This window comes from Mesoplodon densirostris, chromosome 6 (genome assembly GCF_025265405.1).
Source record: "Mesoplodon densirostris isolate mMesDen1 chromosome 6, mMesDen1 primary haplotype, whole genome shotgun sequence".
NCBI lineage: Eukaryota > Metazoa > Chordata > Mammalia > Artiodactyla > Ziphiidae > Mesoplodon > Mesoplodon densirostris.
This window is the reverse complement of record NC_082666.1, coordinates 2,063,603-2,132,299: the sequence shown is the minus strand read 5'-3', so window position 1 is coordinate 2,132,299 and position 68,697 is coordinate 2,063,603. Positions and strand designations below refer to the sequence as shown.

At 48.9% G+C, this 68,697-nt stretch overlaps 1 protein-coding gene across 1 annotated transcript; it reads left to right on the top strand.

The window, feature by feature from the left end:
- Positions 1-10,183: 10,183 nt before the first annotated feature.
- Positions 10,184-37,915, top strand: ABO (ABO, alpha 1-3-N-acetylgalactosaminyltransferase and alpha 1-3-galactosyltransferase). Its single transcript, XM_060101929.1, has 11 exons — positions 10,184-10,231; positions 11,128-11,170; positions 11,245-11,379; positions 11,484-11,646; positions 22,061-22,189; positions 23,916-23,962; positions 24,735-24,773; positions 25,580-25,655; positions 26,197-26,232; positions 28,671-28,799; positions 37,225-37,915. Exons 1-11 carry the CDS (start codon positions 10,184-10,186, stop codon positions 37,913-37,915), a joined length of 1,536 nt encoding a protein of 511 aa, XP_059957912.1.
- The last annotated feature ends 30,782 nt before the right edge of the window (positions 37,916-68,697 follow it).

The window sequence follows — 68,697 nt, the reverse complement described above, 5'->3', positions numbered from 1 at the left end:
TACCCAAAAAGTACAGATACCATCATACTTAACCGTGAAAAACTCAGAAGTTTACCTGCTATGATCAGGAACAAGGCAAGAATGTCCCTTCTCATCACTGCTTTTCAGTGTCATAATACAGAAGTCCTAGCACGTGCATTAGGACAAGAAAAAGAAAATACATGCAGATCGGGAAGGAAGAAATCAAGGTGTCTTTGCAAATGACGTGATCGTCTATGTATACATCCAGAAGAATTGACAGAAAAACCTGAAACAAATGATTGTATCAACGTTGCAGGATACAATGTAAACATTGTAAAAACAAATTGCTTTCTTATCTAACAAGTGTTCCTATGAACAAGTGGACTTTGAAATTAAAAATACATTACCATTGGGACTTCCCTGGCTGTCCAGTGGTTAAGACTCTGTGCTTCCACTGCAGGGAGCATGGTTTCAATCCCTGGTTGGGCAACTAAGATTCCCACATGCCACACGGCCAACAAAGCAAAACAAAACAAAAAAATACATTGCCATTTACACTATGTGAAAATTAAGTTTCCCAGTGCATGTAAAAGTTATGTTTATGCTATACTGTAGCCAATTATTAAATGTGCAATAGCATTATGTCTAAAAAAAATGTACAACCTTAATTAAAAAATACTTTATTGCTAAAAAATGCTAACCATCATCTGAGACTTCAGCGAGTTGTAGTAAAATCAAAAATCACTGATCAGAAACCATAAAAAATATAACAGTGAAAATTTTTAAAATATTGTGAGAATTACCAAAATGTGACACAGAGACATGAAGTAAGCAAATGCTGTTGGGGAAATGGTGCCAATAGACGTGCTTGATGCAGGGTTGCCACCAACCTTCAATTTGTAAAAAATGCAGTATCTGTGAAGTTCAGTAAAGGGAAGTGTGCAGTAAGAGGAGGTGTGCCTGTAAAGGGAAACGTCACTAACATGGAGTTGGGAGGCCAGAATAGAGAGCTGTCATGCACATATCACTCAACATCAATACAGATGCCAACAGGAAGAGATGTACCTTGCACCTCGGGCAGGAAATGACACCAGGACTGCCAGCAGGAGGAAGGGAGAATTTCTCCTTGCCTGACAATAGCTCAGTGTCAGACTGTCACAAGTCAGCTACTGAAAGGCCACTATACTTCAAACCCCAGTTTACTCCATTGGACTTTTCATTTATAGTAGCCCTTTCCAGCTTCCCCTTCTGCTCTATAAAAGTTTCTTCTCCTTTGCTTTACCAGACTTGCATGTGGTTCACCATAGTTACATGTCCTGAATTACAATTCTTTGCTGCTCCTGAATAAGCCCTTTTTGTTGGTAAAATAACTGGCTGTCTTATTGCTTTAGGTTAGCAGTTAGCACCCTGAAATGAAGTAATTAGGTATAAGTCTAACAAACCATATATTTGATCTATATATCAAAACTCTGATGAAAGTTACCAAAGAAGAACTAAATAGAGATTCTATGTTCATGGATCAGAAGACTCAGTGTTGTCAAGACGTCATTTCTTCCCAAATTGATCTACAGATTCAGTGCATTCCCAGCAAGTTAGTTTTTGGATATTGACAGACTGATTCTAAAGTTTATGTGGAGAGGCAAAGGACCCAGAATAGCCGCTCAATTTTAGAAGAGAAGGACACAGTTGGAGGACTGACACCACCCAACTTCAAGACTATCGTGAGGCTGCGGTAATCAAGATAGCATGGTATTGGTGAAAGAATAGACAAATAGGTCAGCATAATAGAGGGCAGAGAACTACACCCGCAGAAATACAGTCAACGAGTCTTTGAAAAAGGAGCAAAAGAAAGACAATGGCACAGAGGTAGTCTTCTCAACAAATGGTGCAGGAAAAACTGGACATCCACTTGCAAAAAAAGAACCTAGATGCACAGACCTTACATCTTACACAAGAATTAACTCAAAATGGATCATAGATCTAAACGTAAAATTCAAAACTATAAAACTCCTAGAAAGTCACAGTAGACAAGCTAAATGATCTTGGGTATGGTGATGACTTTTTAGGTACAACATCAAAGGCGTGATACATGAAAGAAGTAATTGATAAGCTAGACTTCATTAAAAATTTCTGCTCTGTGGAAGACAATGCCAAGGGAAGCCATAGACTGGGAGAAAATATTTGCAAAAGATACATCTGATAAAGGACTGTTATCCAGAATACACAAAAAACAAAACAAAACAAAACCCTCTTAAAACTCAGCAATCACAAAATGAACAACCTGATTCAAAATGGGCAAAAGACATAACAGCTCACCAGAGAAGAGATTCAGATGACAAATAAGCATATGAAAAGATGCTCAACATCATATGTCATTAGGGAAATGCAAATTAAAAACAACAACTGGATATCACTAACACACCTATTAGAACGACCAGAATGCAGAACGCTGACAACATCAAATGCTGGTGAGGATGTGGAGCAACCCAAACTTTCATTCATCGCTGGTGGGAATGCAAAATGGTGCAGCCACTTTGGAAGACAGTTTGGCAGTTTTTTACAAAACAAAACATACTCTTACCATATGACCCAGCAATCATACTCCTTAGTATTTACCCAAATGAAGTGAAAATGTATATCCATACAAAATCCTACACAGGGATGTTTATAACAGCTTTATGTATAATTGCCAGAACTTAGCAACTAAGATGACCTTCAGTAGGTGAATGGATAAATAACTGTTGGATCATTCACACAATGGAATATTATTCAGCACTAAAAGGAAATGAGCTATCAAGTTAAAAAAAAGATGGGGGAACCCTAAGTACATAATAGTAAGTGAAAGAAGCCAATCTGAAAAGGCTACAGACTGAATGATTCCAACTATTTATGACATTCTGGAAAAGGCAAAACTATGCAGACAGTAGAAAGATCGGTGGTTGCCAGGGATGAAGGGGAGATGGAGGGATGAACAGGCAGAGCACAGAGGATGTTTAGAGCAGTGAAACAATTCTGTATGATGGTATAATGGTGGCTACGTGTCATTATACATCTGTCAAAACCCATAGAAGGTACGGCACCAAGAGTGAGCCCTGATGTAAACTGTGGACTTTGGGTGATAATGATGTGTCCGTGTAGGTTCGTTGATCATATTCTACGGTTCAGGATGCCAGCAGCGGGCGAGGTTTTGTGTGTGGAGCCAGGAGGTTCTATGGGAGCTCTGTACTTTCCACTCCGTTTTTCTATGAACCGGAAACTGCTCTTAAAAAAGTAAAGTTTATTAGTTGAAAAATCAGGTTGATCATTGAAACGGAATGCTTTTCTCTGTCACTTCTGGTCCCATGTCACTGCCCAAAACAAGTCACACGGCTGCCCCTCACTTCCGGCAGGCACCGAAATGCAATTCTACCCAGTGCCTGGAAAGAGAGAGCCAGGATGTTCATAAGAGCCCCAGCACCTCCTGAGCAAATGTTGCCATGACTCTTGGTACAAATTTCTGTATCAATCAGAGCTCTTAGTTGCAATCAACTCTGTTGATTTAAGCAGAAAGGGGATTTATTAAAAAGATATTAGGGCACATCCAACTTGAAGATGTCAGTCTAAAGTTGGCATTTCCTCTGTTCTCCTTTCAGAAAATACCAAAAGCCAAATAGAAAACAAACAAACAAACAAAAACAAACTCTTAGAGGTATCTAAAGAGGCATTTAGTATCCTGGACCATACAATAGGTGGACAGGGTGTGAAAAATAGTAGAGATGGATCAGGGGAGCAAAATGAAGTGAGGAGGGGATGTACTTGGCTCCAGGTCTCTGGAAGCATTGGTGAGTCCCCTTCTCCAAGGTGCAAACACAAAATTCTGCTCTGGCAATGAGGATGTGATGGGTGATATGGTAGTCGGAGCCTGTGTGGAGGTTTGCTTCGGAGAAGCAGAGGGTGGGATGCTGGGTGAAGACGCACAAAGATAAGGTATATTTGCAGGACTGTGTGTTGGGGGCTGGGATTAGAGAGAGATTGCACTGGGAACAATCCTGCAGCTTCCTTTTCTCTCTGACTCAGGGATGTAAAGGCTGAAGGAACTTACACATTAGGAAAACGCTTGTTACCCTTAATTATGATCTTGTTCCCTCCCACAATGACACTAGAGCAAGTATCTATGCCAGAAAATACCTTATTTATGCATGAGTTTCAAAATGGGAATTAGCATAGAACCTATGTAACGATACTACAAGATTAAAAAGAGGAAAAGAACAGGTGAAACTCATGGCAGATGAAGAACCCATGCCAAAAAATTTATGCCATAGAACAGATGAAATTTTTTTCAAATATTTCTCCATGAATTAAAAAAAATGAAGCAATCTCCTTGGTAAAACAAAACACAAAGCAGAAAAACATGAGCTTATGGAGGAAACAGTGAACAGAAGGATTTAAAACTGAAAGTTAAACTCAGAGAAAGAGTGGGAAAAAAGAAATCATCACAGAAATTAAATAAAATTATAAGTAGCATATGAAAAGAATAAGAACTCCTAAAAACACGTCAAGGGACATAGAAAAAAAGCCATGATTAAGAGATCAAAAGCTTTACAGACAAACAGAAGCTAAGAGTTTAGCACCACCCAGCCAGCTTTACAAGCAGAAACTAACACACCATTGTAAAGCAATTATACTTTAAAGATGTTAAAAAAAACTAACACACCATTTGTAAAGCAATTATACTTTAAAGATGTTAAAAAAAAATGTTAAAGGAACTTCTCTAAGTGAAGAAGAAGGGGCCACAACCAAAGCTCATTGGTAAAAGCAAACATACATTAAAGGTAGTAAATCAACCATGTACAGAGCTAGTGGGAAGTAGTAAAATAATCTATATCCAAAATAAGTAGTTGAGGGATACACAAAACAAAAAGATGTGAAATATAAAGTCAAAAACCAAATGCTGGGGGGTGGGTGTAGTAAAAATGCAGGGCTACGCCTAGAGCCCGTGCTCGGCAACAAGAGAAGCCGCCGCAATGAGAAGCATGCGCAACCGCAACAAAGAGTAGCCCCCACTCGCTGCAACTAGAGAAAAGTCCGCGCGCAGCAGCGAAGACCCAACACAGACAAAAATAAATAAATAAATTTTATTTTTAAAAAAATGCAGGGCTGTTGTAAAAATGCATTTGAACTTAAGAGATCAGCAACTTAATCATATATGTATGTATAGATAAGGGAGGAATGTAGTAAATAGCTATGGAATGTCTTGGTATGGTGACACACTGTGACTAAACCTGTCGTGGTGACCGTTTTTGAAATATATAGAAATACCAAATCACTGTTGCTTAACAGGAACTAACAGTGTTGGAGGTCAATTATACTTCAAAAACAAACAAGCTCATGGAAAAATCGATTAGATTTCAGGTTACCAGAGGCAGGGGGTGGGGGAAGGGAGAACTGGATGAAGGTGGTCAAAAGGTACAAACTTCCAGTTATAAGATAAATACTAGGGATGTAATGTACAACACAATAAATATAATTAACACAGCTGTATGTTATATCTGAAAAGCTGTTAAGAGTAAATCCTAACAGTTCTCATCACAAGGAAAATGTTTTTTCTACTTCTTTAATTTTGTGTCTCTATGAGATGACAGCTGTTCACCAGACTTACTGTGATAATTACTTCATGATGTATGTAAGTCAAATCGTTATGCTGTATACCTTAAACGTGTACAGTGCTGTATGTCAATTATATCTCTGAAAAACTGGGAGAAAGAAAAAACACCCATAAATAGATGCATAAAGAACGGTATAGATGCAAGTTATTAAAATATGGAGGCAAATTCTAGAAAAATCAGGAACAACATGGAAGTGGTCTCTAGGGGTGGGACTTGGGGATCCAGAAGGTTTGGAGCGGGCTTCCCTGGTGGTGCAGTGGTTGAGAGTCCGCCTGCCGATGCAGGGGATGCGGGTTCGAGCCCCGGTCCGGGAAGATCCCACATGCCGCGGAGCGGCTGGGCCCGTGAGCCATGGCCGCTGAGCCTGCGCGTCCGGAGCCTGTGCTCCGCAACGGGAGAGGCCACAACAGTGAGAGGCCCGCGTACCAAAAAAAAAAAAAAAAAAAAACTTTGGAGCAGAATCTATTCCTTCTTATTAACATTGTGAAGCTGCTACAAGCACTTCCCTTATTTTAACAAAATCAAACAGGTAACTGGGTGCAGGGGGGAACTGCAGGCATACGGGCTGTCCGGGAGCTTGGCCAGCCAGGCGAGGAGAGGAGCGAGGCTCAGGCGGGGGATGGGAGGCAAGAGGGAGGGCCGCAGGAGCAGAGGCCTGGGGTCACCGGCCGGAGGGGAGCCTCCCGGCCGTGCTTGTGGAGCAGGCACGGCGGGGAGTCGAGGAGAGCCCAGGGTGCACCAGGAAAGGGGCTCATCCTGGGCGCCAACGGAGTAGCACAGATGACGAGAACTGGGGTAGGAGAGCCGGGACAGGGGCAGGGCTGTGATCAGGCCTTGAGGCTCCCTTGAGGGTGGACGCCTGCGCTGCTGCTGAAGCTACGTGGCCCGTCCGGCTTGGTGTTTCTCAGGGTGGGGACAGAGAATGTGGACATCTGGGGACGGGCAACCAGCTAATGGCGGGGGGAGGGGATCAAGGACACTGAGCTGGATGGCGGCTGCAGTGCTGGGGACAGAGGGCAGGCTTCACCGGGTCTCCCCGATGCCTCCAACGGGGCCTGCCACGCACAGGTCCCCAGCCAGAGCCACTGAGTAAACGAAACTTTATGCAACAGGTCTTGTTGGGGACACGATGGCAGAATACCTCATCCCCGCCCGCGGGCCTCGCATTCTATAGGGGACGCGAAGCACCGTTGAGCGGTGTGGTCCGGGCTTCCTTGGGGCAGTGCTCAGTGCACGCAGGCCAGGGGTGGCAGGAAGACCCTCAGGGGAGTGGTGCCTGGAAAACCAGCTGGAGGTGAGGGGCATGGAGGCAGATGCGGGGGTGGGAGAGAGATGAAGGCCACAGGGAGTTTGCTTTGGTGGGCCTCACAGCCGCAGGGGAGGTAAGGTCGGCGGGGTGGGAGGGCCTTGTGGGGGGACTCTGTCTGAGGGCCATGTGTGTTCAAAGGGCTCTCCCTCCTAAAGTGACCTGGTGGCGCAGGTGCTGCTTGGCTGAGCGGGGCGGGGAGGGGCGAGGCGAACGCTGGTTATTCAGCTGAGGAGGAAATGGTCCTGCGTGTCCGGGATCAAGCGTGGGCCAGGGGCCAAAGTCTTCTGTGACACTGGCAACTGTCTGATAAATCAGGAAGTAAGGGTGGCTGGAACACAGGCTGGGGAAGACTGGATTGACTAGAGCGGTGCCGGGCAAGGGTATGGCCAGGACATCAGGCAGCACAGCCACAGAGCCGTTGGGGCAGGGGGCCTGCAGGCCGGGGCAGAGGCAGAGAAGACCGGAGGGGTCCCCCCTTTTCCCCTTTGGTAAGGCAGTGGCGGAAGAAAGTTTGAGGAAAGAACTAGAGCTGTTACGTGGCCGTAACCTAGTGGATGGGCTCCTTGCCAGCTGGGCTTGGGCAACGTCATGCATATTCTTCCTTAATTAACGTTGGATCAGGCTCTGCCCCACCTGTGTGCCTAGCATTTGGAACCTAGGCCCAGTTTGAGGCGTTACCATGAATGCGCTCCATTCTCTCCTCTCCTGGCCACATGGTGACCACTGTCCCTTCAGCCACATAGTGCCACGTGGCGGTCCTCAGCCCTGACCTCAGGCCGGGCCTCCGGGGGTCCCCGCTCTGTTCCCCAGGCCTCGATCTCAGTGTCCAGCCCCACAGGTACTCATTCAGGTGCCCCCAGCAGACGGCCGGCCACCCCAGGCTTGGCGTGCACTGGAGACCCCCCCTCTGTCTCATCCCCAGACCCATCAAAGCCCAAGCTTCCCCTGGCAAGAAGAACCCAATCTCAGGAACTGGGAGACGCGGTTGCTCGGCAAGAAAATATCCTTTACTTATTCATCCTGAGCCAGTGGCAGAAAATACAACACAGCTGAGTTTTAAAACATATTAAGAGGAAATTCATACAACGCAAAATTAATCATTTTAAAGTGTGCAATTCAGCAGCATCTAGTCCATTCACAATGTTATGCAGCCATCATCTGAATTTTGCTTCAGAATATTCTCATCTCCCCCTATAAAGCTGCGGTACCCAGTAAGCAGTTACTCCCCATTCCCTCCTCCCCCTCCTGCCCCCTCCCCCCACCCCACCCCAGCGCCGCCACAACCACCAGTCTGTGTTCATCTCTACAGATTTCCCTCTTCTGGATACTTCATATAAGTGGAATTATGTCACAGTGGCCTTCGTGTCTCATTTCTTTCACTGATCACGTTGTTTTTGAGATTCATCCATGATGCGGCACGTATCAGTACTTCATTCTTTTTTGTGGCTGAATAACATTCTGTTGTATGGACAGACCACATTGTGTTCATCCAGTCATCTGTTGATGGACACTGGGGCTATTTCTACCTTTTGGCTATTGTGAACAGTGCTGCTATGAACATCTGCGTACAGGTACTTGTTTTTGTATCTGTTTTCAATTCCTTTGGGTCTATACCTAGGAGTGGAATTGCTGGGTCATATGGTAATTCTATGTTTACATTTTTGGGGAACTGCCACGCTGTTTTCCACAGCAACTGCACCATTTTACATTCCCACCGACAAAGTATGAGGGTTCCAGTTTTTCCACATACTCACAACACGGGTTATTTTCCATTTTTTGGATTATAGCAATTTCAGTGGGTGTGAAGTGTTGTTTCATTGTGACTTTGATGTGTATGTATATCCTCGATGGCTAGTGGGGTTGAGCATATTTTCATGTGCTTATTGGTTATGTGTGTATATATTTTTTTGGAGAAATGTCCATTTTGAAATTGGGTGTTGTCTGTTGAGCTCTGGGACTTCTTTATATATTATGGACGCTGGACTCTTATCAGATATGTGATTTACAAATACTTTCCCCCATCCTGTAGGTGGTCTTTTTACTCTCTTGACAGTGTCCTCTGATACACAAAAGTTTAAAATTCAGATGAAGCCCAACGTACCTTTTTCCTTTTGTTGCTTATGCTTTTGCAGTCATATCTAAGAGTCCATCACTGAATCCAAGGTCAAAAAACCTCTATGTTTTCCCCTGAGTTTTATTTAATTTATTAATTTATTTATTTATTATCTTGGTCTGCATTGGGTCTTCACTGCTGCGCATGGGCTTTCTCTAGTTGCGGCGATGGGGGGTTACTCTTCGTTGCGGTGCGCGGGCTTCTCTTGGTGGTGGCTTCTCTTGTTGCGGAGCACAGGCTTTAGGCACATGGGCTTCAGTAGCTGTGGCTCGTGGGGTCTAGAGCGCAGGCTCAGTAGTTGTGACGCATGGGCTGAGTTGCTCCGCGGCATGTGCGATCTTCCCACACCAGGGCTCAAACCCGTGTCCCCTACATTGGCAGGCGGATTCTTAACCACTGCGCCACCAGGGAAGTCCCTCCGCTGAGTTTTATAGTGTAAGCTCTTATATTTAGGTTCACAAAAATTAACTCAAGATGGAGTTAATTTTTTGTATATGGTGTGAGATAGGGGTGACCGTTGATTTCTCATTCAGCTTCTTAAACAATTTTTATTGAAATATAGTTGATTTACAATGTTGCGTTAATTCAGGTGTACAGCAAAGATTCAGTATACATATATATGTATTTTAGATTCTTTTCCATTATAGGTTAGTACAAGATATTGAGTATATTTCCCTGTGCTCTACAGTAGAACCTTGTTAGTTATCTATTTTATATATAGTAGTGTCTATACGTTAATCTCCAACTCCTCATTTTTCCCTCCACCACCCTTTCCCCTTTGGTAACCATAAATTTGTCTTCTATGTCTGTGAGTCTGTTTCTGTTTTGTAAATAAGTTCATTTGTATCAGTTTTTTAGATTCCACATACAAGCCAGATCATATGATGTTTGTCTTTCGCTGCCTGACTTAACCTCACTTCGTATGATCATCTCTAGGTCCATCCATGTTGCTGCAAATGGCATTATTTTGGGTTTTTTTTTATGGCTGAGTATCAGTTCCTTCATCTTCTCCTGCTGCCATGTGACCCTGACAAGTGGCCTCTGTGGGCCCCACTCTGCTCCCCACCTCTCCCAGCTTGGTACAGGCTAGGACATGCCCTTGGGACGCTTCGTGGTAGGACCCCTTCTTCCATCCCCAGTGGCTGGCACCCAGGGATGGAGGTTGGAGAGGAGAAGAGAGCATCCAGTTTGCAGGATGACGGCGTGAGCCACTGGTCGGAACCTCTGGCTTCTCCTCGTCCAGCCTGGTCCCCTCATTCCTGTCCCTCCGCCAGGTGGGAACCTGCACAGGAAGCATGGGCTGGGGGGAGAGGGGCAGAGAGAGGGCTGTCTTCTCCCCCTGAGCTGTGCCATGTTGAATTCTTGGCTGGGGCCCACGGGCCTGATGTTCCCACACCCCAGACGGGCCTCCCCTGAAGACACAGGTGACAACTTCCCAGGAGCAGCCTCTACTGAGAATTTCATGACACTCCCCTTTATCCCTGTGTGTTGGAATTCTCTGGGACCAGGAACATTCCACCAGAGAAAATGATGAGACCCAGAGAGTGTCCAGGGCCTCTGGCTGTTTGGCCGTTGGGCAGATGATATGCCAGGTGTTGTGAGAAAAGCAGTCCCCAGGGTGGAGAGATGGCCAAGGAGAGGTGGGGTGTGGAGCGAGGACGAGCTTAGCTGGAGAGGTGAGCAGGGGCCAAATCCCACCCCCCCACACACACACCCGGGCTTGAGGACCAGAGCAGGGGGGCAGGGCTTGGCCCTGAGGGCAGGGGAAGCCACCAACCGGGCCCCTCTGTGATCTGAGGCGGGGGCAAGATGCCGCCCCCCGGGGCTGTTGGGGGCAGCTGGCTTTAGACATTCAGCCGACAAGTCTGGCTTTGGTTGTGGAAATCACCTGGCTGGGCAGATCTGGGCAAACAGGAAATCTGCTGAGGCTCCTCCCCGACCCCTGACCCCGCCCCAAACGAATGGACAGGTGGCAGTGGCCCTGGGGAAGGAGCTGGACTTTCTTCCCCAGGTTAACCTTGCTCTGAGTCTGAGCTCTGAACTGTGTCTAGCTTCTGGCAGGCTGACCTCTGCCTGCCATCCTCCATCTCTGCCTCCAGGCTTCTGACCTGCAGTCGGTCCCAGGAGCCATGGACCCCAGAGGTGAGTGGGGAGGGCCAAGGGCTCCAGGAATGGAGCTGCGGGCCCCGCTCTAGGCATCTGACCGTCTGGCCCAGCTTTCCCAGCTGCACTAGAGCCAGAGGTCCAGAGCCAGCCTTGGCGAGGACAGCAGGAGCAGAGAAGGTGTGGGGAGCTGAGCTTGCATGTGTCGGGGCTGGTCTTGGGGAGGGACGCTGCTGGCTCCCAGGGAGGTAGGACGGATGGGACGTGGCCAGGGTGGAGGAGGGTGGAGGGCAGACCCTTGGTGGAGCTGTCCTGATTTGACCTGCCAAGCTCCTGCCCGGGTCTCCTGCAGGTCGGAGCACCTCCGCCTGCCCCCTCTCCCCGGCCCTCTCTTTCCTCTACTTGTCTGGGCCCCAGAGAAGAGAGCCGGCAGTCAGTGAAGGATTTCCTCCTGCTGTAAAGACTGCCTGGTCCAAGTCCCTCCCAGGAGCTTGGACGCAGCCGGTGCCTGTGTGGTAGGTAGGAACCCAGCGCGCCTGGCGGGGGTTGAGGGGAGGTGGAGGTGTTGATGGAGAGAGAGGCAGGGAGGGAAGGAGGAAAGGGCCCAGGGGAGAAGAGCCTCCATAGGTCCAGGCTGGGTCCTGGATGTCATGAACCCAGCCCTGATCTGACCCAGCGTCCCCTTGTGAGGCTGCGGGTCGAAAGGCAGAGGGGAGGGGACGAGAGAGCGAGGAAGAGGAAGCGGCAGAGCAGTGCTAGGCTCCCCAGAGGGTGGTCTGAGCCTCCGGGGTTGAGGGATGGAGGCTCTGCCTGGCGCCCCCCGCGCCGCCCCTCCTTTTGCTGCTGCCTGACAACCACTCAGGTCTTACTTGTTAGAACCCACCCAACCCCCGACCAGCCCCCGGAGTCTCTCTTTACTTGACCAGTGGAGAAGGGTAGGGGAGTGACCGGGGGGCTCTGGGCTTTCCAGACACCTAGGAAGGCTCCTGTGCCTCTGCTCAGCATCCCCCAGCCCCCCAAGCAGGAGGAGGTGGCCCTGGTGAGAAGCTGGGAGAGTCCCGGGAGGCCACAAACACCGCCACGGGTTCCTCGCTCCTTCTGTTCCCTCCTGGCTCCAAAGACAGGGACCGGCTGGAGTGGGGGTCGCGTGCCAGCACCTGCAAGGAGGTGGCGGAGAGGGATGGGACTTCTGCCGTCCTTCAGGGGGTCAGGGCTCAGCCCGGGCAGGACCCAGGCCCTCCCCTGCTAACGGGAGCCCCTGGGTGCGTGGAGGAGTGCACATCTCCCTGGAGGAGGAAACCAGAGGGCACGGCCACCTCTTTTTGTGACATCTAACGCTTTCACTGATGGGAAGCAGCCAGACTGACCTGGCCAGGGCTGGGCGTCGGGCAGGGCTCCCGGAAGAAATCGTGTTCCCAAACAGGCTGGAATGCATGGGTATTCCTGGTTCATGTTTGTACTGGTTCCCTAAAGCCGTGTGTTCTCAGAGTCTACTCTTCATGACCAAAGCAGAGAGGCCCTTGTGAGGGTGGTGGGTGGTAGGAAGGGCTACCAGTGCCCAGAGCCAGCCGGACCCCATGGCCCTCCCTGGCACCATTTTCGACATCCTGCCCGGGTGTCACCCAGACCACCCCTGGGGCCTGGCGGTCCAGGTTCCAGTCTCTCTGGATCCTCGGACAGCAGGTGTCTTCCACGGTCTCTTCCAGCATCCTACCTCCCCCTCCTCTGTCTGGTCCGTCCAGCACACCCCGCTGCTCCCTCCCTTCCTGGGCTCACTTCCCGGTCCAGAGCCACACGCCCTGCCTTTGTCTGGGATCAGAGGAGAGCTCCTCACACTCTGCACCAGAAACTGTGAGCTTCAGGTTCCCCTGGGCCGGCCCGCTCTGTTTCAGAGATGGGTGAGGATGGGGGGCTCAGAAAGTCAGCTGGAAAGTGCCAGAACCCAGACCAGTCCCCAGCCCTGAACTACCGAGCAGCTGTGCTGCACAAGGTGTGGGCTGAGGAGTTTCCATCCACATCTGTGCATTGAGCTTCTACTGTGTACCAGACACCATCTAGAGAGGGGGCACGAGAAGTGTCAGAACACACGTCCCCGGTGCCACTGGGCAAGGCGGACACCACGCAGGATGTTGGGGGAAACTTACAAGCAGAGAAATGGTCGAGCTGGCACATGATAGCCCAGCTCTCAGCACCCGGCAGGGTAGATCGGGGAAGGCGGACTACGAACACCAGCCGTCCTGCATGCCGATATGCAGACAAAGGGGGTCCCCGAGGTCAGGAATCGGCTTTGCTGGACAGGGGCCGACTTCTGCTCATTCTTCCATCAGCTACCTCAGGCCGCTGAACCCCACCAGGGGCAGGAGATGAGTATCCAAGCCCAACCCATTTGTCTGCCCACTTTTTTTTTTTAAAGAATTATTGTGGTAAAATATATAACAAGAAACTTACCATTTAAGCCATTTTTAAGTGTACATTTCAGTGGCATTAAGTACACTGTGCAACCGTCACCACCATCCATCTCCAGAACTCTTTCATCTCCCCAAATGGAAACCTGAACTCCCTTCCACCACCGCTCCAGCCCCTGACTCCCCCCCATCTACTTTCTGTCCCTGAGGATTTGACTATTCTAGGTCCCTCAGACAAGCGGAATTCTACAGGATTTGACCTTTTGTGACTGGCTTACTTCACCTGGCAAAATGCCCTTGAAGTCCATCTGTGTTGTAGCTCAGGACAAGCCTTTTTAAGGCTGACTCCTTTATCTATCTATCTATCTATCTATCTATCTATCTATCTATCTAACTAGCTAGCTAGCTATTTATTTATTTTTGGCTGCGTTAGTCTTTGTTGCTGCGTGCGGGCTTTTCTCTAGTTCCGGCGAGCAGGGGCTACTCTTTGCCGCAGTCCATGGGCTTCTCATTGGGTGGCTTCTCTTGTTGCAGAGCACAGGCTCTAGGCATGTGGGCTTCAGTAGTTGTGGCACACGGGCTCAGTAGTTGTGGCTCGGGTGATCTAGAGTGCAGGCTCAGTAGTTGTGGTGCACGGGCTTAGTTGCTCCGCAACATGTGGGATCTTTCCAGACCAGGGCTCCAACCCATGTCCCCTGCGTTGGCAGGTGGATTCTTAACCACTGTGCCACCAGGGAAGTCCAAGGCTGACTCCTATCCCATTGTGTGGATGCCACACATTTTCTTTATCCACCATCCATCGATGGACATTGGGTTGCTTCCTCTTTTTGGCTCTTGTGAATAAATACTGCTGTGAACACGGGTGTCCAAATATCTCTTTGAGTCTCTGCTTTTACCTCTTTTGGTTATACACCCGTGAGTGGAATTGCTGGATTATATGGGAATTCTATGTTTAGTTTTTTGAAGAATTGCCGTACATTTTTCCACACGACAACATGCACCAGGGATACATTTTGAAGGTGGAGCTGACACAGCATGATAGTGAATTGGATTCAGGGTGGGAGAGAAAGGAAGTATTAAACATGCCTTGGAGACTTTTTTTTTTTTTTTTGGCCATGCTGCACTGCTTGCGGGATCTTAGTTCCCCAACCAGGGATCGAACCCAGGCCCCAGCAGTGAAAACACCAAGTCTTAACCACTGGACCACCAGGGAATTCCCAGCCTCAGAGCTTTTGATGCATGGTGATGCCCTATCATCAGGAGGAGTGCCCCCCTTTGGTGGTGTGGTGATGGAGACCTACAGTCCTGTTTGGCCATGATAATGTTGATGTGCCTTCAGTGGGGATGGCCGTGAATGGTCCAGTTTCCTAGTCCACAGGTCCACAGAGAGGTGAAGGCTGCAGAAATGACTGGATGGTCAGCAGTGTAAATATGATATTTAATGCTCTGGTACAAGGTAGGAACCCCTGGGCGGTGAGTGTGGGTAAAGAAGGGAGCCCAGGACCGCGCCTGGAGTCTCCAACATTTGTGCTACAGGAAGAGAAAGAGCAAAGGCAGCCGGGCAGGTGTGGCCCGGGAAATAGACCAAAGAGAGCAGAGTCCCACTGTGGCTGACGGGTTAATTCAGACAAGGAAGGAAACACTGGGCTGAGGCTGCCGAGATCACTGGAGCCTTTGTCGAGGGAAGTTCCAGTGAGGCAGTCAGGGTGAAAGGCTGGCTAGTGAGGGTAAAGGACGGAAGAAGGGTTGGAAGCCTCGGGCGTAGAGGACTTTCCTTTCCAGGCTTTTCTCTAAAGGGAAGCTCGTGAGAACGGGGAGGGGAGCTGGAGGTGGAGACGTCACAAGAAACATATGAGCGATGTACAGATGTCACCCTCTGCTGCACCCCTGCTCTGATCACAGCTATTTCTTCCTGTTCACCTGCTCCTGCAGGCACCTTATTGCCAGGGCACAGCCAACACCCCATTGCTCACCCGATGAGTGAAAACTGGAGTCTCGTACAACCCTGATTTACACTGCTCTTCCTATCGTGAGATTGAATTTCATTGCTGCGCGGGCTTTCTCTAGTTGTGGTGAGTGGGGGCTACTCTTCGTTGCGGTGCTCGAGCTTCTCATCGTGGTGGCTCCTCTTGTTGCGGAGCACGGGCTCTAGGCGCGGGGGCTTCAGTAGTTGTAGCACGTGGGCTCAGTAGTTGTGGCTCACAGGCTCTAGAGCATGGGCTCAGTAGTTGTGGCGCACGGGCTTAGCTGCTCCACGGCATGTGGGATCTTCCCAGGCCAGGGATCGAACCTGTGTCCCCTGCATCAGCAGGCGGATTCTTAACCACTGCGCCACCAGGGAAGTCCAGGTTGAATGCTTTTTAACATCAGTTGTCATCTCATATACTTTGCCCTTAAAAAATTCAACAGTTGCTCTTATTTATTAAATTGTAGGAGGTATTATTAAGGAAATTAGGGCTTTTTGTGATATGAGTTGCAAGCATTTTTTCCCCCTGAATTTGTTTCTTTTGATTTTGTTTGTGGTTCTTTTTAACCACGCATAACACTTTCATCTTCATTGGCTCATATTTATTTGTCTCCATTTAGGGCTATTTTTTTTTTAAAGAAAATGTTGGGGGTAGGAGTTTATTAATTAATTAATTTGTTTTTGCTGTGTTGGGTCTTCGTTTCTGTGCGAGGGCTTTCTCTAGTTGTGGCGAGCGGGAGCCACTCTTCATCACGGTGCACGAGCCTCTCACTATCGCGGCCTCTCTTGTTGCGGAGCACAGGCTCCAGACGTGCAGGCTCAGTAGTTGTGGCTCACGGGTGTAGTTGCTCCGCGGCATGTGGGATCCTCCCAGAGCAGAGCTCGAACCTGTATCCCCTGCATTAGCAGGTAGATTCTCAACCACTGCACCACCAGGGAAGCCCTAGGGCTATTTTTTTTTTAAAAAAATCTTTTGTCAAACTTAGAAAGGCTTTTCCCCTCTCCAAGATTTAAAAAGTAACATGTTGGGCTTCCCTGGTGGCGCAGTGGTTGAGAGTCCGCCTGCCGATGCAGGGGACACGGGTTCGTGGCCCGGTCCGGGAAGATCCCACATGCCGCGGAGCGGCTGGGCCCGTGAGCCATGGCCGTTGAGCCTGCGCGTCCGGAGCCTGTGCTCCGCAACGGGAGAGGCCACAGCAGTGAGAGGCCCGCGAACCACAAAAAGAAAAAAAAAAAAAAAGTAACATGTTATGCTGGTTTATTTATATGTTTATTCAATGTTATTATTTTGAATAGGTAGTACATTTACATGGTTCAAAAATAAAAATTATACTTCGAGGTCTACGCTGAGGAGTGTCACTTCTACCTGGTCTCTGCCGACACTGTTCCCAGCTCCCTTCTCTTTATAGGTAACCGTTTTTATTCATTTCTTGTGCCGCCTTTTAGGTTTTTTTTTTTTTTAATGTAAATGTAAGTGAATATGGTTATATGTCTTTTCACCCTCCTTTCTTACACAGTAGGTAGAATATTATTTGTACAGTTCTGTACTTTGCTTGAAACATGACCCATATATTCCAACTGCAACCCCCCCACTTTTTTTAACGGTTGCATAGTAACCCTTATTGGACGCACCACAGTTAGTCACCCCGCCCCCACTGATGAACACTTGGGTTGTTTCCAGTCTTTTGCTCTTACATACAAAGCCTATCAGTCATTCTACACGTGTGTAGCTTTCTCTGCTGTGTACATTCTCAGAAGTGGTTTTGCTGGGTCAGATGCTAAGTGAGTCTGCCTCTGGGTAGATACTGTCTGATCTTCATTTATGTGGGGTGCTACCCTTTTCTACTTCCTACAGCGGTGTTTCTCACCCACCCCACTCCACACACACAATTATGGCACTGTAAGGAGAAAACTTAACTTGCATTTAAATTGTCCCTAAAGGGACTTCCCTGGTGGCGCAGTGGTTAAGAATCCGCCTGCCAATGCAGGGGGCATGGGTTTGAACCCTGGCCCGGGAAGATCCCACATGCCGCGGAGCAACTAAGCCCGTGCGCCACAACTACTGAGCCTGCAAACCACAACTACTGAAGCCCGCGCACCTAGAGCCCGTGCTCCGCAACAAGAGAAGCCACCGCGATGAGAAGCCGGCTCACCGCAACGAAGAGTAGCCCCTGCTCGCTACAACTAGAGAAAGCCCACAGACAGCAACGAAGACCCAACGCAGCCAAAAATAAATAAATAAATATATTTTAAAAAGTAAAGAAAGAAAGCTCTACACCAAGGTGTGAGCAGGCGCGGTTGTCTGCACAGTCCCGCCTGGAGAGTATCCAATCATGTTTGGTATTTTCACCATCCGATGGTGAGAAATGGTATCTCGCTGTGGCTTTTTTGTTTCTTTGTATTTAAAACGGCTGCAGGAATAACTGAGATATAATAAACTACACATATTTAAAGTGTGCTGTCGGATAAATTTTAACATTTGTGTACATCCATGAAGCCATTACCACGATCAAGATAATGAACAAATATGCCACACCCAAAGTTTCCTCTTGCCCTTCGGCAACCTGTCCCACCTTCCCCACCCTTGCCATGCAAGGCAACCCCTTGTCTTTTTGTCCCTCTAGACTAGTTTGCATTTTCTAGAATTTAATATAAAGGGAATTGTACAGTAACGACTCCTTTCCATCTGGCCTCTTATTATTTCGCAACTCCTCCATGCAAATCTATGTATCCAGTTCATTCTTTCTGCTATTGTGTGGACACACCTCAATTTGTTTATCTATTAATCTGATGATTTGGGTTGTTTGAATTCTTAGCTATGGCAAAAAAAGCTGCTGTACCAGTCCTGTACCAGTCTTTGTACAGACATGATTTCATTTCTCTGGGTCATCTGGTAGGAAATGCCAGACTGTCTTGCAGAGTGGTTGCATAATTCTACGTTCCCACTACAAGCATATGGGAGTTCCACTGTTCCATGCCCTTACCATCATTTGGTATGAGTCATCTTTTTAATTCTAATAGATATATAATGGTATCTTACTGTGATTTTGTTTTATTTTTTAAATGAAGTTTTCTTTTTAAAATCTTTTAAAATTAAAATTAAATTTTTTATTTATTTATCTTTTGGCTGGCTGTGCCACACGGCTTGTGGGATCTTAGTTCCCCAACCAGGGACTGAATCCTCGCCCTTGGCAGTGAAAGCATGGAGTCCTAACCAATGGACCGGCAGGGAATTTCCTCTTACTGTGATTTTAATATACATTTTCCTAATGACTAATGAAGAACATTTTTCATGAACTGTTTTTCGCCATCTCTACATCTTCTTTAAGGAAGTGAAGGGTGTTCAGATCATATATATATGTATATATATCATATATATATGTATATATATCATATATATGTGTGTATGTATACATATGTTTGTTTTCATATAATTGGGTTTTAGATACAGCTCCTTTACCAGATATGTGATTTGGAAATTATTTTTTCCAGACCTGACTTGTCTCTTTATTCTCTTAACTGTGTCATTCACAGAGCAGAAGTTATTCATTTTGATCAAGTCCAGCTTATGAATTTTTTCTTTTATGGATATGGCTTTTGGTTTTGTATCTAAGAAATCTTTGCCTAATCCAAGGCCATAAAATTTGTATTCTGTTTCCTTCTAAATGTTTTATAGTTTTAGCTGCTGTATTTTTGTCTATGACCCATTTCATTTAATTTTTGTACATGGAACGAAATTCGTTATTTTGTGTACACATTGCCAATTTTTCCAGCAGATTTGTTGAAAAGACCGCTTTCTCCACTGAATTGCCCTTGCATTGTCAGAAATGAATTGACCATGTGTATGTGTCTGTTCTGGACTGTATTCTGCTCCACTGATTGGTTTACCTTAATGAAGGTCACCTGGTCTTGATTATGCTAACTTTCTAATAGGACAGAACTTAAAATTATGTAGTCCTTTGAATTTATTTATATTTTTCAAAGTTATTTCGACTGCTGTAAGTCCTTTGCATTCCCATACAGATCTTAGAATTCAGCTAGTCAATTTCTCCAAAACCTTGCTGGGATTTTGATTGGAATTATTAATATATTGAATCTATAAGTTAATTTGGGGAGGTTTGACATCTTAACAATATTAAGTCTCCTGATCCATGATCACGGTAGTTATCACCATTTAAAAAGACTTCCCTAGGGAGATCAGCTCGTGCTTTGTGACCGCCTGGAGGGGTGGGATGGGGAGGGTGGGAGGGAGGGAGATGCATGAGGGAAGGAATGTGGGAACAGATGTATATGTATGACTGATTCACTTTGTTATAAAGCAGAAACTAATTAAAAAAAAAAAAAAAAAAAAGACTTCCTTAGTGTCTCTCAGCAATGTTTTGTAGTTTTCCCTGCCCATGTTTTGCACATTTTTTGGTCAGAATTTTCTGACAAAGTATTTCATATTTTTTATACTATTGTGAATGGGTTGTTTTATTAATTTCCATTTCTGATTGTTGGTTGTTAGTATAGAAAATAACAATTGATTTTTGTATATTGACCTTGTATCCCGTGGTTTTGCTAAACTCACCAACTCACTTATTAGTTCTAGTAGCTTTTTTATAGATTCCATCAGATTTGCTACATAGATGAACATGTAGTATGAGGATAAAGACAGATCTGCTTTTTCCTCTCCAATCTGGATGCATTTCTTTTTCTTTCTTTTTTTTAAAGCAGCTTTATAGGGGTAAAGTGGACATATAATAAACTGCACATTTATTTAAAGTGAAGAATTTAGTAACTTTTGATATGTATACACCTGCAAAACCATCACTACAGTCACAAAAATTAATATAGCTATTATTACCCGCAAAGAGTCCTGTGCTCCTGTGCAATCCCTCCCTGCCACGCTTCCCTACCCACCTCCATCCCCAGGCAACCACTGTTCTGTTTTCTAGCACTACAGATTAATTTGCATTTTCTAGAATTATATAGAAATGGAATCCTCCATTAAATACTTGCTTTTATCTGGATTATTTCCACCCAGCTTAATTTGTTTTAAACTATGACTATAAGCTTAATTGATGTAATTCTCTCTCAGACACACACGACGGGACAGAACAGACTCTCAAGTATGACCAAAACTTCTTATGCACTTAAAAATCTTGTCCATTTATTAAATCAAACACAAATTGGACATATCAAATTCCCTTAAACATTTAAAATGCAGGACACATAGAGTTTATACAAAATGATACAATGTTACCAAATTCATTGTAAACTTGTATAAGCACGTGTTTTTGTTTTGTTTTGTTTTTAATTTTTACTTTTTTATTGACATATAGTCAATTTACAGTGTTGTGTTAGTTTCAGGTGTACAACAAAGTGATTCAGTTATACATATATATATTCTTTTTCAGATTATTTTCCCTTATAGGTTATTATATAATATTGAGTATAGTTCTCTGTGCTATACAGTCGGTCCTTGTTAGTAATCTATTTTATATATAGTAGTGTGTATACGTTAATCCCAAACTCCTAATTTATCCCTCTCCCACCCCTTTCCCCTATGTCTGTTTGTGTGTCTATTTCTGTTCATTTGTATAATTTTTTTAAGATTCCACATATAAGTGATATCATGTGATATTTGTCTTTTTCTGTTTGGCTTACTTCGCTTAGTATGATAATCTCCAGGTCCATCCATGTTGGTGCAAATGGCATTATTTCATTCTTTTATGGCTGAGTGATATTCCATTGTATATAAGTACCACGTCTTTAACCATTCATCTGTCGATGGACATTTAGGTTGCTTCCATATCTTGGCTATGATAGATAGAAGCACATGTTTTTGGATACATCCCTGAGTTTATACATCCCTGGGTTTTCACATTTTCATACCCAGTCAGAGGAAACTGAGGTATATACCCTTACCAAATGAAATTCTTTGGTAAATGTTTCTGGGCTGCACCCAGCTGTACATAGTTTTCTTAGTCCAACACTTGGGAGCCCCTCGTATTTGTGATCAACGAGATTCTGGCTGCTGGAACATCAGACTTGAGCCTCCGAGACCCAGCGGAGCAGTGGCTATGGCATGGGGGGTTCTTTATCAAGGGTGGAGCTTGTTAAACCCACAGCCTTCAGCTAAGATTTTACTAACGCATATGATACAGCTTCCTTCAAACGTGCATGTTCCCTGGAAGTGTAGCATCCCTGCAGTGGTCTCCCAGGTGCGTGTAACTGGGGTGAGCTCCTGCAGCATCAGGGCTGCGGGTGTTTATGGGGGTTGGACTCCCCTCGGCAAGCTTTGTCTGCTGGTCCACCCTGCTGGTCCATTCACGGCCACAGTCCATCTCAGCCACTCCTTTGGGGCGTACGAGTGGTCCTGGCCCCCCGGGGGCCTGCCAACAAGCAGGGGCACCCAGACAGGTGCCCAGGGGCTGCAGGGCAAGGCTCAAAGGGATTATGCTTCCAGGAGAGGTAATCACCCACCTTCCCTGTGAGCACACAAGAGGGAGAGGGCTTCTGGCTGGAGCCGACAGGAGGCCGTTCCTGGCCAGTGCCCAATTCTGGTCTCAACAGGGTGATTTGGGGACCAGGTAAACTAACCCCAAGTGACCTAGGCTTCCTCTCCACAGAATTCTGGGGAAAGAGCACCAAGTTCTGGCTGGGCCCCATCCTGCTCTTTGCTGTATTTCTGGGCTTCTATAGGTAAGGAGGATGGTAACAGCCCTGGGACCCTGCGGCAGGTGGGGATTTATGACTTACGTGACTTAACCTACTTACAACTTACTTACGTTAACTGAATGAGACCGGCTAGGTTTTCTCCCCTGTAACAATGATCCCAGAGAAGCCGTGAACGACATTGTCATTCCCATCTTGCAGATACTCCTTGCCTCATGTCACAACACTTGACAGGGGCAGGGCTGAGTTGCAGGTTCCCAGTCAGCGCTTGGCTCTGCTCTGGGGTGATTACCAGGTGGTTTTTGTTTGTTTGTTTTCTTTTTTTGGCTTGCGGGATCTTAGCTCCCTGACCAGGGATAGAACCCACACCCTCAGCAATGAAAGCGGAGTCCTAACCACCGGACCGCCAGGGAATTCCCACCAGGTGTTAATATAACTTTAGGTGACAGGTTCACCTGGGGGTGAGTGTAAACATGACTGCGGTTTGGAGGGCTTCAAAAGGCAGCGATTTATAGCCTTTTAGAAATGCCGATTACATCATCATATGGGATTCACATCATACTTTAAATACATTTATTGGGAACAGATGACGTGTTTTCACTGCATTTTATTACTCTTGTTTATGTTTTAAAAGAAACTTGGTAGCTGTAGACATTCCCTTAAAAGAATCTAGTCGATACTTTTTCAGTTCTTATTCCACAAGAGGGTGAAATTGCCCCTAGACTCAACTTTGCAATGGGTGCTGTATGTTTATATAATACTGCAGAGCGCAGACGCATACTTATTTAGTTGTTAGCTGTAGAGCTATACACATTTTCACTGATGACTTTTGCAAAGAAATTTGTTAGAAAGAGCTTCCATTTACTGGGTGTTTATTCTGTGCTAGGCACAGCTCAGGGAGCAGAGGGAGCCAGAAAGGCTGCAGCTCCCTCTCTGCTCTGACTTAACTAGGGAGCTGCTGATTGTGTGAGCCTCAGCGCCCCTCCGATCCCTCTGCATTTGGCTTTTCGTGCTCTGTGTGGCAGGGCTGTTGTAAAACAGAAAGGAGGCCTGGCTCTCGACTTTAGAGTGTATGCAGATCTCTCAGAGAACCTGTTAAAAACAGAGATTTCTACACACACACACACACACACACACACACGCACACCCCTCCCAGCTGCTCAGGGCTGGACTCAGGGAGTCTGGAATTGCATCTAAAAATAACTCCTGGGCTTCCCTGGTGGTGCAGTTGTTGAGAGTCCGCCTGCCGATGCAGGGGACACGGGTTCGTGCCCCGGTCCGGGAAGATCCCACATGCTGCGGAGCGGCTGGGCCCGTGAGCCATGGCCGCTGGGCCTGTGTGTCCGGAGCCTGTGCTCCACAACAGGAGAGGCCGCGTACTGCAAAAAAAAAAAACAAAAACAAAAACAAAACTCCTTGGATGATTCTGAGGCAGGGGTCCCAGATCCACAGAGAAGAAGGCCGTGAACATTTACAAGCTATTAGGTATGGGGAGTTTGGGTTAAAATAGGGTGCCTCGTGGTGGGGCCAGCAGGGCACCGCCTGGGGGGTCTGCCTGTGCACCCCATTCTCTCCTCCCACCCGAGTGAGATGTCCCACTGGCTCTGCTCTGCTCGGGCCCCACGGCTATTTTCTCAGGAGCCAGAGAACAAAAAGTCCGAAAGCTGTGTTGAAGTGTCAGCCTCAAAACCCAGCCCGTCCGCTCTCCTCTGCCATGTGAGGGCTCAGCTCCGCACTCCTTTTTGTCACCCAGCAATGTTTTCAGCCTGATCTCCACTTGGCAGAGAGAACAGTCTCAAAGGAAATGGACAGGTCTTTGGAGTCAAGGTGGTTCCTTCTAGAAAGACCTAGAACCGAAATAAAAATACGAGTATGTATTGAATTGTTGGTCGTTATAACCACAGAGGCACTCAGGGGCTTCCCTGGTGGCGCAGTGGTTGAGAGTCCGCCTGCCGATGCAGGGGACGCGGGTTTGTGCCCTGGTCCAGGAGGATCCCACATGCCGTGGAGCGGCTGGGCCCGTGAGCCATGGCCACTGAGCCTGTGCGTCCGGAGCCTGTGCTCCGCAGTGGGAGAGGCCACAACAGTGAGAGGCCCGCGTACCACAAAAATAAATAAATAAATAAAATAAACAAAGAGGCACTCAGTTCCCGGCTGATTCCGAGTTCCTCTCTCTACCACGTTTTCTCAAACCCTAAAAAAGAACAGAGACAGAATCCTCACTGTGGTTGGAAAGGATACGTTTACAGGATGAGGGTTGGGGATGAATAGTGACCGGTGTTGATTCCCTGTGGCCCACCCGTGATGGGGTGCCCCCGACCCCATTAGCACCCAGACAGGTAAAGTCTCACTCTCCTCCCAGAACTAATTCCTCTGGGGTCACCAATCTCTGGCTGACTGAGAACAGATAAGGTGAGAGCTCCTAACCAGTGCCGGTCATGAGTCCGCAGGACGGGACCTCAGAGCCAAATCCGGTCCAGCTCCCTCCTCTATTCAGCGCTTGGGGGCCCAGCAAATGCTTGCTGGACAGAAGGGTGGACGAATGGGCTAAGCTGACGGGACTGCTCTCTCGGCAGCCCTGAGGTCCACCACCTGCAGGGCCAACAGGGGCGTCTGCCATTAGGTAATGACTTTCACCTCCTTTCACCCACAAACGTTGGCATTCCTGAGCCTCGCCCAGCAGCGAACCTTTGCTTGGTCTTCAGGATGGGGACAGGCGCCACCAAGCTTCTTCGGTGGTGGGGGTCAGGATTGGTGCGGGAAGGCGGGACTGGGGGAGAGGTGGCGGCTGGGGAGGGGGCGGGGCTGGGGAGAGGGAGGGGCTGGCAGAGGGGGTGGGGCTGGGGCGGGGCGGGGCTGGCAGGGAGGGCAGGGCTGGTGGAAGTGGATGCTAACCTAGCCTTTGCCTGGTTAGCCCCCTCTCCTCTTGAGGGGGCACTTTCTTAGCAAGATGCTACTTTTGAAGGAATGACTGAGAACCTTTCCTCTCTGCAGCCAGCTTACACACAGAGTGGTTCTGAAGCACGTGCAGCTGGAGCAAAAGGAGTCCAGGTAGGGCGGGAGCTGGGCTCCCAGGGGTGAAGGGGGGCATTGCCAGAGCTTCCTTTGGGATTCCAGGGCCAACCTGGGCAGCCATGGCTCCTGTCCTTCGCCCCAGAGCGGGGCTCTCCCCAGGCCGCTTTGTCACCATCGGCCGTGGAATCCCTTTGGGCAGAGCTGAGCTCCAAACTCCCAGACAGGGTCAGCGTGTCCGAGGTTTCTTTGCCCTGCTTCCCGCCCCTGGTCCTCTCACCTGGCCACACGGCCCAAGCTTTGCAGTCACAGGGAGCTTTCCTTAGTAGGGGCTGTGGCGTGATGGCCCTCGGGGGATCCTGGCCGGTCTGGCACGCAGTGCTGCTCCCAGTACCCTGTCCCCAGCTCTAAGCACTCTGTTTTCCTCCCTCAGTGAAGGTGACCGTCACCTGGACACCTGCAGGATACCTGAAGTACCCAGGTATCGGAGATCTCATCTTTGGGCTGTTTCTGTGCCTAGTTCCAAGCAAGTCACCATGTGTCTCCCTCCTCCATACTCCTCCCTCACCCCCCCCACCCCACAGAGCCTGATTTGTGAGATTTGTCAGGGGGGACGGCGTGGATGGGGTGGGTGCGGGCCAGTCCTGGGCTTCCCACCCCTGAACAAAGCAGGACACGAAGACCTTAGTCGTAATGAGTTAGACCGCAGAAAGGACTTACAGGGCACAAGGAGAGAAGAAAGAGACACGGGTGGGTCTCTAACCTGAGCCGTGTCATAGAACAGTTAGGGAAGACCCTCCTTTCCTCTCCTCATATCTCAGCCCCATCAGATGATCCCTGGGGAAGTGCGTGGCCTCCCCAGGGCCGAGTAGGCACAGCTGGATGAAGGAAGGAAGGGAGGAAGGAAGTCTCTGTGGCTGAGTGCTACCTCCTGGCAGGGCTGGCACACTGAACCGGGAGGAGGCCCCTTGCGGCCATGGGCATCTATGATGCGTTGTCTCACATGCGCGTCTTGTCCGCAGGTTGGTTTACCCCAAGGCCCAGCTCCTCAAGCCCACGTAAGTAGGCGGGTTCCTGCCATGGCTGCAGCCAGTGGGTTCCCTGCCACCACGTACCTCATGTTTTCTTTTCACTTGCCCCTCTCCCTGGTTCAGTTTTTTCTTTCGCCTTTTTCCTTTTCTTTCTTTCCGTGCTATAGGAGGCTGGGTTGGTTTTTAATGGGTTTGGTACAGGTTGAAGGAGCAATGGAAGATGCCTCTAATTCTTGGTCATTAGGAGCTGTGTGGAGGTCCATACCAGGCACAGAACCTTCTCTTGTTTCTTCTTGGGGAAGGATGGCAGGGGTCTGGACTGGGTTATCCCTGAGGTCTTTCCATGGGTGTAAATATCTGAGGAACGATGGTTCCAAACTCACCTCCACACGCAAGCGCCTGTCCCCAAATCCAAGCCTCCTTAGCCCGTGCCTGTACCTCCTGCTTCCACTGCCAGAGACAGATTGCTGGCAACCCTCTTCTGAGGCACTAGACCCCAGAGCTTCGGGGTAGGAAGTCTCCCAGAGACCACTTTGATCGGCTCACATTTTATAAGCAGGGAAACTGAGGCTCAGAGAAGTGAAGGAAGTTGCCTGAGGCCCTATGGCTGGTGAGGGGCAGGTCGGGACGCAAGCTGGGTGGTTTCTGTCATGTCATGCCACATCCCTGCCAGGAGAGCTGAAAATGCTCGCTGTCATTTCTGAAACCCACGCCCACCCCTCCTTGAGTTTCTAGAGCTGCCAGCCACGCGTGGCCATGGACACTAGAAGCAGGACTGCTCTAGAATGAGATGTGCTGTCGGTGTGAAGTGCACAGTGGACTTCAAACATTTAGTACTCGAAAAATGTACTAGGAGTTTGGGATTAACATGTACACACTACTATATATAAAATAGGTAAACAACAAGGACCCAGTGTATAGCACAGGGAACTATACTCAATATCTTGTAATAACCTATATGGGAAAAGAACCTGAAAAAGAATACATACATGTGTAAATGAATCACTTTGCTGTATTCTTGAAACTAACACAACATTGTCAATTAACTATACTTCAATAAAAATATCAGTTATTTATTGAAATGATAATATTTTGGATATATTGGGTTAAAAAAAGTATTGATATATCAAATTACCTGTCATTTTACCTGGTTCCTTTTACTTTTCTGTGGCTCCTAGACCACTTCTAGTTACATATGTTTCTGTGGGCCAGCACAGATCGGGAGGGACAAGTTGGTGCGAGCTTTTTTGGTGGGTCCTGGTGGTGTGATGAACGAGTGAATGAACACTCGTGAAATAAGAGTAGGGGGAGAGGTGAGGGGTGTCTGTGCGGCTGGAAGATGGAGGAGGGGCAGAGAACACAGGGCCCCTGGGAGGGGCGGGGCCTTGAAACTCAGCTTCATCCCTGAAAGAGAACTCGAGATTTCTCTACTCACAGCAAGCATGTGGGTTTTCCCCACCAAGTGATTCTGACACTCCCCGCAGTTATCACAGACCCCCACAGGGGGAGGGCTCAGCCTCAGGGCCCCTACTTCATACACCCGTCACAAGGCCAGGTTGTCACCCGTGCTTCCCACCACCGACGGGCTGTAAATCATTTCTCACCACCCGCTCCTTGGGTTTGATGATTTGCTGGAATGCTCCCAGAGCTCAAGAAAACAGTTTACTTCCTAGATTCTTGTCTTGTTTTAAAGGGTGCAGGTCAGGGACAGTCAGATGAAAGGTAACTAGGGCCAGGAATGGGGAAGGGGGCGATACCCTCCATGCCCTCCCCGGGAGCATCTCCCTCCCAGCACCTCTATGTGCTCACCAACCCAGAAGCCCTCCGGACCCCACAGTTTAGGGACTTTTATGGAGGCTTCATCACGCTGGCATGATTGAGAATTAACTCAGTCTCCAGCCACTCTCCCTTCCCTGGAGGATGGGAGACAAGGCTGAAAGTCCCAAGGTTCTAATCCTGGCTTGGTCTTTCTGGTGACCAGCCCCCATCCTGAACTACCCACAAGCCCACCCAGAGGCACCTCATTAGAATAAAAGACTCCTCCTACGACCCCGGAAATCCCAAGGGTCTTACTAGCTCTGTGTCAGGTAAGGGGAGGGGAGGGAGTGGCAAATATATATTTCCTATGATGGCAAAGTACCCATGCGCTGGGAGAGGGCTTAGTGCTTGCCCTCACTTGAGACTCTTCTCCTGGAAACAGGGTTGGGAGGCCTCATAGAAGGAGTGTCCTATGGGATCCAGCACATGGCTGGTACTCAGGAGATACTCTAAGTTAGGGCAGTGAAGGGATGGGAGTGTTGGGTCTCGGGTGCTGAGCTTATGGTGCCAAGAGCCCTGGGTTGGGAGTCTGGAGTCCTGTCTGCTCCTAGCTCTGTGGCTCACAGACTGTACAGCTTTGGGCAAATCCTTCTCTGTGGCCCACATCCCCATGCCCTGCCCTCACACACTGTGACTCATCTCCCCAGGAGAGTGGACGTGCTGGTCATGACTCCCTGGTTTGCACCCATCATCTGGGATGGGACCTTTGACTCTGCCATCTTGGATGCACAGTTCAGAAACATCACCATTGGGCTGACCGTGTTTGCCATCAAAAAGTAAGTGAGGGATGCTCGCCCAGGGTAAACCAGGAAACCGGCCCGAGCTGCAGGGGGGCACTCCTCTCTCGGTGTCTCTCTTTTCCAGGACAAGGTGCTCAGCTCACAGGGTGGGTGGGGGTGTGGAGGCATGTGTGACTTTGGGTGTAGGTGAACTTGGTGGGACCTTCAGGGCATCACTGGGCAGACCGCTGCTCAAAATAGCAGCCCCACACCTGAGAGTCATCTGTTCCAGAGGTCACTGCGTCAACCTTTCAGAGATGGGCAGCTGACGTTCACCACTTCCACGTACCAGCCGTTGTGCCAGGGGCTTAACCGCACCACAGCTCATACACGTGTGCTCCATTACCCCAATCTATTACCCGGGGAGGCCAACTGTTTGCAAATATTTTCTCCCATCCTGTAGGTTGCCTTCTCATTTTGTTGATTTTTTTGTTGTTGTTGTGCAGAAGCTTTTCAGTTTGCTGTAGTCTCACTTGTTTATTTCTTGTTGCTTGTGCTTTGGCGGCATATCCAATAAATCATTGCAAAGATCAATGTGCAGGAGGCTTCCCCCTGTTTTCTACTAGGAATTTTATGATTTCAGGTCTTACATGTACGTCTTCAATCCTTTTCAAGTTAGTTTTTCTGAGCAGTGTAAGATAGGGGTCTATTGTCATTCTTTTGCACATGAATATTCTATTTTCCCAGCACCATTTATTGAAAAGACTGTCTTTTCTCCATTGAGTATTCTTAGCTCCCTTGTCAAATATTACTTGACTGTATATGCACGAATTTATTCCTGGGCTCTCAGTTCTGTTCCATTGGTCTATGTGTCTATTTTTTTGCCAGTACCATTACTGTTTTGATTAACTGTGGTTTTGTAATATAATCTGGATGTGTGATGCCTCCAGCTTTGTTCTTTCTTTTCAGAATTACTTTGGCTATTCAGGGTCTCTTGTGTCCAAATACATTTTAGGATTTTTTTTTCTTTCTTTCTTTCTATTTCTGTTAAAAATACCATTGAAATCTTTATAGGGATTTCATTGAATCTATAAATGACTTTTGGGAGTATGGACATTTTAGCAATATTAAATCTTCCAATCCACGAACACAGGATATCTTTCCATTTATTTGTGTCTTCTTCAGTTCCTTTCATCAGTGCCTTATAGTTTTCAGTATATGAATCTTTCACCTCTTTGGTTAGGTTAATTCCTAAGTATTTTATTGTTTTTCATGCAATTGTAAGTGGGATTATTTTCTTAACTTTTTTTGGATAGTTTGTTGTTAGTGTATAGAAATGCTATTGATTTTTTTAATTAAGATTTTTTATTAATTCTTGTAGTCATTGCTTTTTTTTTTTTTTTTCTTTTTGTGGTATGCGGGCCTCTCACTGTTGTGGCCTCTCCCGTTGCAGAGCACAGGCTCCGGATGCGCAGGCCCAGTGGCCATGGCTCACGGGCCCAGCCGCTCCGCGGCATATGGGATCCTCCCAGACCGGGGCACGAACCCGTATCCCCTGCATCGGCAGGTGGACTCTTAACCACTGCGCCACCAGGGAGGCCCAGTCATTGCTTTTTTAAAAAAATTAATTTATTTATTTTTGGCTGCATTGGGTCTTTGTTGCGGTGCACGGGCTTCTCATTGCAGTACCTTTCCTTGTTGCGGAGCACGGGCTCTAGGTGCACTGGCTTCAGTGGTTGCAGCATGCGGGCTCAGTAGTTGTGGCGTGTGGGCTCTAGAGCTCAGGCTCAGTAGTTGTGGCACATGGGCTTTGTTGCTCCGTGGCATGTGGGATCTTCCCAGACCAGGGATCAAACCCATGTCCCCTGCATTGGCAGGCAGATTCTTAACCACTGCACCACCAGGGAATTCCCTGCTATTGATTTTTGTATGTTGATTCTGTATCCTGCAACTTTACTGAATCTGTTGATTAGATATAAGTTTTATGGTGTAGTCTTTAGCATTTTCTATATATAAAATCATGTCATCTACAAACAGACAATTTTATTTCTTCCTTTCATTTGCCTTTTATTTCTTTTTCTTGCCTGATTACTCTGGCTAGGAGATTTTCAGTACTATGTTGAACAGGAGTCATAAAAGTGGGCACCTTTGGGAATTCCCTGGCAGTCCAGTGGTTAGGACTTGGCCCTTTCACTGCCGGGGCATGGGTTCAATCCCTGGTTGGGGAACTAAGATCCTGCAAGCTGTGCGGTGCAACCAGAAAAGAGAAAAAAAAAATGTGGGCACCCTTGTCCTGTTCCCGATCTTAGAGGAAAAGCTTTCAACCCTTAACTGTTGAGTATGATATTAGTTGTGGGCTTATTATACATGGCTTTAATATGTTGAGGTACATTCTTTCTATACCCAATTTGTTGAGAGTTTTTTTTTTATCATGAATGGATGTTGAATTTTGTCAAATGTTTTTTCTGCATCTATTGAGATGATTTTATTATTTTTATCCTTCATTCTGTGAATGTGCTGTATCACATTTATTGATTTGTGTATGTTGAGCCATCCTTGCATCCCAAGGATAATCCCACTTGGTCATGGTGTGTCATCTTTTTAATGTGCTTTCGAATTTGGTTTGCTTGTATTTTGTTGAGAATTTTTGCATCTGAATTCACCAAAGATATTGGCCTGTAGTTTTCTTTTTTTGTAGTGTCCTTATTTGGTTTTAATATCAGGATAATGCTGGCCTAGTAAAATGAGTTTGGGAGTGATCCCTTTTCTTCAGTGTTTTGAGAGACTTTGAGAAATATTGGCATTAATTCTTCTTTAAACATTTGGTAAAATTCACCAGTGAAACCATCTGGTCCTGGGCTTTTCTTTTATGGGAGATTTCTGAGTCAATCTCCTTACTCATTTTTGGTCTGTTCAGATTTTCTGTTTCTTCATGATTCAGTCTGAGTAGGTTATGTGTTTCTAGGCACTTATCCACTTCTTCTAGGTTGTCTAATTTGTTGATGTATGGTAGTTCATAGCAGTTTCTTATAATCCTTTGTATTTCTGTGCTATCAGTTGTAATGTTTCCTCTTTTATTTATAATTTTATTTATTTATGTCCTCTCTCTTTTTTCTTGGTTAGTCTAGCTAAAAGTTTGTCTATTTTGTTTATCTTTTCAAAGAACCAATCCTTACGTTCTTTTTTATTGTTTTCCTGTTCTCGATTTCATTTATTTCTGATCTAATGTTTATTTTATTTTTTCCTTTTTTTTGAATTTTATCTTATTTATTTATTTTTTATACAGCAGGTTCTTATTAGTTCTCTATTTTATACATATTAGTGTATATATGTCAACCCCAATCTCCCAGTTCATCCCACCCCCACCCCCCTTCCCCGCTTTCCCCCCTTGGTGTCCATACATTTGTTCTCTACATCTGTGTCTCTATTTCTGCCTTGCAAACCAGTTCATCTGCACCATTTTTCTAGATTCCACATATATGCATCAATATACAATATTTGTTTTTCTCTTTCTGACTTACTTCACTCTGTATGATCGTCTCTAGGCCCATCCACGTCTCCACAAATGACCCAAGTTTGTTCTCTTTTATGGCTGAGTAATATTCCATTGTATATATGTACCACATCTTCTTTATCCATTTGTCTGTTGATGGGCATTGAGGTTGCTTCCATGACCTGGCTATTGTAAATAGTGCTGCAATGAACACTGGGGTGCATGTGTCTTTTTGAATTACGGTTTTCTCTGGATATATGCCCAGTAGTGGGATTGCTGGGTCATAAAGTAATTCTATTTTTATTTTTTTAAGGAACCTCCATACTGTTCTCCAAAGTGGCTATATCAATTTACATTCCCTCTAACGTTTATTATATCTTTCCTTCTGCTAACTTTAGGCTTAGTTTGTTCTTCTTTTTCTTTTTCCTTGAGGTTTAAAGTTAGGTTGTTTATTTGAGATGTTTCCCTTTTTTTATTTTTATTTATTTATTTATTTTTAATTAATTAATTTTTTTTTTTTTTGCACGGTACATGGGCCTCTCACTGCTGTGGCCTCTCCCGTTGCGGAGCACAGGCTCCAGACGCGCAGGCTCAGCGGCCATGGCTCACGGGCCCAGCCGCTCCACGGCATGTGGGATGCTCCTGGACCGGGGCACGAACCCATGTCCTCTGCATCGGCAGGCGGACTCTCAACCACTGCGCCACCAGGGAAGCCCCCTTTTTTTTTTAAAAAAAAATACATTTTTCACTATAAACTTCCCTCTTAGAACTGTTTTTGCTGCATCACATAAGTTTTGGTATGTTGTGATTTTATTTTCTCAAGATATTTTTTCATTTCCCTTTTGATTTCTTCTTTGATCCATTGGTTGTTCAGGAGCATGTAGTTTAATTTTCATGTATTTGTGAAATTTCCAGCTTTCCTCTGTTACTGATTTCTAGTTTCATACTATGTGGTCAGAAAAGATGCTTGATATGATTTCCATATTTTAAGTTTGCTAAGACTTTTTTTGTGGCCTAACATATGATCCATCCTAGAAAATGTTCCATATGCACTTGAGAAGAATGTGTATTCTGCTGTAGTTGGATGGAATATTCTGTATATGTATGTTAGGTACATTTGGATCTATAGTGTTGTTCAGATCTGCTGTTTCCTTAAGAGCCTCTGTCTGGATGATCTATCCAGTTGTGAAAGTGAGATATTAAAGTCCCCAACTAATATTGTATTGCTGCTTATTTCTCTTTCTAGTTCTGTTAGTATGTGCTCTATATGTTTAGGTGCTCCAGTATTAGGTGCATAAGTACTTACAATTGTTATATCTTCTTGATGGATTGACCCTTTTATCATTATATAATGACATTGTTTGTCTCTTTTGATCATTTTTTAGCTTGAAGTCTATTTTTCTGATACAAGTATAGCTACCCCTTCTCTCTTTTGGTCACCATGTGTTTGAAATATCTTCTTTCCATCCCTTCACTATCAATCTATGTGTGTCTTTAAAACTAAAATGAGTCTCTGTCTTATAGGCAGCATATTGTTGGATCTTGTTTTTTTATTTTTAAGTTTTAAATCCATTCAGCCATTCTATGTCTTTAGACTGGAAAATTTAATCCTTTTCTGTTTAAAATAGTTTAAAACAATTATTGATAGGTAAGGACTTACTTTTGCCATTTTGTTCATTGTTTTCTAACTATTTTGCTGATCCTTTGTTCCTTACCTTTTATCTTGCTCTCTTCTTTTGTGACTCAATGAATTTTTGTGGTGGTGGCTTTGACTCTTTTATCATATATTTTATGTATCTACTACAGGTTTTTCTTTTGTCATTATTATGAGACTTACATAAAATATATTTATAACAACCTATTTTAAGCTGATAATGACTTAACTTTGATAGCATACGTAAATCTTATATTTTTACTTCTCCCTTCTCACATTTTAGGTTATTGATGTTACCGTTTACATATTTTATATTGTGTATATATTAAAATGCATTGTAGTTATGTTTTTTAAATACGTTTGTTTTTCAACTTTTCAACTAGAATTGTAAGTGAATTACACACCAGAATCTGACTTTATATATTTACTATTATCAGTGAATTTTACACATATATGAATATGTTTTTATGATATCAACTGACATCCTTTTCTTTCTGCTTGAAGCGTGGAATGCCCTTTACCATTTCTTTTAAGGCAGGTCTAGTGGTGATAAACTCCCTCAGCTTTTGTTTGTTTGGGAAGGTATTTATCTCTCCTTCATTCCTGAAGGAGAGTTTTGCTGGGTGTAGTGCTCTTGGTTGACGGCCTTTTCTTTCCATTTTTAAAATATATCATCCCACTTTCTCCCGGCCTGCAAAGTTTCTTAAGAAATCTACCTGTAGTCTTTTGGGGGTTCCCTGGTATGTGATGACTCACTTTTCTCTTGCTGCTTTCAAATTCCTCTCTTCATCTTTGACTTTTTACAATTTGATTATAGTGTGTCTCAGTGTAGTCCTTTTCAGGTTCAACCTTTTTGGTGTCCTTTGGGGCTCATGAATCTGGATGTCCAGGTCTCTTGTTTGGGAAGTTTTCAACCATTATTACTTTAAATATATTTTCTGTCCCTTTTTCTTTCTCTTCTTCTGGGATTCCCATAAGGAATATATTATTTCTTTTTATGGTATATCATAAGTCCCATAGGCTTCACAATAAACATATTATTTTACTTGCTTTATCACTAATCTATTTATCTGTCCATTCTTTTGTCCATCCATCTGTCCATTTTGATATACGTGAAAGTAAATTTCAGACATCAGCACCACTGCCCCCCAATACTTCTCTGTGCATATCATTAACTAGAGTTCAATATGTGTTTACAGTTTTTCTTTTTTCTAGGTAAAATGTACATATGATGAAGTGCACACATTTTAATTGTTTTTTAATTGTAAGACAGTGAACAAAATAGTTAAAGGTCCTGCTCTCGTGGAGATATATTCTAGTGGAAAAAGACAAAAGAATAAGTGAAACACAAATACAAAATATGTCAGATGGTGATATGAGCTTTAAAAAATAATTAAGTTTGGGCAAGGGGATAGAGAGCGATTTGTTTTCATATTTATTTGTTTACATATTTATTTGCTCTTTTTTATTGTTATAATTTGCACATAGTCAAATGTACATGTTCAAGTGCACAGGCTGCTGGAGTTTTACATTTGGATGCATCCATGTAAGTACCAGCTGGAAGAGGTATAAGGCATGTCCAGTTCTGGGCATTAGTCAGAGGATGGAATGCTACTATAGGGGTGAGCATTGCAGGGAATGGATTCCAGGCAGAAAAAAATGCAAAGGCCTGGAGGAGTATGCATGGCATGTGTCAGGAATATCTAGGAGCTGGCCTGCCCAGGACAGAGGATGGAGGCCAGAGACGAAGTAGACAAGGTCAGAGCAGATCTTGTAGGGCCCGATAGACCACTATAGGATCTTTTTTTTTTAAGTTTATTTTTTAAAATTTATTTATTTATTTATTTATTTTTGGCTGAGTTGGGTCTTCATTGCTGTGCATGGGCTTCTCATTGCAGTGGCTTCTCTTGTTGCGGAGCATGGGCTCTAGGCGCACGGGCTTCAGTAGTTGTGGCGTGCAGGCTTCAGTAGTTGTGGCTCGCAAGCTCTAGAGTGCAGGCTCAGTAGTTGCAGCACACGGGCTTAGTTGCTCTGCAGCATGTGGGGTCTTCCTAGACTAAGGATCGAACCCCTTTCCCCTGCATTAGCAGGCGGATTCTTAACAACCAGGGAAGTCCCACTGTAGGATCTTGAATTGCTTTGTTTTTTTGTTAAGACAAGAAGCCATTTATTTTATGCATAGTAGTTTGTACCTTTTAGTCCCCTACCTCAGTCTTGTCCCTCCTCCACTAGTATCCCCACTGGTAACCACTAGTTTGTTCTCTATATCTATGAGTCTGTTTCTGTTTTGTTATATTCATTTGTTTTATTTATATTGTACACCACAGGGAATATAGCCAATATTTTATAATAACTTTAAATGGAATATAATCTATAAAAATTTTGAATGACTATGATGTACACCTGAAACTAATATAGTATTGTAAATCAACTATACCTCAATTAAAAAAAAAAAAGACAAGAAGCCATTGGAGGGTCCTGAGCTGGGAGATATCCATCATTTGGATACTATCTATAATTTGAATTTTTGCCAAACTTGTGGATTAATAAAATATTTTATGGTTGAGAGTATTTGCTCAACACCAAGCAATCGGAATCCCTCCTTTTATATCCGGTCAGGGTACATTATCTTTAGCTTGTAGAATGTCTATGGTTTTTACTTTTATTTTATTTATTTATTTATTTATTTATTTATTGCAGCACGTGGGCCTCTCACTGCTGTGGCCTCTCCCGTTGCAGAGCACAGGCTCTGGACGCGCAGGCTCAGTGGCCATGGCTCACGGGCCCAGCCGCTCCGCGGCATGTGGGATCTTCCCGGACCGGGGCATGAACCCGTGTCCCTTGCATCGGCAGGCGGACTCTCAACCACTGCGCCACCTAGGAAGCCCCTATTTTTTTTATTTCTAATTGTGGTAAAATGCACATAACATAAAATTTACCATCTAACCTATTTTTAAGTATACAGTTCAGTAGTGTTACGTAGTCAAGTTGTTGTGCAACCATCACCACTGTCCCTCTCCAGAACTGTTCCCATCTTGCAAAACTGAAACTTTACGCCTATTAAACACTAACTCCCCATTCCCCCTCCCCCAATCTCTGGCAATCACCATTCTATTTCTGGGTCTGTGAATTTGCCTATTCTAGGTACCTCATACAAGTAAAATCATATAGTACTTGACTTTTTGTGGTTGGCTTATTTCACTTAGCATAATGTCCTCAAGGTATGGCTAAAGTTTTACATACAAACTGTTTTTGTCTAAAAGTCTATTATTTTGCTGCTGTGTGATTCTGTTAACACCCACCCTCTCTTTCCTGGGGGGGCTTGTTGGTTTTAGATACGTGGTCTTCCTGAAGCTCTTCCTGGAGACGGCCGAGAAGTACTTCATGGTGGGACACAAGGTCAACTACTACGTCTTCACTGACCGGCCGGCGGATGTGCCCCAGATCCCCCTCCAGGAAGGGAGGCAGGTGGTGGTCCTCAAGGTCCGAAACTACAAACGCTGGCAGGACATATCCATGCACCGGATGGAGATGATCAGCAACTTCTCCCAGCAGCGCTTCCTCCGCGAGGTCCATTACCTGGTGTGCTTGGACGTGGACATGAAGTTCAGCGACCACGTGGGTGTGGAGATCCTGGCACCGCTCTTCGGGACCCTCCATCCTGGTTTCTACGCAGGTGATCGCCAGTCCTTCACCTATGAACGCCGGCCCTTGTCTCAGGCCTACATTCCGAGAGATGAGGGTGATTTTTACTACATGGGAAGCTTTTTTGGGGGATCGGTCCCTGAGGTTTACCAGCTCACCACGGCCTGTCACCAGGTGATGATGGCCGACCAGGCCAACGGCATCGAGGCCGTGTGGCATGATGAGAGCCACCTGAACAGGTACTTGCTGTACCACAAGCCCAGCAAGGTGCTGTCCCCCGAGTACATGTGGGACGAGCAGCTGCTGCGGAGACCACCTTTTCTCAGGAAACTTCGATTCGTGGCTGTGCCCAAGAACCACGCAGAGATTCGGAACCAATGAGAACATACTTCCCAAGAGCCCACGTTATTGGGCTGTAGTGCATGTCAGTGGTTCTGCTGTCTTGATAAGGGATTGGCCAAAGATTTGATGACGTGGATGAGGCCATCTCTTTGTTTCCTCCTCTGGAGGGTCTTCCATCACTCATCAAACAAACCCAGCTCCGGGTTTTCATTCCCTCCTAATCCTGCATTCTCTTTAAATGTGACTGATCCTTCAAGGTCTCCACAAGGTCACCTTCTTAGGAAGCTTTCTTTGGTTCTCTCTTCTTCCTGTGGTTGAAGTGAATTGCTCTTCCCTCTGCATTTCCATAAAGTACTAAGTGTATTCTTTGGCTATGTCTGCCATTCTGCCTACATTACCCATTGGCCTTGCCCATTACATGTGAGCTCCTGCCGGCAGAGGCCAAGTACATACCTCAGTGTCTGGTGCCCAGGGACTCTCAAAACTGTTCACATTTAAATTTAAGGAACTCTTTTTTTTTTTTAGCTGTGCAGCCCAGCTTGTGGGATCTTAGTTCACTGACCAGGGATTGAACCTGGGCTCTCGACAGTGAAAGCGCTGAGTCCTAACCACTGGACCGCCAGGGAATTCCCTAAGTTTAAGGAACTCTTAAAAGCCTATTTTACCATGTCGTGAGATAGCAGGAGAGGCCCGGCCTGAGAGTACTTCCTCGGTTTGGTTTACTTGTGTTGGTAGCTTGTTGCTTTGGATTGTTTGTCTTTTTCTTATTGATTTGTGGGTGTCTCTTACATATTTTGGATGCTAATACCTTTATCAGACACATATTAAAAATAGCTTCTTCCAGTTTTTATGTTGCCATTTCAACTCTTTTAATGTAAGTAAATTTAAGAAATCATCCCCTGCTTTGAAATCATGAAGATAGCCTCCTATGTTATCCTCCAAAAGCCTTATGTTTTTGCCTCACACTTAGGTCTCTAATCTACTGAAATTGACTTGTGTGTGGTTTTAATGTAAGGGCCCATTTGAACTTTTCTTCCTCTGGATAACCATTATCTGAGCACCATTTATTGAAAATGTGCTTGAAAACTTATTGAAAAATTCTTTCCCCTAGTGATTTGCAATATCATCAGTCACATAGTATCAAGTGTCCCTATGTGCCTAGGTTTATTTTGGGGTTCTCTAGTCTGTGTTCCATTGGTCTGTTTGTCTATCCTTATGGCAATAACACATCATCTTAGTTACTCTAGGTTTATAAATAAATCTTCGTATCTGATTGGGTAAGTCTTCCCACATGGTTTCTCAAGAGTATCTTGACTGCTCTTGGCCTGTTGCATTTCCATCTAACTTTTAAACTCTTTTGTGAAATTGCACAAAGGAGCCTTCTGTTTTTTTGTTTTTTAAAGACTTAAAGACTTAAGTCTTTAAGACTTAACCACTTAAAGACTTAAAGATGTAAGAGACTTAAAGATTTAAAAATCTTTAAAGACTTAACTATTTTTAAAATCTGTTTTTCTCAACATTTTATTTTGAAAAATTTAAAGCATACAAAACATTTAAAGGAATTGCACAGTGAATATTCACATACCTATCGTGTAGATTCTACCACTACTATTCTGCTCTGTGTTATGACTGAACCACTCACGTACCACTCACCTGCCTATTCATGCCTCCGTTCATCCAACTCAGGGAAACACATCTCCTGTTTCTTCCTCCGTCTACTCATTCTTCATTGTCTCCTAGACATTGTGATGATTCATTGTGGCGACATATTCTGTTAGATTCTTTAGGAAAAGTTTAATTCTTTTGTTTTAGGAGGCAAATTAGGTGGCTTCAAATTTCAAGCTCTCTCTCGTCTGTGGTGGGCCGCAGCTCAAGTCTCTGTTATTCTTTTAGGGTCAGCTTGGTGGCTTGAAGTCTACCCAACACGTGAGTAGTTTACAGATCAGCCAAAGACTTGGGCTGAGTTTATACGCAGAATTCAGGGCTCCTTCTCTCTGGCTGTCTCATTTCTGGTATTTCCCCCTGCAGTTTCCAGCTGCTGTGATTACCCCAAGCTTGTCCCCTTGTTCTTCAAACCAGTAATAAGTGAATCTTTTTCTTTACTGAGTTTTAGCTGTTGCTGATGGGCATGTGGCCTCGGGCTAACAACTGTACGTAAAAGGAATCTCTCCTAGTGCTGACCTCTTCTTCCAAGTGAAGACTCCCTTCCAAATCTTCACCTTTTGTCACTTTCTAGAGGCTTCAGGTAGTTTTGTGAAAAAATGTATACTTTGGCCAAAGTTTACAGTTGTCATATGCAAGAGGGTGAGTCTTCTATAAGCTACTTGTCCACTACTGAAAGCAGAACCTCCTAATTTTCTTTGATATACAGCGCCCATGGTTAGTAAGTTCATTTCTAGGCATTTAATGGTTTTTATGGCTATTGTGAATGTATGTTTTATTCCTATTACCAGGGGTCAGTCAACTTTTTCTGCAAAGGGCCAAATAGTGAATGTTTTAGGGCTTATGGGTCATGCAGTCCCTGTCATAACTATTTAACTCTGCCACTATAGTGCGAAAGCAGCCATTAAGTAGTACATGAACAAATGAGTGCAGCTGTGTTCAAATAAAATTTTATTTCTAAAAACAGGCAGTGGGATAGATTTGGCCCACAGGCCATAGTTTGCTGGTCACTGCTATCACACTTGCTAATTAGTTATTGCTGGCATACAGTGTATGAGAAAGCTACTTATTATTATCCAGTGTCTATATCATGCATCTGGTTATATTATTTAAATCTTTTGTAAGTCTTAGCTGGCTTTTTTCTAATTGATTCTCTTGAAATTTCTAACCACTGATAATCACATCAGTGGTTAATAATAATAAAAGTAATAATACTTTTATTTATTTCTTCCTAAGAGTCCTGTTGACTTTCTCTTTTCATTCCCCTCTGACACCTGTCCGGCTCTCAGGGTCATGGTAAACAGGGAGACCAGACCACACCGTCTGGATGTAGGTGATCCCAGACCAGCTAATTTAGGGCACCTGGTGAGTGAGCTTCTTCTTGTTCCCTGTTCTTGGTTCCCTCCATTCGGCAATGCTGACAAGTTGGTAGAAATGTGTCCACAGGTCATCTGTTCCCCAGAATGTTCCGGTATGAATGTTTGGATTTATGCAGCCCCCAAACCACTCCTCCTTGGATTCCGTGCACATTTCTGCACAGGACATCCACCCAGGTGGTCCGTACCCTCTCTGGGTGGTCCCACGTTGTTGCCTCCTTCAAGACCTCCTTAGGCAGAAGCATCTCCTGTGGGGTGACTATGTTGTCATATCGTGGGGAAGGGGCTTGGGGTCCTGGGCCACCCCTCAAGCTTTTGTGTCCAGTGTGCACACATCACCACTCATTTCTGACCAGCCTGGTTTTATTTCCTCTTTGACCCAAAGGTATTTAGAAGAGTAATTTTTTCCCCATTTTTGGGGTATGGTTAGTTTGGTTTCTTTGTTGTACAATCCTTTACTTGCTCATTTCTGGATTTATTATTTTTTAGTCCAAGGATATGACCTGTGCTTGTTTGGCATCATTAACCCTAACCCTAACCCTCATGCTAGTTGGTTTCTTTTCAGGTGTGTACACACAACAGTGTGCCTCTGAAATCAAAATTATGCAAAGAGCCATATGTTTACTTTTGGTGACATCTTATGTTAGCCAGTTGGTAATACACAGATTTATCTATTTATTCATCGTCCTTGACCTGTTGATTCGGGTGTGCGTCTGTGTATAAGCCTAATTTTATTCACAGGAAGTCTACTTACCTCTAAGTTACCATTATACTTGCTATTATTCTTTATTTTACTCCCCACAAGTCTTTATTTTTCTTCTGCTCCTCCTTTTTTCCTTTTCCCAGTTCTTGCAGGATCTCCAGAGCAATGCTGAACAGTGACTGTTAGAAGGAAGACTCCCCATCCTTCAAGTGCCCCTCTCTGCTTTGTTGTTGCTTAAACAACAGCAGTGTGTCGTCTCATAATCTTGGAGGCCGGAAGTCTGAGATCAAGGTGGGCTGGTTCCCTCTGAGGCCGTCAAGGAGGTTCTGTTCCATCCCTCTCCCCTTGCTTCTGGTGCTTTGCTGGCGATCTTTGGGGTTCCTCGGATGGTAGATGTTCACCTCCACCTTTGCCTTCATCCTCATATGCTGTCCTCCCTGTGTGCCTGTCTGTTGCTTCTCAAGCATGGAAGAAGTCACGGAATAGAGCACCCAAGATTCTTTTTTCAAAAATAGCTTGATGAACAAATCATCTCTTGAGATTTAAAAAAAAATCCGAGCTTCACCCTTTCTTTCCTTTTCAGTGTAGTTTCTTTTTCCCTCTTTCTTTCCATTATTCTCATACCTCGAAGCACAGTGTCCTGAGGGTCTCCCATTCTCTGATGTGGAAAATGTACATTTCCTTGGTCTTAAATAAAACTGTGATTCAACATAAGCTCCCCAGACTGCTTTCGTGACCAGACTGTCACCCGCAAGACTTTGCCATGGGGAAATTCTGGTACTTCCCTGCTGGGGGGCAGGTGGGAGGCATCCTTCTCATATTTCTTACTTTAACTGGGATGTTACTGGTGATTCACCATAGGAACCAGTGTTTGTTGTTGCTTCACGATAATTTTTTGTTAAATTTAGTATTCCTTCTAGTCTTGCTTAATGAGAACTGTAGGGTTTTTTTCCTCAGCTCAGTAATGGATTTTGAGTTTTGGCAAGTTGTTTTGTAATCTACTGTGATAATCACATAATTTCTCTCATATTATTATTATTATTATTTTGTGTGTGTGTGTGTGTGTGTTACGTGGCCTCTCACTGCTGTGGCCTCTCCCGTTGCGGAGCACAGGCTCTGGATGCGCAGGCTCAGCGGCCATGGCTCACGGGCCCAGCCGCTCCACGGCATGTGGGATCCTCCCGGACCGGGGCACGAACCCGTGTCCCCTGCATCGGCAGGCGGACTCTCAACCACTGCGCCACCAGGGAAGCCCTCTCATATTATTAATATAATATAATTATATAATATATAATATAGTTATTAATTACTGAGTTGCAGTAATTATTTCTGAGTTTAATTATCCTCACAAACCTGAAGTAAATCCTACTTGGTTGTGGTATATTATTTTAGCATACTGATTTATTATTTATGTCATATTCACCAGTAAGATTGATCTATGGTTTCTTTTTTGAATCTCTTCAGTAGAATTTGGCATTGTGGTCTAGATAGTCTAGTAGATTGAATTTAGAACTCTTCATTATTTTTTATGCTCTGGGATATTTGAATAATCTTGGACTTTGTATTTGCTTATAAACCCTGTGAATCTAGTATAATGTATGACAGTAAATATTTGATGAGGGTTTCTATTTCCTTCTATGTTACATAGAGTTCCTTCTATTGTCATTTATTCAAGTTTTCCACTTCTTGAGTCAATTTTGATCATTTATATTTTCTTGGATAACCTTCCATTTCATATTGATTTTCAAATTTATTGACAAGAAGAACAGCATTGCAGTTTTAAAATAATGTTACGTCTCTATATAGAAAATCATATCTTCTTATTTCTTGCTGTTAATTTGTGCTTTCTCTCTGCTTTTTTCTGATCTTTTTATACAAGGCCAGAGATTATCTGTTTTATTTTATTATTATTATTATTTTTAATGTTTGCTTTTTTTTTTAATTAATTAATTTATTTTTGCTGCGTTGGCTCTTCGTTTCTGTGCGAGGGCTTTCTCCAGTTGTGGCAAGTGGGGGCCACTCTTCATCGCGGTGCGCGGGCCTCTCACTATTGCGGCCTCTCTTGTTGCGGAGCACAGGCTCCAGACGCGCAGGCTCAGTAGTTGTGGCTCACAGGCCTAGTTGCTCTGCGGCATGTGGGATCTTCCCAGACCAGGGCTCGAACCCGTGTCCCCTGCATTAGCAGGCAGATTCTCAACCACTGCGCCTCCAGGGAAGCCCTATTTTATTTTTTTTAAAGAAGCATCTGGCCTGCTGTTTTTTACTTTTTAAATGGTAGTTTCAACTTTTATGCTTATTTGTTCCTTTAATTTAACTTTAATTTTTTTCTAACATTCTTGAATAGGGTGCTTGGTTAACAGAGTCACTTATTTCGAATGCTATTTGTTTCTAAGAAAAGCATATGGCTTCAACTTTCCCTTTGAGTAGAGCATAAATTGTGTCCCTTGGACCTTTATAGCCAGGGTCTACATTGTCACTCATTTTGAAATAGTCTGCTTTCATCTTCTCTTTAAGTCAGAGTTATTTAAAAGTCTTTTAAAAATTTATAAGTTGAGGTAGTGAGTTTTGTTTCTCATTGTTATTCTTTAGTCATTTGTTTCTAGATATATAGTTTTGTAGTAAGAATGAAATGAGCAGCACAATTTCAACTCTGGGAAATTTGTTGACCTTCTTTTCTGGCGTACTGATGCATCATTCAAACACTTTTCATGGGCAGTGAAAAACTAGAGTGGTTTTGCCTGCGCATGGACATGGCACACCACTCTGTGGTAATTTGTATCCGGCAGTGGCTGCCCCTGAGGGAGGTGGCAGTAATTGTCTGGAAAATGGGCAGAAGGGAAGTTTGGGGGCTGATAGAAATGTTTTTCATCCTGTTATAGGTGATTAAAGGGTGTGTTGCAATTGCCACACATATTTGATGTGTTTATTGTATGTAAATTATATCACAATTAAAAGGACCAGAACTATCCCTGTTTTCCAGTTACAGCATTCCAAATATTGGATTGCATCAGTTTCCTTGGGCTGCCATAACAAAATGCTACAAACGACAGAAATTTGTTTCTCTCACAGTTCTGAAGGCTAAAGCCTGAAGTCAAGGTGTCAGCAGGGCCATGCAAACATAGACACTCGTAGGTCACTTACGCAGCGTGTGAACTGGGAACTCAGATCCCCGATCTCATCTCTTCTTCTCCACTTTGTCCAGCGTGGCTAGGAGCCACCAGCCAACCTCATTATACTTGTTCAGTTTGACAGAAATGCCCCATAGGATCAAAGGCACGATCACCCAGAACTTTGCCTCATACAGATTTGATTGAGTTGAGGCTCCAGTGATGCTGTTTTGCACATTTTGCTCGCCCATCACCCCATGGACTATCAGAGGTTCTTCACTACTGGAAACAGAATCATCAGAGCATTTCCATCTCATCAGATTCAGGAACCATTAACTGAAACCCCAGAGCCAGTCAGTAAACTTAACCTTTAGATTCTCTTCCTTTAGAGCCACTGTAAGTACAAAGTGTGCATTCATCTGGGTTCTCTGGACAAACAGAGCCAGTAGGATGTGCATATTTATAGACAGAGATTCATGTTAAGGAATTAGGTCATGTGATTTTGGAGGCTGGCAGGTCTAAAAGCTGCTGGTGGGCCGGCAGGCTGGAGACCGAGAAGAGTCTGAAGGCAGCTTGAGTCTGAAGGCATTCTGGAAGCTGAACTCCCTATTCGTAGGAGGACCTCAGGCTGCTTTCTTAAAGGCCTTCAACGGATTGGATGTGGTCCACCCACACTATGGAGGGTGGTCCTCACCGATGAAGCTTGGCACATGGTAGGGGCGAGGTAATATGCTGAGTGAGGGAAGGAGGGAGTGAATGAAACCACAGAGGCAGGAGTCCACACAAGATGAGCCTTTATTTAGGGTGGGGTCAGAGGGGGTCACAGCACAAGCCCTGCGTGGTGGCACAGAGACCTTCTAGTGCTGAGCTTCCTTCACCTGCACTGTGCTGTCCTCCTGGATCTTCATCAAATAATGCTGCCTATTCCTGGGGGCAGGGCTGCAGGAGGGGCACCTGAGGAGGGACTTCTGTACCCTGTGCCTTCAAGGACCACTGTGAGCCTGGCAGGGGGCTCTTAACACATTCCAGGTACCGGGCAAGAGACCCACACATCATCTCTCAGGTAATTCTCCCAACAACTCATCAGGCAGGCCCAGTGATTTCCCCATTTCACAGGTGGGGAAACTGAGGCTCAGAGCCTTGCCTGGATCACCAGCTAGAAAGAGGCTGAGCTGTGGTTAGAATCCCGTCTCCCTGACTTGGATCATTCCTGACCCCCGTCCCACACTGTGGCCTCCTGGAGCTCAGGGGTCCTGGCTTCCCTGGGGGCCGCACCCTCCTGGCCTTGAGCTTCCTGTGAGTTTGGGGGTCAGAGCCACCCACCTGTCTGGGGCTGGGCTTGGTGGCTGGGGAAGGACCTGTCCTGGGCACTTGGGGTCTCCCAGTACCTGGACTGTTTTCTTTCCCTGCAGGACCAGGCTCCTCTCTGGGCACCAGGACCGAAGGTTCAGGGAACTTCAGAGCCTAAAGGTCCCTCCTGCAGCATCTGGACTTAGCCTCCATGTCAGGCGGGCCCCGTGGGGCCCAATAGGCACTGGGTTCAAATCCTGGCTCTGCCACTCTGTAGGGCACAGAAGGGTCAAGTCTCTGTAAGCCTCAGTTTCCTCATCAGTGAAATGGGGACAATAACCCCTCCTCCCCCGTGGAGCTGTCAGGAGGATTTAGTGAGATACCCCACAGGGAGAACCACGGCCCTGTTAAGAGCTCAGTCACCGTGAGCTCTTCCTGCCGATGTCACCTCATTGAGAGCCCCTGCTGCCATCAGCCCTGGGCCTCTGCCCACCCCATCCCCGAGGTGCACGCCTGACTCCACTGACCCTCCAGGCAGCCCTTCTCCACCTGCAGTCTGGGTGGGCGTTTCTAGGTTGGGGTCCGCAGCCCAAGGCTGCCGCCGTCAAGCCCATGCTGGCACTGGGATTGGACTGGAGCCACAGTTCATGGCCTGTGCCCGAGGCAGGGACTGTCCTGTGTGTTCACACCTGCACTCTGGGGGGCTCTGACGTGTGTCTTCTGTTCCTTGGGCCAAATGCGGGGGCACCCAAAGATGAGGCTCCCTCCATCCCGAGGCAGCCAGACTGGGCTGCCCTGTCCTCCCCGGCAGGCACTCCCCACCCCATCTCTCCGCTTATCAGATGGCATCTTGGTTTCCACGGGCACCAGTGGGCACAGGGTGGTTTGGGTGGTGGTGATAAATGGTGTTTTCTGGAGGAGAATCTTGCCTTGGATGATGACTTTGGTGGGTGATTCCTGGCCACTTCCCGCAAACATGCAGTCGTGTAAAATTCTCACAGACTTGGATCCATCATTCACCATCCATCTACCATCCCCAGTGAAAAAACTTAGCAATTATTTTTTTAATATACATTTATTTATTTATTTATTTATGGCTGCATTGGGTCTTCGTTGCTGCGCGCAGGCTTTCTCTAGTTGCGGCGAGCGGGGGCTACTGTTTGTTGTGGTGCGTGGGCTTCTCATTGTGGTGGCTTCTCTTGTTGCGGAGCACGGGCTCTCGTCGCGAGGGCTTCAGTAGTTGTGGTGCACGGGCTTAGTTGCTCCGCGGCATGTGGGATCTTCCCGGACCCGAGCTCAAACCCGTGTCCCCTGCATTAGCAGGCGGATTCCTAACCACTGCGCCACGAGGGAAGTCCAGCAATTATTCTTTTTAAATTACCATGGCTTTAAACGAATCAGCATAAACCGCCTCCAGTACACTGAACTGTAGCCTTCTTCAAATTCTCTCTTCCGTATGTCCATGCTGTTTGAATCCGTGTGGACAACAGACCTGGGTTCTGGGTGGGAAGGGATTATTGCCACATCGAGAGTCAGCCAGATTTGGGTCCTGGGCAAGTTGCTTCCATGTGGGGGCCTCAGTTTCCTCATCTGTACAATGGGATGACAGCAGCATCTTTCTCATAGATGAGAAGTCATTCCAAAAATCTGGCATGGTGCCAGGCACATAGCTGCAGCTCAGAAATGGGGGTTCTTATCATCACCAGTGCAATCATCTGAGCTTCATAATTTCCAGCTGAGGCCAATCCTCCCAACGGCCCCAGGGCCTTCTTTCAGCCAGGGAGGGATCAAGGACCCTGGTCCATTCCTCTTCCTGTGCTGTTGAGCTCATAGGATGTACAGGGCCTCTCCAAGTGCAAAGTCATTGAACTTGTCTTCATGCCACCAGGTAAGGTCGGCTGCTATTCCCATTTCATAGGTGAGGAAACTGAAGCTCGAGTGGTAATGCCCTTCCAAGATCACCAAGGCAGAGCCCCCCCACCAGAAGCTGAATGTGCTGGATGTGTGGGCTGGAGGCTGGCACATGGTCAGCGGAGGGGTAACTGCTGGAGGACCCTAGGGTGTCCTCTGGGTGCTGTGGCCTGCTCCATTGCCCCCTGCCTGATGCTCTGACCTTCCGGCACCTTCCGTGAGGCCCCCGTTGTGCATTGTGAAGGTCTCTTCTGCTCCCACAAGCTCAAAAGTGTCCTGCGGTTCAACTGAGAGCTTCACCTGGGTGGAGCACATTCAAGGTGCTCCCTGGGGCGCTGAGCTGCCCCGGCTGTGCTTTCCTGACTGAGAAGAAGGGGCTCCATGTCAGGAGGGACAGCGAACAGGCAGGAGATTCTGGGCGCCCCCCTCCTCGGTCCTGGACGGCACGTCAAGCTGCTCGGCTCGGGTGAGTTACGGGAGCTGGGGGCCGGGGTGGGCGGGGCGGGGGCGGGCCAGTAGGCGGATGGGGGCGGAGCGATGTCTGCTGTGCGCGGGGAGCCTCCAGCTGGGCGTGGCCAGAACAAGGAATGGGCGGCGATGGGGCAAGGCCAGGGCAGAACCTTCCAGCCGGACGGGTCACTCCCAAGTACCCTCAACACCAACATTCCCAGCGCTTCCTCCCCACCCGCCATGAGGTCTCAGCCCCAGGGTCCGTGACTGCACCCGTCCCCCCCACAGCCAAACAAGGCACAAAGACACCGAGGTCTGCACTCGAGAAAGGGTTTATTCAGGTATTCGGAGTCACCAAGCAGGAGCGAGGAGTCTCAAATCCGCCTCCCCGAAGGCGGGGGACTCGAAATAGTACGCGATGAAGAAGCTGGGTGGCCGCAGGCGTGGGGAGCCTGGGGGAAGGTGATTGGTTCTGCAAAGCTTCCTCACGGGACTGATGTTCCAAAAAATGGCAGCATTTGCAGGATCTAAGGGTGCAATTTTGGGCCCTGTGATGTCAAAAGGTCACAGTTCAGACACTCACGCATGCCCAGTTGGAGGGTTGCTTCCTGACAGAGCTGCCTACAACCTCTTCTCTCCCCGGCCCTCACCTCCCCAGTGTGTGCACTTCCCATCAAGCTGGGCAGCGTGTGAGTGTGTGTGTGTGCACGCGCGCGCCTGTGTCAGGTGTGGGGAGGCCCAGAGGAAAGGACCCTACGTGGGAGGGGGTAGACAGGGTCCCCCCAAGGTCATAGGGGCTCTAAATCCCAAAGCAAACTCCCTGGCTTGGGGGGCGGTAACCCTCCCGGCTCCTCTGGACTCCGCCCACCTCCTGTGTCCCGGCCAGTCCCCGCCTCACCGGGCCTTAGCTTCCCAGCTATCCTGTGAGCGGCTGGCACGGAACTGCGTTAGTCTAGCTCAGCGTGGACGCGGTCGGGGCTCTCCATCCTGGGTGGGTGTGGAGGGCACTGACTCCGAGGCGCGTGGGCCGCCCTCCTGCAGGGCAGCCAGGTCTCGGGTCCGCAGCTGGGCGCGCACACCCGCCCCGCCGCCAGCACTTACACGTGACCCCGCCCCACGGCGCATGCCCAGCACCAGCGGCTCTCCACGCAGCGGGTCCTGCGTGTCCGCAGCCCCTCCAGCTGCTCTGTGAGCCCCACGTCTTCTGAGCCTTGGGATCACCCCCACCCCACCCAGGCAGGCCGTAGGGGGCTGGCCCCGTGGGTTGCCGTCTCGGGATAGGAGAGTCACCGAACATACCCCAGCCCTCTTTCCTGAACGCCAGACTCCCTCCCAGGGTCCAGCTCGGTGCGTCACTGGGTCAGGGGGACCGGGAGACAGCAGTGGACACCTGCTCCGGAGAGAAAGGACAGGCCACTCCACCCCTCTTCCTCTGTGCCTGTCCCCTTGTCTTCCTGGCAGGACCCTGGGACGTGAAGTCCAGCCTGTCCCTCCCTGGCTGCAGCCCTGGCTGGTATAAGAGGGACTGGAGGGGGCCCACCACCCCGATGGGCGAGTGTTGGGGGCACTTACTGTTACTAGGGAGCCCTCTGGGCTCTCAGTGATTTCACCCCACTTTGTAGGGGAGAAGCGGCCCCAGCAGTCAAGGTCACTCAGGTCTAAGTGACCAGTCCAGCCGTGAACGGGGCAGGACTCAGAATCATTGCTCTTCACAGCGCCGAGCCCCACGCTAGACTTCAGACGCCTTGTCCTGTGTTGGGCTCCACAGCCAGGGGACCTCCTGAGTCCAAGCACTTGGGGTGCCTTCATCTCCCTGCTTTAGTCCCCAACACCCCCTCCTATGGTCAGAGCCACTCACCCCATTGTCAGTGGAGGAAACTGAGGCCCTGAGAGTCACCACACAAGCTTGCCTGTCGCAGGGCTGTGACGTGGCCCCGCTGTGGGTTGAACCCTGGTCAATCTGACCCCAAAGGCTGTGGTTGCACAGAAGCCCAAGGTTGTGGCCTCTGAGCCCAGACTTGGAGGTGAGTCCCTCTTGGATGGGGGGCTTCAGGGAGGGGCGCTGCAGGCAGGGGCTCTGAGGGGGGAGGGCTTGGTGGGGTCCCTGGGGGATAAAAGGCTGTAGGGAGGCTGGAATGGGGCTGAGGGCTGCACGCTGGGGAGGGTGTCTGGACCAGACCACACAGGGCTCTGAGTGCCAGGCTAGGAGTTGGGGTCACCACTAGTTAGGAGGAATCTGGGGACATGACGTCGGCTGTCCTATCAGCCACAGCAGCCTGGATTTGGAGGGACCGTAGTGGCCATGTTATTCACGCCCCCTCAAGCATGGGTCTCTGATAACCCACCAGCATGAGGAGGCTGCCTCAGTTTCCTCCTTGCGCAGTGAGGGCTGTGGGGGTCATCTGCCTCCTCCCAGGGCTGGGGATGCTCCCTGGAGGATCCAGAGACAGCTGCTTGTCAAAGTAGCCGTCTAGGTGACGTCTGTTTCCAGAGAGCGTGAGTGAGGGGACCAAGGGGGCGCCTGCCCACCCAGCTCAGTGTGGAGCTCTCGTACGTGTCGCTGTTCTCATGTCCAGGCTGACGGGGATGATGCAGCGCCGCCCACCTGCTGGACGGAGCGTGACAGTGAGGGGCTGTGTCGCAGAGCCTGGGACGTGTTACTCGTGTGTGACCCAGGCTGCCACTGGCCTGGCGGACGCTGAAGACGAGGCGCTGCTGGAGGCCGAGCTGATGCCCGAGGCCTCTGGGGATGATGAGGATGCCGACTCCCAGCACCTGGGGAATGGCAGGGTCAGCAGATACCCTGCACTGTGCAGGGCACCCCGTGCCAGCATCCAGCTCTGGGGGCTTCAGCCCCCTTTTGTGGTGTGGAGTGGGGAGCACTGGTCCTGGGAAGGAAGAGACTGGGAAAGGCTATTGGGGAGAAGGGTAGTTACCTTGTTTTCCTGGACATCTGGGGATTCTGGGTCACAGCTTATGGTGTGTTTTTTTAAATTTTATTTATGTTTTTATACAGCAGGTTCTTATTAGTTCTCTATTTTATGCATATTAGTGTATACATGTCAATCCCAATCTCTCAATTCATCCCACCACCACCCTCCACCCCACTTTCCCCCCTTGGTGTCCATACGTGTGTTCTCTGCATCTGTGTCTCTACTTCTGCCTTGCAAACCAGTTCATCTGTACCATTTTTCTAGATTCCACATATATGCGATAATATACGATATTTGTTTTTCTCTTTCTGACTTACTTCACTCTGTATGACAGTCTCTAGGTCCATCCATGTCTCTACAAATGTGGGTCACAGTTCATGTTGATGTGGCCCACTGCAGAGTTGGAAGAGCTGGTCACGTGCACGCTGAGCACAAGGGCAGTGTCCCCACTGGTGAGGCCAGTGCCCTGCCTGAGCTGGTCACAGGACTTGGAGTGGGAGCTGTCCCTGGTCCTGAACTCTGTGCAGTGGACCTAGTGACTGGATGGAAGGGCCGGCTTTGCAGTGGTCACACCCACTGGGTGAGTGGTGCTCTGGGGTGCCTGTTGGTACAGATGGCAGTGACCTGCCCCTGGGAAGGTGTGGAGGAGGTGCCCAGAGAGCAGCGCCTGGGTGGAGGACAAGGCTCTGTGCCCACGGGCAGCTCTCCTTGGAAGGTCAGCTAGTCCCTTGGATCCAAGGAAGCAGAGGCACCTGAGACTACAAGTGGTCTCTGGGAGGTCAGGTCAGCCTGTTGACTTGTGTCATGGGCAGCAGGAGAAGTTCCTGGTGGCACTGTTCCTGGGGTGACCTGGGCTGGCAGGTTAGGCAGACAGTGCCCAGCTAGCCTTTGTCACTCCATTCTATAGGTGCTTAGCTACCCAGCTAGCCAGACCCTGGGAGGGCACCCTGTGAGTGGCCAGTGCTAGAGACCAAAGAGAGGGTGCCCTTGGCAATCTCGAGTCCCTTCTGCTTCATGTGGGGAGGACTGAGGTGGTTCTATGAGAGACCGCACCCCCTTGGTGAAGGTGGGTCTTCACCTCTGGTGGGGCGGGGCAGAGGGAAGGTCAGCTGTGCTCTGCTGGGAGCTACGTGCCAGGGAGAGGGAAATGCACAGAGACAAGGAGCAGATTCCTGGTTGTCAGAAGGTGGGGGGTGACTGCTTCATGGGTGCAGGGTCCCTGTTGGGGTGCCGAAACCTTCTCGGACTAGATAGCAGTGATGGCGCACAGCATAGAGGATGTAGTTCACGCCTCTGAATCGTACACCTTAAAGTGATGAAAGGTTAAATTTTATTGGATCTAAATTTAAACACATTACATATAAAAGTCATAAAACATAGAAAAGAGAAAAAGTGCTGCCCTCACAGGGGAGGTGAAGAGCAGCTCCGGGGTGGAGCCGGCTGGCGCGCACGCTGGCTCCACCCCTGGAGCTGGTGCCTGGGCCGAGTTGGGGCTGGACAGGCGCTGCCTCAGGCAGTAGTGATCGAGCTGATAGAGCATCGGCTCTGGTTCTGGGGCTGACTGTAACTCTGCCAGATTTGGCGCAAGAACTGGTGATGGGCCAAATGTTGGAGCCGGAGGGCGCTCTAGCTCTGGAGCTGGGCCAGCTAAGCTCTCTAGCTGGTGTCAGGTCCTGCTCTAGCTCCACAGGAGGTGAGAGATCCCCTGGTGGTGCCAGCTCTCCTTCTGGAGCTGGCGCAGAAGCTGACGGTAGCTCCAGAGCTGCTGCTGGAACAGATAATGAGGTTGGTTCCTGCTGTCAGCGCTGCTGAAGGTGGCACCAGATCTAATGGTGAAATGCCTCTCGTTCGAGATCTGCCTTCAGTTTTGTATCTGCTTCTGCAGCTGGATCTAGCTCTTCAGATGTAATAGACTTGGTGCTGGAGCCAATTCTCGATCTCAGGATGGTGCTGAAGCAGTTCACCGACCTGACTGCCTTTCCATGGACCTTCCCAATGAAAGAAAAATCCCACAGTAGGTAATACTATAGTTGGCTTCAGATTTGTCTGTAGTGTTGGGCCTGATGCTAACTCAGGCAGTCGTGTGAGAACTGTGATGGAGGTAGCTCAGCTCTGGAGTGGAAGCCAGGGGTGCTCTAACCCTGGACTGGTCCAATTGTGGAGCTGGAAGGGGCTCTTGCTCTGCAGCTGGTTCCAGAGCTACCTCTAGCTTCACGCTCCTGCAAGATACTGTGCTAGAGATGGACTAGCTTTATAGCCCCCACTTACTGGCTGCAGGTGAGATGCTGTTCCACCTGTTAGGCTGTGACCTCCGAGGGATGGTGTCTGGGGTTCACCATTGTATTCCAGGTGCCCACACACAGTGGGAGCAGCACACAGCTGCTGAATGAATGAATGAATGAATCCAAGAGTGTGTGTTCCAGGTCTCTCATCTGTAAATAACAGCACTCACCTCATAGGGCTGTTGGGAGGATCAGATGACTCATTACCATGTTAAGAGTCTACTATGCACCAGGCACTGATGGAGGGCTGAGTGTACAGCAATGAACAAGCACAGTCCCTGCTCGCACGGAGCTGACTGCAGCAGGGGTTAGATGAGGAAATCGGGTCACAGGCACGAGCCCCAGCTCAGCTGGGAGCAGCAGGTCCTGCGGGCATCCCTATCCAGCAGCTCAGCACCAAGCCAGGTGGGGACTGTGGTGGAGGGGATGTGGGATCCATGGTCTGAGCATGTGTGCTGCACATTTTCCCAATGTAGCCATTCCCTTCACTGTCCCCGGTTTTGCCCTCCAGAAAACTCGTGTAGGATATTTGTTCCTGAGGTTCCTCTGTGAAGTTGGTCTTGATCCTCTGAGACACACAAGGAAGAACTCCCCACTATATGTCTTCCTGCTGAAATCCCGGAGAGCAGGGTTTGAGTTCTTTAGGGGAACTAGACAATGTTCTGTCAGGGGACTGGTTAGGGTCCCCCTTCTGGTCAGTGGATGAGCTGGGCCAGAAATCCTGGGCTCTGACCCCCAGTAGCCACAGAGACCAGGGCATTAATGACACACAGGTCAAGGCACTTCTCAAGGTGCTTGAGAAGGGCAGCCTGAAGTCTGAGGGACTGTCCAGTGAGGGTCAGCCCTGCCAGCAATCAGGACCAGGGGAGATCTTTCCAGATCAGTCCTCAAAGATCTTCCTCCCTTCACTCTTCTTCCTTATTTTCTTCCTCAATTACATTGTATTTTATCGTGCGGATGGTCATCATTCATTTATCCCGTCCCCGACTGGAGGGAACTGAGATGTTTCCAATCTTTTGCTCTTATGAGGGAGGTGCAGTGAATAACATGTACACATGTCAAGGGTAGAGGTGTTTCTACGGGATGAATTCCCTGAACTGGAATTGCTGAGTCAGAGGGTAAATATATTGGTAATTTTGACAGATATGGCCAAACTGCCTCCATTGGAAAGAAACTTGTATTCCCATCAACAACGAATAAAAGTTCCTATTTCTACACAGCCCTTTCTAACTTATGGATTTGATCATTTTTGTCATATTATGAAAAAGACAGGGCATGTTTTCACCTCTTTTAAGACCATACTTTTTTTGGCGAAGTGTCTGCTTTTGCACATTTTTTTCCTGTATGGCTGCTTTTCTTTTCTTAATTTCTAAGAGCTCTTTATATAAGGGGATCGAGCCACTTTGCCTGTGACATGAGGTACAAATATTTGTTCCAACTTTTTTTAAAATTTATTTTTATTTTTGGCTGCGTTGGATCTTTGTTGCTACGCGTGGGCTTCCTCTAGTTGCAGCGAGCGGGGGCTACTCTTCGTTGCAGCGCGTGGGCTTCTCACTGCAATGGCTTCTCTTGTTGTAGAGCACGGGCTCTAGCACGTGGGCTTCAGTAGTTGTGGCTCGTGGGCTCTAGAGCACAGGCTCAATAGTTGTGACTCATGGGCTTACTTGCTCCACGGCATGTGAGATCTTCCCGGACCAGGGCTCGAACCCATGTCACCTGCATTGGCAGGTGGATTCTTAACCACTGCGCCACCTGGGAAGTCCCTGTTCCAACTTCTTGTTTCTAATTTATGTCTTTTCCTCTCGTGTATTGTTAAGATGCCAGTTCTTTCCCATTTATCTATTGATCCAACACAACCATATAAAATGCCTCAGCAGATATCTCCCTGGGGAAAGTGATGTGCTAGTAGAATGTAAAAACCAGAGGGGACCAGCTCTAAGATGAATTATTTGAGAGAAACTCTTTTACAGCTACGTGTGCCATGGAAAGCTGCCTACCAGACTTTATCTTGGACATTGAACATTTCTATTCAGCTTTAGCACAGATATGCATTCAGCAAATATAGTGCCAATTGGTAAACTTTAATCTTAAATCTCAATAATATCCATAAATTCTATATCTTACTTTAAAAAAATCCATTTCTGTCCCAGTTCTCAGTGTTTCCTAAGCAAACCTCAGTGTCCTGGTCTGGTAAATTACAGTGACTATATCACAAGAGTCACTCAAGACCTGTCCCCTCTCCGAGGCATTCCTCACACCTGTAGCCACTGTGAGAATCAAAGCATAAAATATTCCCTCTATGCCATTCCTCTTCCACCTGTAAAACAGTCACCTTATGACAAGACGAACTTTTTATTTATTTATTTATTTATTTATTTTATTATTATTATTTTTTGGAGTATAATTGCTTCCAAGACAAACATTTTATTTTATTTTTTAAATTTTATTTATTTATTTATTTATTTTTTAAATTTTATTTATTTATTTTTGCTGTGTTGGGTCTTCGTTTCTGTGCGAGGGCTTTCTTTAGTTGTGGCAAGCGGGGGCCACTCTTCATTGCGGTGCGTGGGCCTCTCACCATCGTGACCTCTCGTTGTGGAGCATAGGCTCCAGACACGCAGGCTCAGTAGTTGTGGCTCACGGGCCTAGTTGCTCCGTGGCATGTGGGATCCTCCCAGACCAGGGCTCGAACCTGTGTCCCCTGCATTAGCAGGCAGACTCTCAACCACTGCGCCACCAGGGAAGCCCCAAGACAAACATTTTAAATTTGAGTGTTTCTCCTTTGTCTAGGAAGGTCAAGGCATTAAATTAAAGGTGTGCGCTTGTGCCCATGCTGCTGGCTGGACCGATATGCATTCCTTCTTCTTGTGACCAGCATCCACCATCTTTTCCTTCCAAGGATGTCCTCCCCAGTTTACCCTGGGGTAGGTTTTCAGGGGTTTGCTCGGGGTTGGGGGCCTTACAGCCCTTAGTGCATCGGCACAGTTGTTCCTGGCCTGGTAGATCCACCATCCTTGCCGTATCTGGGTCTGATGCCTGCCCTGCCTCTTCAGGCTGTGTTTTTCATTTTCGTATGTCCTGTAGTGTTTCTTGCTGGCTGGACGTGATGCACTGGGTAAAAGGCACGGCTGTGACGGGCCTTTAATGCCTGCCGTGTGGTGAGGGGTCAGGAGAGGAGCAGACTTCTCGAGTCTGTGAGCAGGTCCCCCTCTTTCAGGGACCCTTTGCCTCCAGACGATGAACTTATCTGTGCTCCTCAGGTGGGACATGATGGCTAGTGTTGGTTGTTCCCCTTCTCCCACAAGGAACCCAGAGGGTTGTTGTTGGGTGTTTCCCTTCCTCCGCTGGGAAGGCAGGAGCTGCTGGAGGTGGGTGTTTCCCTCCCCCAGTCAGGAAGGCTCCCACTAAGCCCCAGTCAGCGAGGCTCTCGTTACATAGGTTGTCCCTAGGGCAGACCTTGTTAGGAAGAATGGAATGCTGGGGTGTTTTTCAAAATTGTTCCTCCTTCCCTTCCTCCCCAAACCACAATAAAGGCTCCCACCTGGATTTCTCCTCTCTCTGCCCATCTCGCCTCAGTTCTCCCCCATGGGGCCCTGTATGGCATTGGAGCCTCCCGTGTTGAGGGGACTCTGTAATAAGATCATCTTCCTTCATGACATTCTTATGTCTGTGAGGATTGCTACATCTGATAAAACAAATCCTAGGTATTGTTAAAACACCATGTGATTTACTTTGACTAATGAAATATTAACAAACTTTCTTTAAAGCAGAGGCTTTAAAATGTACGTGCACTGGACCTCGGTCATTCTTGTTACTGGAAACTCTGAGACCATCATGTGAAGAACCCCGAGCTAGCTTCCTGCAGAATGAGGGGCCACATGGTTAGAGAGGCACTGCCCTCCCATCTGAGCCCAAATCTCAGCTGACTTGCTGGTTGAAACAGCTTCATGCATGAGCCAAGCTGAGAGCAGCAGAAGAACCAACCAGTCAGCCAACCCACTGCTTTAACAACTGGGAGTTGTTTTGGAATTGTTTGTTACACAGCAAAAGCTAACTGATACAAGACCAAATTGATTTAAGAATACACATGCAGGGCTTCCCTGGTGGCGCAGTGGTTGAGAGTCTGCCTGCTGATGCAGGGGAGGCAGGTTTGTGCCCCGGTCCGGGAGGATCCCACATGCTGTGGAGCGGCTGGGCCCGTGAGCCATGGCCGCTGAGCATGCGCGTCTGGAGCCTGTGCTCCGCAACAGGAGAGGCCACACAGTGAGAGGCCCGCGTACCGCAAAAAAAAAAAAGAATACACATGCAAAAATTAAACAAAATACCAAATCACACCCAAATTTTAAAATATACATCATAAAATGAATCCAGTAATGTGATGTTATTTTTCCCTAAATGTTACCATCATTCAAGTCACATTCTGAAACCTGACATTTTCACTCAACAAAAAGTGTAGATGATCGTGTTTGTATACGTAGATTTATTCCATTCTTCTTTTAAAAAACTAACACATGGTATTTCAAGGTATGGATAAATTAGTTTATTTAATTACCCCCCTAATGTGACATTATTTACAGTTTTGTGCTGTTACAAATAATCTCTATCTCATCGAGCAATATGGAATGTTTTTCTCATTTCTAATACATGTTGAAAAATATGTTCTCTCAGTTCTCCATTAATCTACTGATTTGACTGTAATAGATATAAATGTAGATTATGTAAATAGAATACATAAAATACATTTTTACAAGTAGAATATGTAAAAAGACCACGGAAAGGCAGGCATGTGGGTGCTCTCTGCTCCTCCCACAGCTCCAGCATCAGCTCAGGAATTAGAGGTGGCTCCAACTCCAGTTCCTGTCCATTCACAGGAGACAGGGGCAGGTGCAGAATCAGTGCAGAAGTAAAGGCAGCTCCAGAGCCTGAGGAATGTCCCCCTGCAGCTGAAGTGCCACCTCCACCAGCAGCTCCAGAGCTGCAGCCAACACCAACGTCAGTTGCACCAGCAGCTCTGGAGTGAGAACCAGCATCTGAAGCAGCTCCTGCAGGAGACCAGGAGACAGCTCCCAGCACCCCCGCAGGGAGAAGCGTCACCTGCTCCTCACGGAAGCCTGAAGCCAGCACAGGCACCACCACTCCCGAGGGAGAGCCAACACCCGCTCCTGCACCCGCTCCTGCAGGCAACCAGAGCAGATGAGGACTCACCATCCTTGTGGGGGGATCCCACTCCAGACCCACCCTTAATGCCAGTTTTCAAGCCACACGTTCAGCTTGCTACACCACTAGGACTTTCCTTCCCCTCCGCTATTGTGTCTGGTTATTTTTTTTTTTTCTTTTTTCTTTTTTTTTGCGGTATGTGGGCCTCTCACTGTTGTGGCCTCTCCCGTTGCGGAGCACAGGCTCCGGATGCGCAGGCCCAGCGGCCATGGCTCACGGGCCCAGCCGCTCCGCGGCATATGGGATCCTCCCAGACCGGGGCACGAACCCGTATCCCCTGCATCGGCAGGCGGACTCTTAACCACTGCGCCACCAGGGAGGCCCGTGTCTGGTTATTTTTTAATTTTATTTTTTGTTTTACATTTTTACGGCATCTTATATTTCAGGTTTTAAATTAAATACAATTTAAGGCTTTGATCATTTTTTTTTTTTTTTTTTTTTTTTGCAGTTCGCGGGCCTCTCGCTGTTGTGGCCTCTCCCGTTGCGGAGCACAGGCTCCGGACGCGCAGGCTCAGCGGCCATGGCTCACGGGCCCAGCCGCTCCGCGGCATATGGGATCCTCCCGGACCGGGGCACGAACCCGCGTCCCCTGCATCGGCAGGCAGACTCGCAACCACTGCGCCACCAGGGAAGCCCCATTTTATTTTTTTAAATTTTGTTTGTTTGTTTGTTTGTTTGTTTGTTTGTTTGTTTTGCAGTACGCTAGCCTCTTTCACAGTTGTGGCCTCTCCCGTTGCGGAGCACAGCCTCCGGACACGCAGGCTCAGCGGCCATGGCTCACGGGCCCAGCCGCTCCGTGGCATGTGGGATCTTCCCGAACTGGGGCACGAACCCGTGTCCCCTGCATCGGCAGGCAGACTCTCAACCACTGCACCACCAGGGAAGCCCTAGGCTTTGATCATTTTAAATGTTACAGTTCATGAGCGTTAAGTACATTCACTATGCTGTGCAACCAGCACCACTATTTAGTTGCAGAATATTTCATTCTCCTAAAGGAAACCCTGACCGAAAGCACTTACTCCCCATTCCTCCCTCCCCCAGCCCAATGCAACCCCTAATCTGCATTCCTTCTCTGTTCTTTTACTATTATGGACTTTATTAAGTAAATGGAACCACAGACTAGGTACCTTTTTGTGTCTGCACACATATTTTGAGAGGTTGTAGTTAATTTTTGTATTCTGTGTTAAACAGCATTTTTGTTGTATGAAAGGGAAATCGCTGATGGATTAAAGATTAGATGTATAAAATGAAGCCCTTTAGTAAATATATGCATAATGTCAGGGTAGAGACCCTGTTCTAAGTGTGACACCAAAGCCAGAAAACAGACAGGAAATGCTTGGCTCTTCCTGTGGCCAAAATAGAAACAAGAAAATGTAGAAAGCTGGAAAAACAAACCACAAACTGGAACAGCATTCCTCAAAACCCAAAGCCAGAAAAAAGTTAACCTCCCTGTGGTCCAAAAAATGCTCAGAAATCAGGTTTTTGTTTTATTTATTTACTTACTTATTTTGGCTGCGTTGGGTCTTCGTTGCTGCGCGCAGGCTTTCCCTAGTTGTGGCGAGCAGGGGCTACTCTTCCTTGTGGAGCACGGGCTCTAGGCACATGGGCCTCAGTAGTTGTGGCTCACGGGCCCTAGAGCACAGGCTCAGGAGTTGTGGCACACAGGCTTAGTTGCTCCATGGAATGTGGGATCTTCCCGGACCAGGGCTTGAACCCGTGTCCCCTGCATTGGCAGGCGGGTTCTTAACCACTGCACCACCAGGGAAGCCCCAATCAATGTTTTTTAAAGCGACAAAGGACAAACACATGCAATTCCAACGAGAGGAGACACACACGGTCAGTATATGTCAGAGATGCTTGGCCTCCCAATGAGGACACACGCAAATGTGTGTCACAGCCATTTGTACCAGTGGGTTCCCCCAGAGCACCCTCTCTCCTAGTGAGTGTGACCACTGCAAAGCTGGCCCCGCCCTCCAGCCACCAGGCCCCAACACAGACTCCAGGACCAGGAACAGCTCCCCTTCCAGGTGCTGTGACCAGCTCAGGTGGGGCCCTGACCTCAGCAGCGGGGACAACAGCCTGAAGTGGAGAGATGAGCTTTACCCAGAGTCCCCTGATGACCACAAAAGAAGGTGCCTTCCCAGTGCTCCCTGACAGCCCTCCCCAGCCCTTCCCTTCTTGGGGCCAGTGCTCCCCACTCCACACCCTCAAAAAGGCCAAGAAGCCCAGGAGCTGGATGCTGGCTCGGGGAGCTCTGCAGGGTCAGAGAGTCTGCAGATCGCGCCACACCCCACAGTCAAGGAAGTTGACCTCCCGAGGTCCCCAAAGATCTCTGGCATCGGCTCGACCTCCAGCAGCACCTCGTCTTCAGCATCCAGCAAGCCCGTGGAGCCTTGGGCACACGAGGGCTGTGCCTCAGGATCTGCAACATAGACCTTCACTGTCTCGCTCCATCCAGCAGGTGGACGATGCTACATCCCACATGTCAGCCTGGACATGAGAACAGTGACACGTACAAGAGCTCCATGCTGAGCTGGGTGGGCGGGTGTCCCCTTGGTCCCCTCACTCACACCCTCTGGGTACAGAACTCTCCTGAACGGCTACTTGGACAAGAGGCCATCTGTGGACCCTCCAGGCAGCGTGCCCAGCCCTGAGAGGAGGCAGATGACCCCCACAGCCCCACTGTGCACAGGAGGAAACTGAGGCAGCCTCCTCATCCCTGGTCACCTCGGGCTCAGTGAGGGTGAAGAACAATGATTCTGAGTCCCCCATTCATGGCTGGACTTGGTCACTCAGAGCTGAGTGACCTTGAGTGCTGGGGCCGCTGCTCCCCTACAAAGTGGGGTGAAATCATTGAGTGCCCAGAGGGCTTCCTAATAACTGTAAGTGCCCCCAACACTTGCTCATCTGGGTGGTGGACCCCCTCCAGCCCCTCCTACTCCAGCCAGGACCGCAGCCAGGGACAGGCTGGACCTTGTGTCCTGAGGTCCTCTGCTGCCTCCAGTTCCCTCTGCCCTGTTTATGGGCCGAGCTGGACCCTGGGATGGAATCTGGAGACCAGGAGAGTGGGTGGGGGTATATTCAGTAACCCTCGTGTCCCCAGATGTCCAACCACCTAGCCTCGTGTCCCGAAGCCCACCTATCTGGATGTGGTGGTCCAAGGGCTGAGGACATGGGGGTCATAAAGCAGCTGGTAGGGTTTGGGACACGGGCACCCGCCACGTGGGAAGCCATTGGTGTTGCGCCTGCGCGCTGTGGGGCAGGGTCACGTGCTCGCGCGGTCTGGGGGCCTGTGTGCGCGCCCCGCAGGGAACGTGAGGTCAGACCGCCCCGCAGGAGGGAGGCATCTGTGCCCTCAAGTTCATCCTCGCCCCGATCATCCAGGGCGGAGAGCCTGGACCACCACCTGGCTGGGCTGGACTTATGCCGTTTCATACCCAACCCCTCATATTATCAAAACGCAAGTCCGTGTGCCCGACGCACAGCGAGGCCAAACAATACCAAAACGCCAGAATTTGGAACAGAGAAAGGTTTACTGCAGGGCCCTGCAAGGAGATGGGTGGCTCATGCCTTAAAAACCCCAAACTCCCTGAAAGCTGTCAGCAAAGCCCTTTAATAGGAAAGGTGAGGGAGCGGCCTGGTTAGTTGCTGCAGACTTCTTGGTGTCAGGTCCTTTGTTCCTGAGGTCAGGTCAAAGTCAGGCAATGATGTTCCTATAAATCTCCACCAAACAAACGTTACTCTCCGAAAAGGGAAGGTCCCAAGGCACAACTTTCACTCTTTGAGGTCCAGGCCTGGCTAAGAGAAGGGGGTCCCTGCGGGGTGGGAGGACACCCTGCCCCAGGGCGTTCGTCCAGCACCCAGTCTGGGTCCTCCCGCCGCTGCCCAGGCCTGGCTGAAGAGGCAGATCTCAGTTGGCGGCTCCCTCAGGGCCAGGTCCCCAGACCCTGCCCAGCTGTCACCGCTGAGGGAGCCAGGCACCCAGGACCCAACTGGCCCTCAGGCTCCTCAGACTGCCTAAACGGTGGAGGCCAGGTCCCCCAGCCTGTGTCCCATAAAACTGCCACCGCCATTAGGTCGCAGAGGCAGGGATGGGGGAGAGGGTCACTGCCGCCTCAGGGCCTGGGCCCCCCCAGTGGGCGACCTTGGCGAGGGCTCTGGAGCCCTGCAGGACACACCCGCAGCCTGTTCCCTGGGCCTCCCAGCTCACCTGCCAGCCCAGCGCCGGGTGAGCTGGAGGGCCCCGGGGAGAAGGCCGGGATCTGTTTCTTACCTCACTCTCCACCTGACGACCACCACTCCACCGACCATTGGCTCAACGCCCCGCTAAGGGTCGCTCCTGGACAGTTGCTCGCTTGGGGGCGGGGCCCACTGCGGCGCTAACCAATGGCTGAGCAGGACCTCTAATCACGCTTTAACCGGCGTTAATGGTCTCCCGGTAACCGTTGCCTGGTAACGGGGTGGGTAACTGTGCACAGCGGTGGCGGAGTGCTAAGGGCTGCGCACTGCAGCGCTCTATTACACTCATGGGACAGTGTGGGAAACTGAGGCCGGGAGAGGCAGGACTGGCCCGGGGCTCAGGAGGTGGGCAGAGTCCACACGAGCCGGGAGGCTTCCCGCCTCCCCGGCCAGCCTCAATCTCCCATGGGGTTTGCACTGGGATGAGAGACCCTCAGATCCCGGAGGACCCCTGCCCACCCCTCCCACGTGGGGCCCATTCCTCTGGGCCTCCCCACAAGAGCGCACGCACACACACACACACACACTGACTGCCCTGCCGGGGGGTCAGAAGGGGAGTACACACAGGGGAGGTGAGGGGGTGAGAAGAAGGAGGTTGGGGGCAGCTCGGCCACGGGGCAGGGGTATCCAGTATCCTAGCAACATGCCCGGGCCTATAGTATGGGGAGAGGAGAGATGCCAGGGCAGGGGGTCCCCAGGGTGCCAAGGGGCTTCCCGGCCTGGGCCACCCCTGGAGCTGCCTGGAGAAGACAAGGTCTGGGGCCCTGTGTCCACCACCCTGGGCACCGGGAACTAGGATGAGACCTACCCCTACTCTGGAGGGGCTGCAGGAGAGGAGGCCTCAGCTTACTTCTCTGCAAAGTGGGTGCACAGACGGGGTGATCCCTAGGGTCCCATAAGCTTACAGAAGAGTCTGCTGGCCTTGGTTCTCCATCCCTGACCCACTGTGCTCTGAGTCCTTGGAAAATGCTTTCTACCCCCTGAGGCCCTTCTGAGCAGGGGGCAACCTAGGGACCTGGGGGACTCGGGACCTGGGGGTGCAGAAGGTGGCAGAGACTGGACCACTCATCGGGGACCAGGGACAAGACCCTCCTAGTTGGCGCCCGGGGGTCCTCATTTGGAAGTGGGTGGAGTCACTGCCCTGGTTGGGATGAGGAGGCCTCCGGAGTGAACTGGACACCAGGACAGTGGAGGGAAGGAGGGGTGCAAGAGAGCCTCTGAGGTCCCTCTCATCCCCCAGGAGCCGGCAGGTCCTGCTCCTTTGCCCCCTCGGCCCTGGTGGAACCACTGCCTTGAGGACCCCCAACAAGTTCCGTGGTTAGTTTTCTGGTCTCCTGCCTGGGGCTGCAGTTCCAGGGCTGACCACCGGGGGGCGGGCTGTGCGCACTCTACTGGATGGAGCAACTGGAGCAGGGAAGGGACACCCGGGGTCATTCTGGGCGTCCCCCTGCCGCGGATCCAACAGGCACCTTTTATTGTTAGCCTCCAGGCCCACAGTGGGAGCTGCTCAGAGGCGGGAGGGGGCTCTGAGACCCTCTATAGATCATTCAGCTACTGTCCCCCCTGCACTCACCCTGAGCAGGGGCCCTGTTAGGCCTGGGGGCGGTGCTGACATGACAGGTGGTCCCTGCCCTCCAGGAGCTCACAGCCTGGAGGGGCAGATGGACAAGAGCAGGAAAGCAAATCCACGTGAGAGAGAAGAGCAAGTGCTCTAGGGAATGAGTCAGGGTCCTGGAAGGAGGGCCAGGAGCCCCTGGGGGTCTAAAAGGCTCCCTGGTGACATTGATGCCGGGACCAGAAAGACAAGAGCAGCCAGCCCTGCACACTCAGTGAGCAGTGAGCTGGGGGTGGGGGGAGCTCAAAGGTGCAGAGACTCGGAGGCAGAAGAGAATTTGGCCGGAGAGCAGGCGAGACAGGAGCCAGTGTGGCTGGAGAGAGCTGGGAGGAGGGGAGGTGCGGGGATGCGGGCGGCAGGGCCAGACCCGGGCCGGAAGGACGTCCTGGTGTCTGTGCCACGCGACAGCTTACAAGGACAGACACTGACCCTCTCAGTGTCTGTGACCAGGAGGCAGGCTCAGCTCAGCGGGGAGCCTCTGCCCCGAGGTCCCCCAGGAGGCTGGGCTGTGGTCTCAGCTGAGGCTCAGTCAGGGTGGGGTCTGTCTCTGAGATCATTCTCGGGTTATTGGCGGGAATCAGTCTGCACGGGGGCTCGGGTCTCTCCTGGCTGTGGGCCGGGACCCCGTGTCGGGTCTTTGCGCTGCACCCTCTTAGGGCAGCTCGTCAATACCTGATCTTGCTTCTCTAGAACATTGGACCAGAGACAGAGAGACAGAGAATGAACACAGGAGGGCGCGAACCAGGCAGAAAGTCACAGACTTTTCATAAACCAGTCTTGGAAACAACCGCCCATCCCTTTTGCCCAATTCTATTCATTTGAACCCGGTCCCAAAGCCCATCCACCCTCAGGGGAGGGATGACACAGTCATGTGTGGCAGAGGCAGGGACGCTGGGAGCCGTCGTGGGGCGGCCCACCCACAGGCCGAGGTGAGATGCCTGGACCTGAGTTTAAACATGACAGGAGGACCTGGAAGCTTGTTGCTAGTGGGGGATGATGTCAGAGTGCCATTACTTTCACCCCCCAGGGGGTGCTGAGAAAGAGACAGGAGGGGAAGTGACTGTCCCTAGACCCCCGGGCAGACCCAGGCCTGTGTGAGCTGTATTCTGTGCTATACCAGTCCTTTCTGTGGTCCTCCCACTGCTAAGTCTGTGCATGAGCTCTGTGTGATAGCAGCCCACGGGTTTTACAGGCACTGTAGGTGTTCATAGGTGTCTACGCCTGATGACTTTTCTAGGAAGTAGATGTTAGAATGACCCCACTGTGCAGGTGGGGAGACTGGTGAGGCCCTGAGAGGCACACAGCCTGTCCAGGGTCACATCACTGGTGACAAGGGGGAGCCGGGTCTGAACCCAGCTGTGTCCCCAGGCCTCCTTGTTGGTGTCACCGTGCAGGGACATAGCATGGGGTGGGGGCGAGCAGTCAGCAGCCCAGAAGGGCCCTTGGGGAGCTCATGTCTGAGCAGGAAGCCCGAGTATGGGGACCCCAGGAAGTGACCTCACTTCCCTGACGACAGAGCCCAACAGAACTTGGAACCTGGTCACCAGGCACCACGTTCTAGAGAAGCCCCTGCCCAGCTCGCTTGGCCAGAGCCCTGGAATGAGCAACGTGTCCTCCTGCTGCGTCCTGATGTCCTGAGGCCGTGGTCACAGACGCGTCTGGCCATTTGCCTGGAGGCACCCTTAGGTGACAGAGGTAGGCCCAGGGCAGCCCAGTCCCGACCAGGCCGCCTCTGGGGTCCCACCTGGGGAGCTCTGTGTCCCTCCCCACCGTGTGCGTGGAAGGGAGGGTTCGTGTCAAGTTGGCCTGCCCCGATGAGGGGCCAGAAGCCTGGTGGGCCAGTCGGGTTGACCCCCCAGGTCAAGGTGACTGGGTGGGATGTGCGGAGCTGGGGCGGCGCCCTTCCGCCCAAGGTTTATCCCCAGTCCTGGAGGTGGGTCTCGCTTCATCCCGGGTAGAGGTCTGTGCAGACACAGGTCGGTGCCTGATCTGGGAGCAGAGGGTCCAGTGGGCAGAAGAAGCATCAGCATCGGGCGGGCAGGACTCTTGAGTCCTCAGGGCCACTGCCGGTCACTGTCTTTTCAGGTCTCCCCTCGGGAGATCAGTGAGAAGCTGGTGGACAGGGACACCCCCTCCGTCTCCCTGAGTGAGGGGCATCCACGTGGCCCACGAGGGCAGCACAGGCTGGGGTGAGTGCCGACACGAAGGGGTCTCCCGACCGAGGACCCCAGACGGCCTGGGAAGGTCACCTGCACCTGCTCCTGTGGAGACCCAGAGCCAGCCCTGGACCCGCCAGCCCTGCAGGGAGAACCGGCTCTGGCTCCGCCCTCAATGCCGGCTCTGACCCACCCTTTCTACCTGCTCCCCCTGACCGAGAACTTTCCTTCCCCTCCCCTGTTATTTCTGTTCTGTTTTTGCTTTTTTAAGTTTTACTTTTTCATTGTACATTATTTGTGATGTCTTCTATTTTAGGCCTTCATATAATGGCATTTCATTTTTTACATTTTCTATCGTACACTTCATGAGCATGGAGTACGTTCACAGTCACGTGCGTCCTTCCCCAGTCTCGGGCCAGACTGATTCACTCGCGGAAGGAAAACCTGACCCAAAGCGCTCACTCCCTGGCCACTCTCGCCTTTTGAGAAGGACCACATGTTGTCTACGGAACGTGTATCTCCCAGGGCCTCTCCCTTTCTGAAATGGCCCATGCTCTGTCTGTGGAGTGTGTATCTCCCTAAAGAAAGCTACTTCTTACCTAAGAGATTCAGCAGCCCTGGTGACTCTGCCTGTCTGTGGGGTCCCTTGGGTGGGCTGGGACAGGGAGGGGGTGTGGAAGCCAGGGCAGGAAGGATCAGAGGACCCAGAGATGTCCTGAGTCTCCGAGGTGCGTGTCTCAGTCCAATGGGCGTGAGGGTCCGGGGAGAGGGGGTCCGGGTGGCTCGGCCTGATGTCCCCTGGGGGTTTCCACAGGTCTGACGCCCACAGAGCTCAGGTTTTGTGTGGTTGTGTGGTTGAGGGGAGGGAGTGTGAGGATGACACGGTCAGCTCCAGCCTCCAGGTGGGGACACGTGTGCAGGTGGGGATCGCCCGGCCCCCTGGCTCCCCACGGGCTGGAGGCCGAGGTAGGAGTGACGGGGAGGCTGTAGTCAAGGGCATGGGCAGGAGGCCAGGCTGGCCCAGGCCCACCAAGATGGGGACAGCAGGACACTGGGGCCCCCTGGCATGCGGCTCTGCTCCCACCCGCCCTCCAGGCCTGGCTGGACACAGGCGCTGCCCCTGGGAGGGGACCCCACTTCAGGTGTGACCTTGCTGGCATATTCAGATGCCAACACTGCAGTTTCCCCAAAGCACCCTGGGGCCTGGCAACGTGCTGCCTGACAACCAGCCGACGGTGCCAGGGTCTCCCTTCTCATGCCTGGGTTCCCTGGAGACAGGGGATGAGGGGGTCCCTTCAGCGCAACTCCCCGAGTGCAGGCCCACAGTCCCTAGTGGGGCAGCCGGCGTCCCCAGGCCCCTCCTGGACACGGCAGGCCCCGCAAGCAGATGCTGGGTCCCAGGGATTCTGTGTGCTCCTTCCTGACAAGGAAACACCAGGCAGGGGGTCCCCCCACCATGCACGCCCCTCACCAGACTGAGGGGGCCTGGGGTTCAGGCCATCACAGGTCTTGGTGGTATACGTCCCACTCTCTGTAATGACAGCTCTTCTGGTCCCACTGTCCCTGCAATGGTGTGAAGTCGTCACTGGGAGCCCAGCAGGGGTCCTCTTGAAAGCTGCCTAGTCCACAGGCCCCTGTCCTGGGATCAGGGCCCTGCACCATCTGTCTACTTGGTGCTGAACTGCCCTTAAGTGGTGGGTCCCCTCTGACCTGGCTGCCCCCGAGGGGCTGCGCAGAGAAGGAGCTGCAGGCTGACCAGAGCCTGGGCTCAGAGTCCTTAATGGTTGGGGGCTAAGCCTGAGGCTGGGCGTGCTAGGACCTGACAGGTGACAGTCGTACTCAGATCAGCCTGGCAGGCCCTCCTCCACCTGGAGAAAACT

Bases quoted from the DNA above. Each gene is read 5' to 3' on its own strand.
- ABO (XM_060101929.1), top strand. From the start codon at position 10,184: ATGGAGGTTGGAGAGGAGAAGAGAGCATCCAGTTTGCAGGATGACGGC. The intron at 11,171-11,244 runs GTGAGTGGGGAG...CGTCTGGCCCAG, and splicing joins AGGAGCCATGGACCCCAGAG to CTTTCCCAGCTGCACTAGAG. The intron at 26,233-28,670 runs GTAAGTAGGCGG...TCATCTCCCCAG, and splicing joins GCCCAGCTCCTCAAGCCCAC to GAGAGTGGACGTGCTGGTCA.